We start from the raw sequence: 72,089 nt of genomic DNA, 5'->3' as shown, positions 1-72,089 counted from the left end.
TCTCTTACCATGCCATCTCATACCACGCCATTTTACACCACTCCACTCCATTTCATATCATGCCATCTCATATCATGCCATCTCATACTGTGTCATCCCTTACCGTGCTATCTCATACCATTCCATCACTTACTGTTCATACTATGCCATTTCATACTACTACATCTCATACCACTCTAAATTATACTATGCCATCTCATACTACTCCATTTCATACCGTGTCATCTCATACCACTATATCTTATACCACTCCATATCATACTACTCCATTTCAAACCATGCCATCTCATACCATTCCCTCTCATACCACTCCATTTTTCACCATGCCATCTCGTACCATGTCTTCACTTACCATGCTATCTTTTATCATGCCATCTCTTACCATGCCATCTCTTACCGTGCCATCTCATACTATGCCATCTCGTACCATTCTATCTCTTACCATGCCATATCATACCACTATGTGTCATACCACTACATATCATATCGTGCTATATCATAGCATTACATATCATACCATTACATATCATACCACTACATATCATATCATACCATTACATATCATACCATTACATATCATACCATCACATATCATACCATTACATATCATACCATTACATCTCATACCATTACATCTCATACCATTACATCTCATACCATTACATCTCATACCATTACATCTCATACCATTACATCTCATACCATTACATATCATACCATTACATCTCATACCATTACATCTCATACCATTACATATCATACCATTACATATCATACCATTACATCTCATACCATTACATTTCATACCATTACATTTCATACCATTGCATCTCATACCATTACATCTCATACCATTACATCTCGTACCATTACATCTCTTACCATTACATCTCGTACCATTACATCTCGTACCATTACATATCATACCATTACATATCATACCATTACATCTCATACCATTACATCTCATACCATTACATGTCATACTATTACATCTCATTCCATTACATCTCATTCCATTACATCTCATACCATTACATCTCATACCATTACATCTCATACCATTACATCTCATACCATTACACATCATACCATTACATCTCGTATCATTACATCTCGTACCATTCCATTACATCTCATACCACTCTAATTCATATCACTCTATTTCATACCACTCTATTTCATACCACTCTATTTCATACCATTCTATTTCATACCATTCTATTTCATACCTCTCTATTTCATACCACTCTATTCCATACCGCTCTATTTCATACCATTATATTTCATACCTCTCTATTTCATACCACTCTATTTCATACCACTCTATGTCATACCATTCTATTTCATACCACTCTATTCATACCATTTCGTATCATGCCATCTCATACCATGTCATCTCATACCGAGTATGATTACATATAACAACAGCAAACTTTAAATGTTCGTCTCTATGTATGACTCTCTAGCTTCAAATTTAGTACAGTGCATGAGAGCTCAGGTTCTCTATCTCTATTCATCTTCAGAGACAGGGATGTTAGCTTGTTTAATTAATCACTTGTCTAATATTGTTTATCAACTGTTTTAGTATCATAGAGTGTGTTTCTTCATGCCGTGACGATAACAATGATGATAACGATCTGGTTTCCTGTTTTGAAAAAGTAATTAGAACTAGCATTATTGAGTCAAAAGATTTTTATTGGATGCATGTGATTGCCAACAAAGCTGTTTCATGGGAGACAAAAATGATTGGCCAAGCTAATGTGTAAGCTTTGCAATGAAAAGAAAAGTGAAACCCTATTGATAAGCCGGTACATCGGCTCATGGTCTGTAATTATATAACTGTGAAAACCGATACATCGGCTTACGGTAGCAAAAGAGTTAAGAAACTTGGTCTTAGATCAGTATTTGATTTTTGCAGGTTATTAGGGATCTGTATATCAAGTGTGATCAGTGAGGGGTAAACAGTTTTTACACTGTATCCATTGACTGGTCATCACCTAATCTGTAAAGCAGTTATCATGTTGTTTACTAACCACTAAAGGCAATATGGAGAAGATAACTTCTAGTTGTTGTCTATCCGTAGCCCTGTACTAAATTCAAGTTTGACTTTTTGAGGACATTTTTAATTATTGTGTTGTGATTCATAGTAGCTGTTGCTCCAATACTTCTCTGTTCTGCTCTTTTCGGTACTCAGTACTTCATGAATAAAAATATTTATTCCAAAATTAAATTGATTTAAAATAACTAAAATACATAAGTCTCTCTCATACTCTGACCCAGTGAAATCTCTCAATGAGCATCACTATGATAGCAGTTGTCATGGCTCAGTTTCTCTTGTTACCTCTCGTAAAGTGTAAACCTACAAACTGCTTGTCCACCCCCTTCATCATATCTTCTAAATGTTCTTGACTTTCATCGGTTTGACGGTTTTCCTTCATCATTTCTTTTGAAATGATGAAGGGAACTTGTTGCCATCATAGACACAACGGTTTCCACGGTTAGTAGACCAACATGTTTGTCTAGACCGCCTTTTGCCAATGCATTTTACAGACAAAGTATGTGTTTCACAGACGTACATAGCTATGGCTCAATATAAACATTGGTAATGTTTGAAATCTTAAACTGTAATAAACAGCTGTAAAATGACCTTCATAACTAATATATTTACTAGAACTATTCAAGTGGTAAATATCCTGATGAGGTGAAGCAATGGTCCTTCAAATAAAAAATCTAGATATGTACTTAATGTCAGAATTTACAGTTCAGATTGATTAAAATCCTAATAATTCATATGTTGTCCAATTTTTTCCACTAGTTTGAAATAAGTTTGTTTGTGCAGGTTGAAAGCCTGAGTTGCTTGGCTGTTATATACCTTGGGCAGTTGTCAGCCCAACCACAAAAAACGCAGCTCCTTATGAAGTACACTGGCAATCACACTCTTTTAGACTTCCCCTACAGCTCATCAGTGAGTATAGAAATTAATTCTAGTCACTGAGTGAAGTTTCAACTTGTTTGGTTATGTATTTGCTCTGTCATGCCACATACTAACCCTGTCATGTCCTTGTTTGGTCATGTTATGTTCTTATTTGGGCATGTCCTGCACTTTGCACTCGTCATGCCATGTACTTGCTCTGCCTTGTAAAGCCTGATTCCCACATACGCCGCAAACACCAGCAACCGCACCACATGCTATTAGCGGTGAAATGGGAATCTACGCACCGAGGACTGACGGTAGTTGCCAGCGGCAATGCCGTAGCCAAAACCTTCCCGAAATGCACTGTAGAGGTGAAGTTCGGCATTATTAAAACGGCATGGATAGCGACCATTTTTATGTCAATATTAGCGATGCATCTTCATGTGAAGCTTAGTCGCTGAGCCTAGCATCCCAAGCGTTTTGCTGCGCAATATTACCGGCGGAGTCTCGCATTCGATGCCAGGCTTAATGCAATCGGAACCAGACATAATGTACTTGCCCTATCATTTTATTTTATTATTATGACATTTAATTTTTTGTTATTTCAATTATTATCAGTGGATCGTCTCTTAGTTACCTATTTCTTAGATGTTTTATGATTTTATTGCTGTTCGATGTTATTGTAGTTACTTGTGTGTGCTATAACTCTATAACTCTGCAGCTATAACTCTGGGAGTTAACTGTGGAGGAGGAATATCATAGTTATAAAAAGACTTCCTAAAAAGGCTCATGGAAACCTTATTAAGTACAATCTGAAGGATATCTGGAGCTTATTAAAACATTCAGAAAACAAATTGACACATACTGAGCTTAAATTAAATTTTAGCATTTCATATTATCTCATGTTTTCTTTACACTATATTTCAGCTGATGATTTACTATCCACCTGCGGGACCTGCTGGTTAGTGCCACCCGCTGTCATGTCACCACAGCTCAGAGAGATGCATTTAGATTACTATCTGCAAACGCCTGCTTCGTCTGCCATGATTGCTATAAATTCACACCAGGCAATGCATATGCTTCCTCCTTCACCACTCAACCCATCAGTATGATGTTACTGATAGTACTTGATAAAAGCTCCAAGCTATGAAGCTTAGCGCTAGTCAAGCTAGTAAGTAACAGATGATTTACTGCTACTAAAACCTCTATATACAATTACTAATTGCATACAAGATAAATTTTAAGTTCATTATAAAAAGTATTATTATAAAGGTATCTATTGTGCAAAACTCGCATAGATATGCTGAGATGCAACAATAATTATAATCAATAGTCGATAGTTGATGGTGTTTGAAAGTTGAGAATGGAACTGGATTAGGTACACACCTTCAGCTAGGATTGCCTCCAGTAATTATCATCAACTAATCAAACTTATGCTTTAACTTCCATATCATTTGAAAATAGGGAGTCAGGCATTATCACCATCGTGGTGAAATTTTGGTCTTTGTTTTATGTCTTTGTACATGCATTAGTAAAAGTATGCAATGCAATTATCCTGTATATTACATGGCTTTGACACACTTGCTACTGCTACTGCACAGCTAGTGCAACTAAATAGATATTCATGGGAAAACAATTCTGCAACTGCAATGCAGTTTAACTACGGGCATCAGTGAGTATCAATGCACAATTGGGATTCTTTTGTAGGAGTCAGTTAGCCTACATAATCCATATGTATAAATTTAAAACTCTGTCGTGTCTAGCTATAGCTATTGAAATCTGAGAATGACAGATATGTTTGGTGCTGGATTTGATCTCGGAACCTCCCATTCACCCAGTGATAGCCAAACCAATTAAGGCTATGCAAGATGTGATGAATTCATTAGGTGATATGCGTTGTTATATTGGTTAAAATAAGCCTAACACTCTGTGTTTTGCAATGTCACTAAAGCTTGCTCTCACGGCTCTAAGTAGTATGTTTAGCAATACGGATAGTAGCTTACTCAAGTTAGTCATTGACAATGTGCCAGGCTAATGGCAGTGGTAGGCAACTGCGTTACCTGCCGCTATTTATAAGCCGTTTTAATACCCATGCCACGACCAGAATTGGGCTAATTTTTTATAAATTTTTAGAAAGACATTTTTAAATTTTCATAATTGCAGCACCTAATCTACCTTTTTATATCAGCACCTACATATAATCTACATTTGTAATAAAGTAGGTCATCTTATTACCCTGATCTACTAACAAGGCTGATGTCTGTTAGAAGTCAGTACCTGCAATTCTGTCTCTGGCTACATATTTGTTCTGATGGTAATAAGTTCTCATCAGGTAAATAAGTATACAGACTCAGTACCGCTAACACACTTTCAATCTCAACATACAGAGGTTACCCACACCCTCTAAGAGTCTCTAAGGCTATTTTGACATTTAATTGAATTGCTGAATGGTTTGTACCAGAAATAAATTTTTGCTCCCCCATAATACCATACTGATTAAAACTTGAGTTATCTGCTATTGGTAAGATAACTTCCATTTCTCATGTTTCATTTGCAGTCATTGGTTGTTGAAATGCTTTAGCAGTCTTTGCTGTTTCTAACAACGCCATTAAGAGGTATTTGTCATTTGCTTTTAACAGAAGGCTTTAAGAGTAATCTGGTTGACTTGAATGCCAGCAACCCCATGTTAAGACTATTGATTGACTCACAGTCTACAGTCATCCTGACTTATTTGAACTTCTCTCCTTTCTCTCTGGTAAGTTTCAGCTTCCTTTTCTACCTCCTCACCAGACCTACTATGTTCATCCTAGTACCTCACTCTTTTCCAGATAGAGAAGTGTGACTTTTACTCCTTCTCTTTGTTGTTCCTGTCTCTCGCCTTCTTACAATATCAGCCTTTCTCTCTATCCTGTCTATGAACAATCATGAGTAATATTCCTCCCTTCCCAGGTAACAGACTGATATAGAACTGACCATCTCCTCTAAGGAATGTTTATATAGTGGGAGTTGTGCATTCTATATAAAAGGTAAGACAACTTTTCCTCTTGTGTCTACTTTCTCTTCAATCAATGTCTACAAAATGGATGATAAATATACTACAATTCAGAGTATAAGCTATACTCATAGAAGATAGACATTTAACAAGAGATCTAATCAGATAGTAACTAGTTCATTCCTCTGTTTTAGACTATTAGTAATTTATATATAACAAATCTATTGAGGTACTACTATTCCTTGCTCTGTGAATTCTTTATGTAGGGTGATTGGTTGCCATGGTTATGTTTAGTTCCTTATATCAACATCCTATTCATAAGATGGTGCTGACTACTCTAACTCAAGGTCATGACCCCAGCCATAGCGTATCTTGATTTATACTCTTACTAATCACCTACAGAGAGTTTCCATATTATTTATTCTCTCACGTCTGAGTTTATAATATCCTCATTACCCTCATTCAGCTCTATATGAGTAGTGCATTTCTAACAGGAGGAGACAATATAATCTTTTAGATACTTTATCATGTTAAATATACGTTTGGCATGTTTTCATAAAACTTTCTCAATATGATTACATATAAATTCAAATACTCCTATTTTAACTGCAACAAAATTGCAACAGCACAATACAGCGGATAGCGGCTGTAAGTTCAAGTTCATCAAATGTTTTGGAGTTTGTGTTCGCTGATTTTGTAAAAAGAAGCTTTTTAATTTTTAGTGTATATTACATAGATATGAAAACTCTGTCTGTCTGTTAGTCTGGCTACAAAATTTAAATCATGTTAGAATCTTAAACTGCTTTTCTTTTCTCACAGAAATTGAGCAAATCAGTTTTATCGTGAAATCACGTATATTTTTACTTTGTCTCATGATTTGCTGTCCTGCTGTGTGATTATACTAGTAAAGGTTCCGAGATCAAATCCAGCACAGAGCAAATTTTTAATTCCTAAATTTTAATAACTATAGCTGGACACACCGTACGTTAGACATTGAGATTTATAGGTATAGACAAGCTGTGCCACCCGGCTTTGCCCAGATAATAGAAAAGTCTTTAGACAGAAAATTTATTTGTATTTAACATATAACAGCATTTGCCATTCTAACTTTGAAACTACATATCAGGAGAAAAGTGTTTTGTCTTATGAACGATGAGAAGTAGTGAAAGTTGCTCGTTATTAGCCAGTTTAATAATGTGAGCGAACAGCTTCTTGTGACATTATGCTATGACCCGCATCATACGCAAAGCAGTTAGGTATTTGCTCTCATGTAATGATTTATATTAGCAAGCCAGCAATTAGATTTCTGTAGTCTAGTGGGTAAGATGTCCGATTGGTGAATAGCAGGGTCTGAGCTTGAATCTTCTTCGGTATGGAATATTTATTTCAAGATTTTAAGATCTGTTGCCAGACAATCAACCCTACAAACAACAAACTTAGAGAAATATATATATAGATGAAGTATATTTATACTTTGTCTCATGGTTTTTTGCTCTGCTGTGTTATTATACTACTAAATGCCGCCATTTGCAGTGAATAAACCAGATACTAAAATAAAATGGAAAAATATTACACGCAGTTGTGAGAAAATTTACTAGCTCTGAGGCAGCAGCGAGGTCAATATCACCGAATGAAATAATTATTTACACTTGCTGTTTTGTATTAATTAGATATTTGATTGTTAGTATTATGTTATAAAGTGAAATCTATCTTCAAAATATATGAATGTATTGCTTGTTTGAAATTTTCAAAGTATAAATAAAGGGGAATGCTAAAAACTAGTTTTGCAGTTGGTATGTTTTATCTTAAGTTCACTTGATAGAGTTGTGCTCTCTCTGTCACTAGTTCCCATGATTAGCAATGCCTCCCACTTTGTCTCCAATGCATTTCATCATTTATTCTAAACAATAGAATTCATAGAGAACTTGATGCTAGTCAACCACATAATAGTCAGATCTAGTGAAACTATGAATGTGTTCATTTACAAGAGAATCACGGGGATACAGAAACCAGTTTGACTAACTGATAAGGATGAGTGATATTATATTACTATGAAGAAACTAAATACAGGTCAGATACGGATAAGAAAGATCAGATATATAGATACGGATCAGAAAAGAGACAGTCTATTTAGAGATGACATGAGTTCAAAACTTTAAGAATTCCTTCTGTTAAGAGGTTGACTAGCTATAAATAGTAATATAATATATCTGACATACAATACACTATTGAGAGCAAATATAGATATAAATTGGTTGATCCTTTGATCCTGGTTATATGATCATTGAACTCTCAGAATGCTTCACCTGAGTTCTCACATAATTGTAGGGAGAAAGGAATAACCCGATAGACTATACTAAGACATTTTAAGGCTACTTCTGTTTTGCTAACTGGTCTGCTCCATATAAAAATAGTTTATGATCAAGTAGCAAGTAGGATACTTAAAATATCTTCGATGGATGTTTCCAGAGGTCAACTTTATTGTATATTTTATCATATTTATGCTCTGTTCGTTATTAATGTAATTTCGTCTATCGTGTATATTATTGAAAATCTTACCATCCTGTTGTGACTTCTCAAAATAATGATTGTTTTTCAGATAATTGCTCACGTTTATACAATAATAAGTTACAAATAATTTTAGAATATAACCCTTGTGCGTTATTTTGTTGTACTTCCTTATTCAGCAAAATATTTCCGGGTGAACCCAAAACCAGCAACTACGAAGGTGATTGAAAAGATTGGAGTTGTGGTACCATTATTATAGTTCCAGAAGTGTGTGATGAATTCCAACAAATCCAACGGAGTTCTGACATGCATCAGTCAAAGCTTGATTTTAATCTTAAGGTGAGTCTAGTTCCATATCTAACCTCTTCCATTTTTTTCCTTTTTACAATGGAACAAAGCAGGGCAAGCAAAATTTTATATTTAGCAGTTCAAGTTTCTCACAATGGAGGGACAGAAGATACATGCTGGGTCCACGCTATAAGTGTGTAACTCTCTCACAAATCTGTTTAATATAAAATGGTAAGTCGCAGATGTATACATTCATTCATACATAGAATACGTGCATATCTGACTTACAAGTCATCCGTCCATCTCTTATTTACATCTCATACATTCATATTAGAGTCACTTCTTGTACATATATATCTGACTTACAACTCGTATGTCCATCTCTTATATATATCTCATACATCCATATTAGACTCACCTCTTGTACATATATCTCTGACTTACAACTCATCCGTTCATCTCTTATATATATCTCATACATCCATATTAGACTCACCTCTTGTACATATATCTTTGACTTATAACTCATCCGTCTATCTCTTATATACATCTCATACATTTATATCAGACTCACCTCTTGTACATATATCTCTGACTTACAACTCATCCGTTCGTCTCTTATATACATCTCATTCATTCATATTAGACTCACCTCTTGTATATATATCTCTGACTTACAACTCATCCGTCCATCTCTTATATACATCTCATACATCCATATTAGACTCACCTCTTGTATATATATCTCTGACTTACAACTCATCCGTCCATCTCTTATATACATCTCATACATTCATATTAGACTCACCTCTTGTACATATATCTCTGACTCACAGCTCATCTATCCATCTCTTATTTACATCTCATACATTCATATTAGACTCATCTCTTGTAAATCTATCTCTGACTTACAACTCATCCGTCCATCTCTTATATACATCTCATACATTCATATTAGACTCACCTCTTGTACATATATCACTGAATTACAACTCATCCGTTCATCTCTTATATATATCTCATACATCCATATTAGACTCACCTCTTGTACATATATCTTTGACTTATAACTCATCCGTCTATCTCTTATATACATCTCATACATTTATATCAGACTCACCTCTTGTACATATATCTCTGACTTACAACTCATCCGTTCGTCTCTTATATACATCTCATACATCCATATTAGACTCACCTCTTGTACATATATCTTTGACTTATAACTCATCCGTCTATCTCTTATATACATCTCATACATTTATATCAGACTCACCTCTTGTACATATATCTCTGACTTACAACTCATCCGTCCATCTCTTATTTACATCTCAATCATTCATATTAGACTCACTTCTTGTACATATATCTCTGACTTACAACTCATCCGTCCATCTCTTATATACATCTCATACATTCATATTAGACTCACCTCTTGTACATATATCTCTGACTTACAACTCATCCGTCCATCTCTTATATACATCTCATACATTCATATTAGACTCACCTATTGTACATATATCACTGACTTACAACTCATACGTTCATCTCTCACTTACATCTCATTCATTCATATTAGACTCACCTCTTGTATATATATCTCTGACATACAACTCATCCGTTCGTCTCCTATTTAGATCTCATACATCCATATTAGACTCACCTCTTGTATATATATATCTCTGACTTACAACTCATCTGTTCGTCTCTTATATACATCTCATACATTCATATTAGACTCACCTCTTGTATATATATCTCTGACATACAACTCATCCGTTCGTCTCTCATTTAGATCTCATACATCCATATTAGACTCACCTCTTGTATATATATATCTCTGACTTACAACTCATCTGTTCGTCTCTTATATACATCTCATACATTCATATTAGACTCACCTCTTGTATATATATCTCTGACTTACAACTCATCTGTTCGTCTCTTATATACATCTCATACATTCATATTAGACTCACCTCTTGTACATATATCTTTGACTTATAACTCATCCGTCTATCTCTTATATACATCTCATACATTTATATCAGACTCACCTCTTGTGCATATATCTCTGACTTACAACTCATCAGTCCATCTCTTATTTACATCTCATACATTCATATTAGACTCATCTCTTGTACATATATCTCTGACTTACAACTCATCCGTCCATCTCTTATATACATCTCATACATTCATATTAGACTCACCTCTTGCACATATATCTCTGACTTACAACTCATCAGTCCATCTCTTATATACATCTCATACATTCATATTAGACTCACCTCTTGTACATATATCACTGACTTACAACTCATACGTTCATCTCTCACTTACATCTCATTCATTCATATTAGACTCACCTCTTGTATATATATCTCTGACTTACAACTCATCAGTCCATCTCTTATTTACATCTCATACATTCATATTAGACTCATCTCTTGTACATATATCTCTGACTTACAACTCATCCGTCCATCTCTTATATATATCTCATACATCCATATTAGACTCACCTCTTGTACATATATATTTGACTTATAACTCATCCGTCTATCTCTTATATACATCTCATACATTTATATCAGACTCACCTCTTGTACATATATCTCTGACTTACAACTCATCCGTCCATCTCTTATTTACATCTCAATAATTCATATTAGACTCACCTCTTGTACATATATCTCTGACTTACAACTCATCCGTCCTTCTCTTATATACATCTCATACATTCATATTAGATTCACCTCTTGTACATATATCTCTGACTTACAACTCATCCGTCCATCTCTTATATACATCTCATACATTCATATTAGACTCACCTCTTGTACATATATCACTGACTTACAACTCATACGTTCATCTCTCACTTACATCTCATTCATTCATATTAGACTCACCTCTTGTATATATATCTCTGACATACAACTCATCCGTTCGTCTCCTATTTAGATCTCATACATCCATATTAGACTCACCTCTTGTATATATATATCTCTGACTTACAACTCATCTGTTCGTCTCTTATATACATCTCATACATTCATATTAGACTCACCTCTTGTATATATATCTCTGACTTACAACTCATCTGTTCGTCTCTTATATACATCTCATACATTCATATTAGACTCACCTCTTGTACATATATCACTGACTTACAACTCATACATTCATCTCTCACTTACATCTCATTCATTCATATTAGACTCACCTCTTGTATATATATCTCTGACTTACAACTCATCCGTTCGTCTCTTATTTACATCTCATACATCCATATTAGTCTCACCTCATGTACATATATCTCTGACTTACAACTCATATGTTCATCTCTTATATATATCTCATACATCCATATTAGACTCACCTCTTGTACATATATCTTTGACTTATAACTCATCCGTCTATCTCTTATATACATCTCATACATTTATATCAGACTCACCTCTTGTGCATATGTCTCTGACTTACAACTCATCGGTCCATCTCTTATTTACATCTCATACATTCATATTAGACTCACCTCTTGTATATATATCTCTGACATACAACTCATCCGTTCGTCTCTTATTTACATCTCATACATCCATATTAGACTCACCTCTTGTATATATATCTCTGACATACAACTCATCCGTTCGTCTCTTATTTACATCTCATACATCCATATTAGACTCACCTCTTGTATATATATAACTGACATACAACTCATCCGTTCGTCTCTTATTTACATCTCATACATCCATATTAGACTCACCTTTTGTATATATATATATCTCTGACTTACAACTCATCCCTCCATCTCTTATTTACATCTCATACATTCATATTAGACTCACCTCTTGTATATATATCTCTGACATACAACTCATCCGTTCGTCTCTCATTTACATCTCATACATCCATATTAGACTCACCTTTTGTAAATATATCTCTGACTTACAACTCATCTGTCCATCTCTTATATACATCTCATTCATTCATATTAGACTCACCTCTTGTATATATATCACTGACTTACAACTCATACATTCATCTCTCACTTACATCTCATTCATTCATATTAGTCTCACCTCTTGTAAATCTATCTCTGACTTACAACTCATCCGTTCGTCTCTTTTATACATCTTATTCATTCATATTAGACTCACCTCTTGTACATATATCTCTGACTTGCAACTCGTAGGTCCGTCTCTGTTTTACATTTCATGCATTCATCTTTATTTCACCTCTCATATGTACATCTCTCATTCGCATCTCATTTGTGCATTTCTGATTTTAATAGTGAATGTACATCTTTGACTTACATCTCACATGCAAGGCTGTGACGTAAATCTCATATGTACATCCCATACATATCTGACTTACTTTTCTGATTTAAATTTATGACTTGCGTCTGTGACTTCCATCTCATACATGTATATTTGCCTTAAATCTTTGACTTACATCTATAACTTACCTCTCTGTACAAAATCTTCAAGCATCCATATTCTGATTAGGTTACTTTGTGAGTTTTTCGTATTTTGATATGTGGTGTAGTATATTTACAATTATAACTGTGGGAATAGCCAGAAAGGAACAACTGCAAATACAGAGGTACATGGCAGTAGGTTCAAGGTCACCGAATGTTCTACAATTTATGTTTTGTTGGTTAATAATCAGGTTTTTGATTGTTAGCATCTATTATATAAAGAGGTTAACTCTCTTTCTGTCTGTTTGTCTGACCAAAGAATTTACCTTGCCATTTACTCTTAAATCTCTCTCTTATAGAAATTGATAGAATCCATTTCATAGTCAAACAGACAATTTCTTTGCTCAGTATTCATGTTAGGATTTTATGCTCTGCTGTTTTGTTATTCAACTGAATGTTGTCTTCTGTGGTATAAATTCCTTAGACCAGAATAGAGCTGGGGAATAATGCACAGTTGTAAGTTTACAAGCTCAGCTGCAGCAGTGTAATACAGCAGGATGCGGTTGCCAGTTCAAGGTCACCAAATGTGCAAAATTTTATGCTTTTGCTATTGATGTTATGTAATAAGTAATACATTCAAACTTGGATAATCCGTCCTCGGATAGCTCGAACACATGGTTACCTCAAACGGATTTGTTTGGTCCGTTCCCGCGCAATGATAAATTGCTCTCGATAACTCAGCCTCAAATTCGTTAACTCAAACCTTTTTTTGCCCAACGACTGTCGAGACGGTTGTTTTCGCTTTAGAATATAACTTTATTCCAAGCCATAAAAGTAAACCTCAACTTTTAGTAGTTCATAGATGTTGTTATTACCATCATTGGCAAACTATTTTCGTTGACGACTTTTCTAAACGTTTGCAAAAATCAAACTTCACCAAGCATCCGCTTAGCGAAGGTCCTTCGAAGGCAAGAAAAAGTGACGTAACCTTTGGATAAACTTGAAGAAATTCGACATTATTGATCTTGGTTAAAACTCTCAAAAGAAAAATATGTTTTTTAGCATTTCAACAGCAATCAAGTTTTGCCAATTTTAATCTGAAAACGTCCTGGCAGTCGCATCACCTAAAACGATAAACAAATTTCAAGTGATAAAAAAATCTTTGTACGTTCGGATAAATTGTTTTTAAACTTTACATTAGGAGCAATTAACTTGAAACAAGCAATTTATGCATTTGATTCATATTATAGTTTGTATATGTACATGTATCTATTAACAAATACATGAACTTGTGACAGTGCTCTGATAACTTGCGCGCTCTGATAACTCGAACACTTTCACTCGGTCCGTGAGGTTTGAGTTGTCCATGTTTGACTGTAATTGATTATTAGAATTATGTTATAAACTGATTTGTATCACCGGAATATTTTAAGAGTCAATTTCATTGAAAGTTCACAAATATAAATAGAAAAGAGTGCTATAGACTATTGCAGTTTGGATGTTTTATCTCAAGTTCACTTGAAAGAGTTGTGCTCTCTCTGTCACTAGTTCTCATGATTAGTAATGCCTCCCACTTTGTCTCCAGAGCATTTCATCATTTATTCTAAACCATAGAATGCATAGAGAACTTGATGCAAGTCAACCACATAATAGTCAGATCTAGTGAAACTATGAATGTGTTCATTTACAAGAGAATCTCAAGGATACAGAAACCAGTTTGACTATCTGATAAGGATGAGTGGTATTATGTTACTATGAAGAAACTAAATACTTTGGATCAGAAGAGAGACAGTCTATTTAGAGATGACGTGAGTTCAAAACTTTAAGGATTCCTTCTGTTGAGAGGTTGTCTAACTATGAATAGTAATATAATATATCTGACATACAATACACTATTGAGAGCAAATATGGATATAAATTGGTTGATCCTTTGATCCTGGTTATATGTTGATTGAACTCTCAGATTGCTTCACCTGAGTTCTCACATAATTGTGGAAAGAAAGGAATAACCCAATAGACTAAACTAAGACATTTTAAGGCTACTTCTGTTTTGCTAACTGGTCTGCTTCATATAAAAATAGTTTATGATCAAGTAGCAAGTAGGGTACTTAAAATATCTTCGATGGATGTTTCCAGAGGTCAACTTTATTGTATATTTTATCATATTTATGCTCTGTTCGTTATTAATGTAATTTCGTCTATCGAGTATATTATTGAAAATCTTACCATCCTGTTGTGACTTCTCAAAATAATGATTGTTTTTCAGATAATTGCTCAGGTTTATACAGTAACAAGTTATAAATTATTTCAAAATATAACCTTTGTGCGTTATTTTGTAGTATTTCGTTAATCAGCCAAATACAGTGAAACATGGATAACTCGTCCTCGGATATAGCGAACACATGGTTAACTCGACTGGATTTGCTTGGTTCGTTCCCACGCTATGATAAATGGTTCTATATAACTCGAACTCAACACTGTTAATTCGAACTGTTTTTTGCCCAACGGCTACCGAAACGGTTGCTATCGCTTTAGAAAATCACTTTATTCCAAGCCATAGAGGTAAACCTCAACTTTTCGTAATTCATAAGCGTCGTTATTACCTCCATCGGCAAAATACTTTTGTCAACGACTTTTCTAAAGGTTTGGTGAAATTTGATTTATACTGCTATACGATGAATAGCACGGGCTAGCCGGGTCACGCGCACAAGGATTTTCGCCACGCACATACAAAACAAAAACAGCATATTGTTTTTGTTTTGTATTTGCGTGGCGAAAATCCTTGAGTGCGTGACCCGGCTAGCCCGTGATGAATAGTTTTCCAACGTTGATTCCGTGTTGAATGTTGAATCAATGTCTTAGCTAAAAAAACTATTCATCGTTTGACCTAAACACAGAATACGTGTGTGCATTCAATAAGTATCCATTCAAAAAGCGTGAGTGATATACAATGTACCGTAAAACCTCGTAAAACTTTTAATTGAACTGCCTCGGAGTGTTGCTCTTAACGAATAACAGGTAAAGTAAGGTAATCTTTGCATAAATTTCAAGAAAAATCGGCAAAATTGATTGTGGGTAAAATGCTCAAAAGAAAAAAGATGTTTTTTCTTTTGAGCATTTCAGCAACGATCAAGTTTTGCCAATGTCAATCTACAAAACGTCCTGGCAATAGCATCACCTCAAACAACAAACCAATCTCAAGTGATAGAAAAATCTCTATACTTTTTGATAAAAACGTTTTAAACTTTACATTAGAAGCATTTAATTTAAAACAAGCGATTTGTGCTTTTGATTTATATTATAGTTTGTATATGTACATGTATCTACTAATAAACAAGTAAATACATGGACTTGTGACAGTGCTCTGATAACTTGAACGCTCTGATAATTTGGACACTTTTGCTCGGTCCCTTGAACTTTGAGTTATCTGAGTTTCACTGTATTTCCGGGTGAACCCAAAACCACAACTACAAGGATGGTTGAAAAGAGTTGTGGTACCATTATTATAGTTCCAGAAGTGTGTGATGAGTTCCATCCAACAAATCCAACGGAGTTCTGACATGCACCTGTCAAAGCTTGACAGGTGCATGTCAGAATCTTTTACTCTTAAGGTAAGTCAAGTTCCATATTTAACCTCTTCCATTTTTTACCTTTTTACAATGGAACAAAGCAGGGCAAGCAAAATGTTATATTTAGTAGTTCACGTTTCTCACAATGGAGGGTCGGATGATACATGCTGAATCCATGCTATAAGTGTGTAACTCTCTTACAAATCTGTTTAATATAGAACGGGAAGTCGCAGATGTATACATTAATTCATACATCACATACATGCATCTCTGACATACAACTCATACATACATCGCTGACTTTTTAACTGGCTTCATACATATCTGACTTGTTTATCTTGTACATAAGTTTCTGACTTACAACTCATACGTTCAACTCAGATATACATCTCATACATTCATATTAGACTCCTCTTTGTACATATATCTCTGACTTACAACTCATCCGTCCATCTCTTATATACATCTCATACATTCATATTAGACTCACCTCTTGTACATATATCTCTGACTTACAACTCATCTATCCATCTCTTATATACATCTCATACATTCATATTAGACTCACCTCTTGTATATTTATCTCTGACTTACAACTCATCCGTCCATCTCTTATTTACATCTCATACATTCATATTAGACTCACCTCTTGTATATATATCACTGATTTACAACTCATCCGTCCATCTCTTATTTACATCTCATACATTCATATTAGCCCTTTCGCAGGTGAGTTTTTGAGCCTATATCAGCTCGTCATGGGTGAATTAATCTTCTAAAAAAATGAAAATTTTGAAACTTTATTGAAATGATATTTTTTTGCTACACTGTGGTTGTATGATAAGTTTGTATCATGTAACAAGGCACTGTACAAACAGTTTTACACTCTTTGTGTCTATATGAGCTATTTAAACTACCTTTACACATGTAAATTATAAGAAAATTGAAAAATTTGATTGTTTTTTGCGATAATGTTATATTGTTGAATAAAACATATTCTGTATCTATATTACAAATAAAGCATTTTACAAGATACCTCTGGTGGAACAAATACTGGCCCAATGGGACTGGTAAAATCATTGACATTGTGGCATTTGTCATTGGTAAAGTTTCTAATTACAGTCCAAACCACATCATTACTGATTGCATCTCCTCCACCATCCATTGGCCCAACAACAGAAGCATCGTCATCACTAGACTCATCACTTATATCAAAGTCCATTAGATTCACATCAGAAAATTTTGAGCCACTGCCTGAGTCATCAACTATAGAATCTGCTAAAACAAACTGGGCCCTTCGAGTTGTTCTAACAAGTCGTTGGGAAGATGAAGCCATGATTATAAAATGTTTTTGTGTCCTCAAAAGATCAATGCTGGGATCTCACTAAGTAAAAAAAGCACAAAGAAAGGGCATCGACAACGATCGTAAAGCATAAAACTCATTTCGGGGGAAAAAGGCTTAGTATCTTACCGAGTAAAAAAACACATCGATATTGATAACGATCGCCCAAAACGAGTTGAAATGAAGAGATATATGTCTAAAGTGTAGTTATTCAAGTCCTCACATGTGTTCTTTTACTTTAAAAGTATTTAATTTGATAGAATAACAAACACAGACCAATGGCAAGTATTTTTTGTGCACATAAAAGCATAAAATTCGATTCGGGGGGAAAAGGCTTAGTATCTTACTGAATAAAAAAAACATCGAATGACGTTTGATAACGATCGCCCCAAAACAAGTTGAAATGAAAAGATACATGGCTAAAATGTAGTTATTCAAGTCGCCACATGTGTTCTTTTACTTTATAACATATTTAAATGATTAGAAAAATGAACACAGATCAGTAGTAAGTCTTAATACGGAGTGCGTACGATATCGACATTAATGTCGCACCACCCACTAGGATCAATATCGCAAAACGACATTAATGTCGCACCACCTGTAAAAGGGTTTGACTTACCTCTTGTACATATATTTCTGAGTTACAACTCGTATGTCCGTCTATGTTTTACATCTCATGCATTCATCGTTATTTCACCTCTTATATGTACATCTCTCATTTGCATCTCATTTGTGCATCTTTGGTTTTAATAGTGTACGTACATCTCTGAGTTACATCTCACATGCAAGGCTGTGATGTAAATCTCATATGTACATCCCGTACATATCTGACTTACTTTTCTGATTTAATTCTATGCCTTGTTTCTGTGACTTACATCCCATACGTGGATCTCTGGCGTAAATCTCTGACTTACATCTCTAACTTACCTCTCTGTACAAAATCTTTAAGCACCCATATTCTGATTAGGTTACTTTGTGAGTTTTCGTATTTTGATATGTGGTATAGTATATTTACAATTATAACTGTGGGAATAGCCCAAAAGGAACAACTGCAAATACAGAGGTACATGGCAGTAGGTTCAAGGTCACCGAATGTTCTACAATTTATGTTTTTGTTGGTTAATAATCAGGTTTTCGATTGTTAGCATCTATTATATAAAGAGGTTAACTCTCTTTCTGTCTGTTTGTCTGACCAAAGAATTCACCTTGCCATTTACTCTTAAATATCTCTCTCATAGGAATTGATAAAATCCATTTCATAGTCAAACAGACAATGTTTTGGCTCAGTATTTATGTTAGGATTTTATGCTCTTCTGTTTTGTTGTTCAACTAAATGCTGTCTTTTGTGGTATAAATTTTTTAGACCAGAATAGAGCTGGGAAATAATGCACAGTTGTAAGCTTACAAGCTCTGCTGCAGCAGTGTAATACAGCAGAAGGCGGCTGCCAGTTCAAGGTCACCAAATGCGCAAAATTTTTACTACACTATATGTTTAGCTCATTCTTTATTTTTCCTATGGGTGGATTGCTGAGTCCCTCCCATAAGTCTAATCGATGTTTAAGAAGTTGTCTCATTACTACATAGACACGAGAAAAGGTTATTTTTCAGAGAGCAGCTTTTTGCATATTTTATAAAAAAAATATTAATCTTTCTAGCAAATATGCAAGTTTTCTAAATGCAACATGGTAAGGTGAAAACCTTGTGAAGAATCATAATCTGAGGATGCGCTTGTTCTAGTTATTAATCAGTAACTTAATATTCTATCCATGATTATTGCAATAAATACAGCTTAATGGTTTTAATAGTGTTTCTCATTGTGCTTTCTGAAACCTTGTTGCTTATTGGTACTCATAGCTTTTTCATATAAAGCTTTCTCTTTGTTCCCAACTGTCAAGATGAATCCAGCTAATAAAGTTTTGATCAACAAACTGAATATTTGAATGTTATAAACAACAATACTTTGTGCGCTGTATTTTAAAACCTAATCATGTAAGTTAGTTATATTGATATACTGATATATTAGTATATTGAAATATTGGTATATTGATATATTAGTATATTGATATATTAGTATATAGATATATTGAAATAGTAGTATACTGATATATTGATATATTAGTATACTGAAATATTGGTATATTGATATATTAGTATTTTGATATATTAGTATATTGATATATTAGAATATTGATATATTGGTATATTGATATAGTAGTATACTGATATCTTGATATATTAATAAATTGAAATATTGGTATATTGATATATTTGTATACTGATATATTAGTATATTGATATATTGATATATCATGTTTAGTTCATTCTTCTTTATTTTTTCTCTGGATAGATTGCGGAGTCCCTCCCATAAGTCTTACCAATGTTTAAGAAGTTGTCTCGCCCTTGTACTGCCTCTATTCTCTCTCTTTGTTCCAGTTCTCTCTATATTGTTATGTAGATATAGTTATCAGCTTGCTTAATAACCTTTTATCTGATATTTCATGATGCATGAATCTATTCTGTTTCTATGGATAGCTTAACTCCTGGTATATAGCCTGTGGAACTCTATGTAGATCATTATTATGCATATTGTTACCAGAATATCTCAATGATAAGTATAAATATACCTGCTCATGATAGGATACCATTGTGCTTCACTACATGTGGTTACATATCTACTCTGGTATTTCAATATGCTACCAGTTAGACTAGTGACCCAGTGCAGTTCAAGCTGTACACATCAACTAAATCAAGTATTTATAGTAATTATTAGTCTGTTAGTTGGCTGCTAAGCAATGAGCAATTTGTTATTTATCGTGAAATAAACAATATTCTTTTATATACATATTTAGACAATTTAATATTTCTTTTTGTAATGTATCATTATTCTAAAACATTTATTAGTCCTTCTAACAACTAGTATTGCTGAACCCCTTCCTAGTTACATCAGACGTCAGCCTGTTATGGTTTCCTTAGTAAATAGTACTTTGATGTTTAAAACACAATAATACTTGTATTTTTACCCAACTATGAGAGACATTGGGATACAGCCATTACAGAGAGTGAGTGTGCAAATATTATTGTTTCTTCTTTTAAATATATATAAATTTTAGCTATGTTCCTTCCACATGCTGATCACCTGACGATGAGCTGTGAATGTTCCTAAACGCTGCACTTATTGTTGACTGTATAATATTATCAGTACAGTCAAACCTCAACATATGAAGTTGACTTGTTGTAAGATATGAGTCATATATTATATTCACTATTAGTATATAGAGAATATTGTCATAAGAATAAACTGTAATTGGTTTAATTGGTTCAACATTCTACAAGTCTATAATATATAATGTATATAATGTATATAGATATACATAAGACATTATTACATATAAACCGGATGATGGGGGTCTAGAGTACCTGACAGGGAACAACAGGTTGTTGCACAGTACTGTCATAGTACTGTCGGAAGTAGTAGTAGTACGCTTTTACCTCTTTGTACCCCTTTAATATTGTGTGATACACTTTCTACTATCTGTACTGTATACTTATATTTTCTGTGATACACCACTACATCTGTGTATTACTATAACATAGTTTCTTTCTAGAGTACACTTCTGTATCTGTGTACTGATTGGTACCTTGGTTACCTTAGGCATACCTTGGTACTGATATAACATTGTTTCTTTCTAAAGTACACTTCTGTATCTGTGTACTGCTTTGTACCTTGGTTACCTCAGGCATACCTTGGTACTGCTATAACACAGTTTCTTTCTAAAGTACACTTCTGTATCTGTGTACTGCTTTGTACCTTGGTTACCTCAGGCATACCTTGGTACTGCTATAACACAGTTTCTTTCTAAAGTACACTTCTGTATCTGTGTACTGCTTGGTACCTTGGTTACCTCAGGCATACCTTTGTACTGCTATAACATAGTTTCTTTCCAAAGTACACTTTTGTATCTGTTTACTGCTTGGTACCTCGGTTACCTCAGGTATACCTTGGTACTGCTATAACATAGTTTCTCTAAAGTACACTTCTGTATCTGTGTACTGCTTGGTGCCTTGGTTACCTCAGGCATACCTTGGCGCTGATATAACATTATTTCTTTCTCAAGTACACTTCTGTATCTGTGTACTGCTTTGTACTTTGGTTACCTCAGGCATACCTTGGTACTGCTATAACATAGTTTATTTCTAAAGTACACTTCTGTATCTGTGTACTGCTTGGTACCTCGGTTACCTCAGGCATACCTTGGTACTGATATAACATTGTTTCTTTCTAAAGTACACTTCTGTATCTGTGTACTGCTTGGTACCTTGGTTACCTCAGGTATACCTTGGTACTGCTATAACATTGTTTCTCTCTGTAGTATGCTATTTATCTACAGTCATGCTCATAAATAATAAGTGGTTTTAGATGAGAGGATTATAATTAAGCCTGAGTAAGTCTTATAATTATGGTGTATTCCACAATTTATATATCAAAGTGAAGCTGAGACTCTATTCTTTTCAATGAGACGGATTCCATCCACATTGAAAAAACTCCTCTAATTCCCAAGACTGAGTTAATTTTGAACAATAAACAACAATCTTTTACCCCTGAAATTTTACCCACAATTCTGTTTAAAACTATTTCAGAGACAATTATTTCTCTCCACCAACTCATATCAAAGAGTTGGTTCACTTTCCAGAACGTTTTTCATGCCTGCAACAATGTGTAATCCAAAATTTTAATTTTTAAAAGTATGATGACTTTAGCCATTCCTGCCTTTAAACTTGCAAAATGAAGGTCAACCTGTGATTTAATTTTGGGTTTATCAGATAAAAGAGACTTCAAGCTTTAATTTGATATAAGGGTTGTATATGGTATGTCATCAATTATTTCCAGAATTTTGGTCTGCATTTGGCAAACACTCTAACATGACAGGGGGTAATATTTATGAACATGACTCTATATAAAGGTATATAATGTTGTGACTATCTTTATTACATTCGTATATCTGTGTCTTGCTAAAATACCTTGACTTTCTGTAGTGCACTCTTATATCTTATTTGCCACTATATTACTGTTACTTTCTGTGCACTTGTTTATCTGCATGCTGCTATAATAGTGTTATTTGCGGCTGTACACTATTATATCTATGTACTGTTACAATACTCGTGACTTTTTCTCATGTGTATATGAAATCTCAGTGTGCATGTTTCATATAATCACTGGTGCTAAACATGTGTACACTCTGTAAGGTTTTCAAACGCAATCTTCTAGTAATACAGTAATTGTAGAAAGCAAAGATGGACAGAACTGCTATACACTACATGTATTTGCTTCCATGAGGCTACCATAATATATAAAAATAACTAAGTTTATTAAAGAATAGGTTCTGAGGCTATAGAACAATAAATAACTATGGCTAATCAGTCACAATTGAGACAAACTTTGACCATGCAGGTCACTGGCCGCCTTTGACACAGCCTTTGACATTTATTTTTAAAACGAAAAAAAAAACTATATACTCTTAGTGTTTTATATTGTATGCTACCCATTCCATTTTTGAAGACTTGTCTCTTCTTAACCTGAGAATATTATTATCATAGACTTATCTTATAGCTATATAAAAGCTTGTGGCCCTACAGCACTATGTGACTTGGTAATGCTGAACTAGCATATTATTAAACTGACTAGTTGTCTTCTCATTCCTACTCACAACAGGATGTTTTTACGTTTTCCATGTTTACACCTAAGTTCTCGGTACACTATGTTGGACAATACCTTGACGTAGGTTACCAGTATGTCTGGTCACAAGTAAGATGTTTGACCTAGTTGTAACCAGTTCACTTCCATATTAGCCAAACATTGCTGTTTTTGTTGAACCTTTTTGTTAATACTAAGGCTATTTGTCACAGATCAGACATGAATACCAAAGCTATTTGTCATTAGCCTTAGTATTGACCCTACAGTATTGCATCTCCTGTCAGCAGTAGACAAATGTGCTGTTTGTTGGTACATTTTGTCTTAATTCTAAAGATTTAATCACTTTTTTCTATGTAAGTTTAAGTAAGAACCAATCACTTGGCTTGACAAGAGATCATTTGGTGCAACTTGTTTCTTCAATAATTCCCACTATCTTTGGCTACTAGAGATGAATTTTACTACAATTTAGATGGTCTACCTTATTATTAGCCAATCAATGCTGTTCCTGTTACCCACTTTCTTATCAATGCTAGGGAACTGTTCATATTTAATATTAAAAAGGTGACCAGCTGCAGCAGTGAGACCAGCTCTAAAGCATTGAAGGGTCTACATTGAGTAGGAAATAGCATATGTTAATATTTGCCAGTCTAAAATATTTGAAACTTTTCCAAGCTATGCAGGTGGCATTAGATAGCATGAGAGCAGTTCAATGAAGGTCAGATGTGTTCATAAAAATCACTGCTAGCTTAGTAGAAAGGAGAAAACGTGTTAGGAATAAATATACAATTTTATTTAATTATAGATCTTAAACAAAAACTACAATTGATTTCAATTAAACAGTGAAGAAGGTATCAGCCCTGAAAATAGTGAAGCTGGTCTCCTGTTTCGTCTGTATCAGTGGGAGCTCGCAGATAAATATCTAGTCTGTTAAGTCTCTCCTTGATGGCAGCTGTATCTAAATAAACAAACGTTTATAAGTGTCTATTATAAGTTATAATATAATTCCTCTCTACCCATGAGAATTGTACCATGTCACATCCACCTTGTGTAAGCCATCTTTCAGACTAAGGCTAAGTTTGTAAAAGATGGTTTGGAGATGTCAAAACTATAGTCTAATCTGCTGAGCCAGGCAAAATAAGTTTAGCTTGTCATTCACCTGTTCATAGCCACCAACTTTGAGTGATTTGCTCAATTGAACATGAACCAATAGAATTAATTGCTGACCAGCCAATAGCAGTGATGAAACAAAACTCATCATATCCATTCCTTATAAGTTAATAACTAGCAAAACAAAGTACACATAAAGGTAAATGAATGTGTTGTTACTGAAGAACAGTACATTTGTGAATGTTAATACTGAAACACGAGTTGAACTGTGTGTAAAAACTTTACCTGCTGTCAACTGATTGTTTACTGCTTGAAGGGCTACAATTTGTCGCTGAGACTCTACTAACTCCTGACTCTGATTGGCTAAATCTAAAACAATAATAGAATCAGGGCTCATATACTGTTACCCTGTGAGGAGGTGTAGATACATCAGTATTTAATCACAATGGGAGAGTCCAGTTCTACTGAAAGTGAGACACTCACCTTCCGCCTTCTGACTATCTGCTTCCTTTAGTGCTGCTAACTCATCCTTGTGATTGATCAATTCTAAAATAATAATATAATCAGGGCTCATGTACTGGTACTGTTACATCTTACAATAAGAAGCAATAAGGAAATTTAATATTACAGTTAGACAGCTTTATTAGCAACTGAACCAGAGTTAACACCAGCCAACTCAACATTGAACAAGGTCAGCTGACCAGCTGGAAGTAAGCCAACAGATAGAGGGATGACTCATCCTAAGCTATTTATATGCTAGCTGCACATGTCTGGGCAGGAACTAAACTGAACTCTAGTGATTGTGATATCAGGTACTACATTCGAAAGTGTAAATATGGCATCCATATTTTATGACCAGAAACCAGTTCTACTGAAATTAAAAATTCACCTGCCGTCTTGCGACTATCCGCTTCTTTCAGAGCTACAATCTGTCGATGAGACTCTAGTAACGCCTCCTTTAGATTGGTCAATTCTAAAATAACAATATCACCAGGGTTCATATACTGCTATTACAAGTTAACAAACTGTTTCGTCAGCGGCAGCATCAACTAAAAAATAAAACTAACTTTATTCTATGCTCACCTTCTGTTTTGTGTCTGTCAGCTTCATGAAGAGCAGCAAACCTCGAGAAAGTGGCAGCAGCATGGGCTACAACAAAGTAAAAATGAATAATACTTCAATCTAATCAACAGACAGATCATCTTATAAATCTGAATACCTCTACATGACTCAGTATAGCCTCAGCAACATGTAGAGAAAATTCTAGTGTTACTATGACAACAGGCTGAATGATGTACAAATTTAATCTCGAACTCTTACCATGCTATGAACCAATTCGAGATCAAAAATTGATAAAACAAAAGAATACAAAAGTAATACTGATAGTGCAGTTAATTTAATAATAATTAATTAAAGCTATTGACATGAATGTTAAAATACAGCCTAAGAACCAATTGCTTAAAGTTTATAGTTAGGGTTACTAATGAATGAGAAACAACTAGTGTTGCTACTAGAAGTAAATACTCAATAAGTTCCTACTGGATGTTGTTCATATCTTCTCTAAGACTACAAGCAGGTGTACAGCCTCAGTGAGTAAAAATAGACTGAGAGCCTGCATTTAAACTGTTAAAAGATTTGAGTAAAACTATACCATGTTTTATGCTTATCTGCTTACTCAAACATTGTGATTCTATCTTTAGCAACAGCTGCTCCTTAGGTAAAAAAATTACTATAATAATAGCCGTGTCTGTCTGTCAGAATTACTGCTACTATAATTCTAGTAAATAGCTCATGTTTCTATTCAAAACTGTAGTGAGTAATAAAAATATTCATGAATCAGGAGAGTTCAGCTAAGTGCTGACTAATAGCTGCCACCAGGTGTTGAGCTGCTAACATCACTTTAATCTAATCAGTTTTGAATAAGGAATTAAAATACTCAGACTACAATTATCCAAAAGGGAGCAGAGGTGATGAGTGATTATCAAGGGCTGAGTGTTGGCTGAAGTGAAGAGGCTGAAATGACAGCATTTTATACAGAGACAGAGCTAAACTGCTTCTACAGCCCACTGCAGTCTCTATGCAAGGAAAATGTAGCCGGAATACCCCAGGGTATGTTTACAAAGATACCCTGGGGACAAGCAGAAAGTTATGCAATAGAGTAGTACAAGTGAGTAGCTGATATCACACTGTATATTAATCCTACCTGCTAATACTGGCTGCTTCCAGCTCTTAAGCAGCTCTACTGTCTCTTTCTATCTCTTATACTCTGCATACTCCAGAGGAGTTCTACTTTCACTGTTTTTTATACTGAGGAGAGCGGAGACTTTATCAGGAGGGATGGAGGTCAGCATTGCCTGTAGAGTTGCTGTGTGTCCCCAAGAGGCTGCCAAGTGCAGTGCTGTGTTCACGTGGATAATCTGTATGTTGAGCAGGGAGACTCGTTGCTCTACTGACAGGCTGATCAGTAGAGTCTCTACTACCTCTGTATATCCTCTCACTGCAGCCTCCGTTAGAGCTGTCCAACCCCGTTCACTCTTCTCAGCTATCAGCTTATACTTTTTACCAGAGGATATATTACGAAGTATAAGCTCTACTAACTCTCTATCTCTCTTCAATACAGCCCTGTACAGAGCTGTAGATCCACCCTCAACCTTCTCAAACAGCAACTCATCTGCTATTCCTCTCAATGGAGTGAGTACCAGATGAGCTACTTCAGGGTGGCCCCAGGAGATAGCCAATAGCAGAGCTGTATACGACTCACTCCTGATAGTTGTTATAAGCTGAAGTAGCTGATCAGGAGGGGTGGTTGTTAGAGCAGCCCTAAGAGAGGTTATGTCAGGAGCTCCACTAGCTCTAACATAGTCCCAAATCCATTGCTCCATCGTCTCCTGTAAAATACTCTACACAATAATATATGATAGAGAGAAATGAAAACAAATTGTGACTCAACTGCTGACTCTGGGTGAGCTGATGACTTATAAAGCTGCCAACCATAACAGAGTTGCTGCAGGTGAACCCTGGATATTCACAGAGTATAAAAAGGATACTAGGAATGTGATACTCAGAGCTGGGAAATCAAGCATCAACACTCCTGCTATTTGCTCTCTCATGTCTTAAACTAATGGAAATAAACTCGATCAAAAATTGCAATAGCAAATAACAAAGCAGGAAACTGCATTAAAATTCATACAGACTCCTAGATTAAACAATAAATTTGGTATAAAATTGGTGACTAACTACAATCAGTGGCCTACAGCTGATTCTGACCAGAATATAGACAAGAGAAGCAGCTAAAAACTCAGCTAAAAAGTTTCAGGGTTCCTCATTCTATTCATAAGAGGAATATGTTATATTTACAGTAGGAAATGTTTGCAAGTACAAAAATGACTGAGGAATGAAACCAGAGACTCCTGACCTTAACCTCACTAGAGGATAGACTCTATGAGTCTCCTCAGGGTAGAGAGTGATAGTCTCAGGAGGTCAGAGTTAAATTATAATCACATTAACTCAGTGTCTCTCCTCATCTACTCTATTATTCCCAGTAAGTATAATATCAGCAGATGCTAAAATAATAGAGAAGTTATACTTACCTGAAGGTACTCTGTAGGTGATATGCTTGCTAACTGTTCCATGTGTTTTATAGCTTGAAAATGTCTCCGCCCCTTATTCAACAGTCTGCCTCTTGATTGACTGAAGCAAATACAACTTATCCAATTACAGAATAGTTCGGAGGCCAGTAATGACAATAAACAGTTAACATTGTAATACTATTGAATAATGTACACAGGAAACAATATTTAAATAATTCATCAAGTGAGTCTATTATATGAAAAAGACATCTCATGAATGTTTAAAGGTTGACTTGCAACAAAATTCACATTACAGTTATTTGGTATCAAAAGATTCACCATGTCTTACTCTGTGGTGTTGTAGGTACCAAATATGTGGAAAAGTGATTACAAGCTCTTGAAAGATCAAAAACGAAAAGCCGTCATAGAGTGGAATCTAAATATTTCTCTGACGTAACCACGTAATTTGTTTATCATCTTGTCACGTATGTTCTTACGTGAATTGAAAGGCCAATACAAAGCTCAATATAAAACCTATCGTAGTACTAGTTTATGACAAACACTTCGTGTTTTACCGAAGACCCCGTATCAAATATAGATGCTCGCTACTTTACAGTTTAGTTTTGGCATTATTCAATCATCAAGTCGTTATCTGATCACGTGACACAATACTTCGCAAATAACTTTTGCAGCCCTTTTCGATTATCACAGGTAACCAACAGGCTCGTCATGATTATCAGACAATGATATGTACTCCTTCGAGCTAAAGTTGAAAAGTTTAACGATTGTTTACAGTAAGTTATAAGATATCAGGTCTCACTGTTAAAAGGGACAGCATTACGGTGACGATAAAATGGACGCGTAAGAACAATAGACATGGTTTTATTAAATGCGTGAAGTATATTTGTGAAAATAATTCGACGAATAAGGTTGCAAGAAAGTGTAAACAGAAACCCATTTCTCACAACTATATCACATTTGAACCGTTTTGAAAAGGGAATCCTAACTACGGCGGTGACGTATGGCTGCGATTAACTGTTCGTTTTTTAGCTTTGAAGAGCTTGTAATCACATTCCCACATATTTGGCACCTACAACACAACATAGTAAGACATGGTGAATATTTTGGTATCAAATAACTGTAATGTGAATTTTATTGCAAGTCAACCTTTATAGCAAATCCAGGACTAATGCTAGTTATATGTGTGAGTCTAGCAGCACTAGTGTTTTGCTGCATTAGATTACTGCCGGGTCTCACTGCCAATATGGGAACCAAGATTTACATGCTGGTGTCTAAGAACACAGTAATATTATATCCCTACTTCAGTAGTTCAAACATCCACAATGTTCAATATAGTTTGAACTATTGACTAGTTGAACTGTTTATATTACTATCAAATGTATTATAGTAGCTTCACAACTCATAAAACAGCATATTATTCTCCATTTTCCAACACTCCAGAGGTTTGAATATGCCTAAGCTACAAGTAAATGTTTTACATGCGAGCTCTATTTTTCATTCTAACTGCACTAGCGAAATCCTGTACTAGGAAGTTTTGAACTGTCTTTCATCTTTATCATGAGCTCAAAAAAGTTTTTATATTAATATCGTTGTTGTTAAATATAATCTTTGAACAATAACTTTGAAGTTTTTTCGGTCATATAGCTTCCTGTCATATTTTAAAAATCATATAGTGTTCAGTGAGTTTAAAAAGAACATGATAGAGTACAAAGGTGTTCAGAGCAAACACTACTATGCTGAGCCTTGTACAGATGTCAGTGAAAAAATAAAGCAAATACATCAGGACTTATAAATTGTTCATATGAAATGTTGTACATAGATACTCACCATAACAAAAGTAGATCTCCAGCTCTCTGCATCCAACTCAAGCTGTTTCCGCTCCTCTCTAGTGATGGATGTTAACTGACAGTTATAAAGCTATTGCCACACAAGAAGCCCAGACCACTCCAGTGTACTAGACAAATACCAGTCAAAAAGGCCACCCAACTGTAACAAGCCACTGTACTTGAAGGCTACAGGAAGTAACAATGAGTACACAACTCCAATGTGATCTAATGGGAGTAGCTCATCTATCTACAAATATTGAATGGTTTGCACTGCTTGTAGGACAAAGATAAATCACTTAATGGATAACAATTCCTTGTTTAGTTTCAGCATATGCTAGACCAGGTTTGTGAAATATGTATATTTACTGTATATTACACTTATGAATTCATCTAATGGTTTCAAGCTGACAAATTTTATTTAAGCAAGAAAAAGATATTCAGATCGCGATTGAAGGTCATTTAGCATAGTTTTTGAGCAGTAGCAAAAGTCAAGGACAACTGCGAATCATCGTTACTACAGTTACATAGTGTACAATGTATATGGCAGAGGAAAAAAAACTCGATGTACTACCCGTATTATTTATTCAATGTGAAGGTTTAGGGCCGTCCAACTCAAGCCATTTCCACTCTTCGCTGGTGATGAGTGTAAACTGATTGCTATAAAGCTATTAGCACACAAAAAGGACCACCGAAGTGTTAAAAGCTGCTTTATTTGAAGGCATGAAGCGGTACCAATGAAAGCACAACTCCAATGTGATCTGCTCAGACCAGCTCACTTATCTACAAATACAGAATGGTTTTACTGCTTGTAAGACATAGTTGAGTAACTGAATGGATAGCAGTTTCTCTTTCAGTTTCAGCATATGCTAGACCAGGAATGTGAAACATGGCCCGAGGGCAGGACTCTGAGTATGTAAAAAAGGAAGTTAGTTTCGAGGTATTTCTATCAAGATTCGTTATTTTTGAAGATAAATAATTTCCAAATTATCCCTACATCTGCTTGAAAACATTAAATCTGTAAAAGCGTTCATGTCCAGCATTCACGCTCAGCATGATGTACTGACACAAGTTAGTCACTATAAAGTTAGTCACGAGATAGCCACTATAAAGGTTGCATATAGAACTAGAGATACAACTATAGTTTTAAAGTATGCAACTATAAAGTTTTTTATTTGCAAACTATAACACTTTAGATATTCTGATCCACTATGAAAGTCGCAAAGGAACACAAAACAATGCATTATTTTTGGACTCTTGGTATACCATTCGGTAAGAAGCAAATTATACCACAATTTTAGAATTTGTGTAATAGATTTAAGTGTTCATTTTACACTACCACCAGTAATCACAGTACTAGCTTCATGATCATGCGTCACCTTCCTTAGATGCATTCTCTATGTGGCAGACAAATAAATGCATGCATTGTTTCTAGCAGTTCAGAGAATATGTGCAAAAAAACTTCATTTCTAATGACTCGCTGAATCAGTTCGAACCGGTTTGAACCGGTCTACTGATGTTACTGAAGCCTACTGATATTTCTCAACAGGTGGTATTCATAATCAACAAAAATATAAACAATTAGTGATCAAGATTAACCAATAAACACATGAATGACATTGTTCTGTTTGGCTATTTAAGATATCACACCTAATAGTGATGCACTTGTGAAAGTAATCAGATACCATGTTAAAGAAACAGGCTGTAGCAGGTAGACTACGGGAGTGTAGAGAGTGAGAGGGAGGAAAAAGGGCAGATGATATGAAACTGCTTACACTCATGAATAGCAAACATTAAAAACTAGATTGATTTGCTTTAACATAAAAGGCAGTTAATATTTTAGAGTATATCCTTAGCTTCAGCAAATTATTTTACATTTTTTATTTATTTCAAAGCGGTATGACAGTAAGAGTTACACTATTTTTCACCGCTCCTGTCTGTCTTGTCTCCTCCTGTCCTGTTTTAGTGTTAAATAGGTAAGTGTAAAATTGAAAATGTTATTCAGTTGTGTGCCAAGACTTTGTTTTATTTTCAATTTGATAGTCTGAAGCACACAAATAGATTTTAACACAAATTGCTATGCTGTTTTCACTACTTGATGTTCGGAATAATACTAATTTGAAAGGAACAAAGCTATAGTTGAAGGGCTACAAACAGGGTGTTCCATATAGATGATAACCCTAGACCACCCACTGCTACGGAACTGTTTTGTTAAGTTGTGATCACCACGCTGCAATTTGTTTAAAAACTGACTGATTGATAATGGTAAACTCCACGCTTCAGAGACTCCAGCAATACCAGTAATTTGACAATATCTTGCTTCACATCTTCTCCATGCTTCACAGACTGGAGCAAAAGGGTGACAATACCTTCATAAATAGCATTCTAGTGACTGATGATAAGGGTTGTCTTATGGATATACTGTACAAGTTGGAGCAGCTATGGTAGCTTTGAAGTTGTCTCCTCTGCTAGAGAATACTACATAGGAAGTCTGTGTGTAATATATAATAACCTATCATCGATCTGCTATTTATGTAACTGATGCAGATAAAACTACAGTAAGCACTCCTACAGCGTGAAAAATCTGTTCTGAAAAATTCTGAAAAATTATTGTAGTACTTCAATGATAGGTTTATAAAGAACAAACATCTTCAATGTTTATTTTCTCATTTTCTTCTAAACAGCAAAGTGTATTCTGCAAAGTAAAACTAATAACAAATATTTTATGTTTACAATTAAGCAAAACAACAAAGTATTTTTATTATAAAAGCACAGTATTACCTGTTTGTCGTCTATCTGCTTTCAGGGGTCAAGGTTGGGATAAAAAAGAACTTTCAACAAGAACCCAACTCATGGCATTAAGATTGATGGACCGACGCCGTAACACCTGCACCGATCACCTTTGTATTTATGAATAATTGCACAGCTATCCTACTCTCTGTGTTGGTGACACATGTGACGGTCTATCACGACGAACTAAATGTGATGTAAGCAGTATATATACCAGATATAATGCTATAAGCTCATCATTTTTTATTTCACAAATGCAGCGAGTTAGATTAACATTCAAATCAAACTTGTGAACCTGCTTGGCTTGACGCTTTTAGTTATATGGAAATTCTTACGTAATACGAAGCAAAAACTTTACATAAATTATTTACGTTATCTGGAATTAAGGTTATAGGAGTTATAAGTTATAGGAGCATCTGCTTTATTGAAGTTGAACCATGTAAACAATAGTGTATATATTACTTCTTGTTTTGATTATATCTGAATACCAAAGAATAGTTGTACTTACCTCAGTGAATTCTCTCAACCCTCACATCTCAGAGCTAGTAGTGAAGTAGTGAATATTACTAAAGTGATGTTCAATCACAGCCAAGATGATTACCTGGTAGACTTCTGACACATGGGAGCAGCTGACCTCGATCATGTCTATCAACAATATAATAGGAGTGAAAAAGATACCAGTTATGATACTTATAATGGAACTGGTGTAATAACCAACAACCATAGGCATATATATACTGTCATACCTCAACATACAAGCCTAATGTGTTGCAGGATAAAACGAATATGCCAATTCTCTCTTGTGTCATATCAAATTTTCTTACACAAAAATACTATATACAAATTATTTCGTTCCTATCCTCAGAAAAACCACCTACAAACTAAAAACCTAAACATAACAGAAAACATGTTTGTAATTGCCTCAACATACAAGCTTAATGGGTTCCAAGACTTCATTCCCACCCTCGGAAAAAACCCAAAAAAACTAAAAACCTAAACATAGCAGAAAGACCTGTTTTTAATTGTTCCCAATGACCCTACAGTGACCCGACCCTACAACTCACCACCTGTGCTCACTTTTTGTGCTCAGCATGCGCTAACTCCCATAACAAATGCCTACATGAACGAAATTCTAATACTGTGGTTAAGGAAATGTGACAACTCCAAAGTGAAGAGTTTGTAAACAACTTTATATTGATATGGACTCACATGCTAACTTCCCTATCATTAAAAGTATATGGACTCATGTGCTAACTCCTACATCTTTACAAACATATGGAGTAACATGCTATCTTCCATATCATTACAAGCGTATAGACTCACAAGCTTACTCCATATCATTACAAGCATATGGACTCATGCGCTAACTCCATATCATTACAAGAATATGGACTCACATACTAACTCCCATATCATTACAAACATATGGACTCACATACTAACTCCCATATCATTACAAGCATATGGACTCACATACTAGCTCCCCTACCATTACAAGCATATGGACTCACATGCTAACTCCCAAATCATTACAAGCATATGGACTCACATACTAACTCCCAAATCATTACAAGCATATGGACTCACATACTAACTCCCATATCATTACAAGCATATGGACTCACATACTAACTCCCATATCATTACAAGAAAATGGACTCACATAATAACTCCTATATCATTACAAGCATATGAACTAACATACTGACTCCCATATCATTACAAGTATATGGACTCACATACTAACTGCCAAATCATTACAAGCATATGGACTCACATACTAACTCCCATATCATTACAAGCATATGGACTCACATACTAGCTCCCATACCATTACAAGCATATGGACTCACATGCTAACTCCCAAATCATTACAAGCATATGGACTCACATACTAACTCCCAAATCATTACAAGCATATGGACTCACGTACTAACTCCCATATCATTACAAGCATATGGACTCACATACTAACTCCCATATCATTACAAGAAAATGGACTCACATAATAACTCCTATATCATTACAAGCATATGGACTAACATACTGACTCCCATATCATTACAAGCATATAGACTCACATACTAACTATCATATCATTACAAGCATATGGACTCACATACTAACTCCCAAATCATTACAAGCATATAGACTCACATGCTTACTCAATATCATTACAAGCATATGGACTCATGCGCTAACTCCATATCATTACAAGAATATGGACTCACATACTAATTCCCATATCATTACAAGCATATGGACTCCCATGCTAATTCCCATATTATTACAAGCATATGGACTCAAATGCTAACTCTCATATCATTACAAGCATATGGACTCACATGCTAACTCCCATATCACTACAAACATATGGACTCACATGCTAACTCCTATATCATTACAAGCATATGGACTCACATACTAACTCCCATATCATTACAAACATATAAACCCACTTGTTAACTCCCATATTATTACAAACATATGGACTCACACACTAACTCCCATATCATTACAAACATATAGACTCACTTGTTAACTCCCATATCATTACAAACATATGAACTCACATGCTAACTCCCATATCATTACAAGCATATAGACTTACATGCTAACTCTTATATCATTACAAGCATATTGACTCACATGCTAACTCCCATATCATTACAAGCATATGGACTTACATGCTAACTCTTATATCATTACAAGCATACGGACTCACATGCTAACTCTCATATCATTACGAGCATATGGACTCACATGCTAACTCTCATATCATTACAAGCGTATTGACTCACATGCTAACTCCCGTATTATTACCAACATATGAACTCACATGCTAACTCTCATATTATCACAAGCATATGGACTCACATGCTAACTCCCACATTATTACAAACATAAAGTCACATGCTAACTCCCATATCATTACAAGCATATGGACTCACATACTAACACCCATATCATTACAAGCATATGGACTTACATGCTAACTCTTATATCATTACAAGCATACGGACTCACATGCTAACTCCCATATCATTACAAGCATATGGAATCACATGCTAACTCCCATATCATTACAAGCATATGGACTCACATGCTAACTCCCATATAATTACAAGCATATGGACTCACATGCTAACTCCCATATCATTACAAGCATATGGACTCACATGCTAACTCCCATATCATTACAAGAATATGGACTCACATGCTAACTCCCATATCATTACAAGCATATGGACTCACATGCTAACTCCCATATAATTACAAGCATATGGACTCATATGCTAACTCCAATATCATTACAAGCATATGGACTCATATGCTAACTCCCATATCATTACAAACATATGAACTCACATACTAACTCCCATATCATTACAAACATATGAACTCACATGCTAACTCTCATATTATTACAAGCAAATGGACTCACATGCTAACTCCAATATCGTTTAAAATAGGCCGTTAGATATTGTTATCATTTGTAAAGATCTATGAGCCTAAGTTCCTGAGCTTGACACTGCTATAAAACTAGTACAGGAGTGGCTATTTCTGAGATCTTGAAAGGTACAGAGTCTATTATATGAAAACCTTTTAAAATTGTATCGACGTTTAAAAGTATTTACAAATGTCTATAAAGTTTAGAAAGTTTTTGTTTAATACTCAGGTTTGAGCAACATTTAAATCCAGCCATAGTGAAGTATTTGAGTCAAAGTCTACTCAATACTTAAATATGTTATGAAATTTTATGAACATGTGCTGTGTATGTGTGTACATTGTAATAGATATCCATATCAATAAAATGTGTATATATGTATATACATGTACAGTTTAATGAACATCCATCCAAATGTGTATATATACAATTGTTGCGTGTATATAAGTATATGCTATAATGCATAATATATATATACATACATAGTATGTATAAACAGTTGTGTATGTACGTACCATATAATGCAAAACAGCCTAATGCATGTAGCACTGTGAAATGTGCACTAGAAACGCTCTAGTACTGCACCACACTACTGAACAGTGGGCAGTAGGTTATACAGCAAATGTAGGCCTACCATACTGCACTGTAGGCCTACCAACACTGCACTGTATGCCTACTAATACTGCACCGTATGCCTACCAATACTGCACCGTATGCCTATCAATACTACACTGTATGCCTACCGATACTGCACTGTATGCCTACCAATACTGCACTGTATCCCTACCAATACTGCACTGTATGCCTACCAATACTACACTGTATGCCTGCCAATACTGCACTGTATAGCTACCAATACTGCATTGTATACCTACCAATACTACACTGTATGCCTACCAATACTGCACTGTATACCTACCAATACTGCACTGTATACCTACCGATACTACATTGTAACCCTAACAATGCTGCACCGTATGCCTACCAATACTACACTGCAGGCCTACCAATACTGCACTGTATGCCTACCAATACTGCACTGTATGCCTACCAATACTGCACTGTATGCCTACCGATACTGCACTGTATGCCTACAAGTACTGCACTGTAAACCTACCAATACTGCACTGTATGCCTACCAATATTGCACTGTATATCTAGCAATATGCACTGTGTGCCTACCAATACTGCACTGTCTGCCTACCGACACTGCACTGTATGCCTACAATGGAGAGGAAGAAAGGAGGTACTAGGATGGACATAGTAGGTCTGGAGAGGAGGAAGAAAAAGAAGTTGAAACTTACACTTTGAAGCTGCAAGACAGAAGCAGAAGAGTTCAAAGAAGTTGAGATGACTGTAGACTGTGAGTCAGTGATTAGTGTGAGGTGCCTATAGCTTAAGTGATCTAGGCAGGGTGGAGAGATCCTTGATGCGAGAGCCATAGCTCAAGTATACTTGTTCTGGGGCCAACAAGAGTAGTGTTACAGGCTTTTTGGCAAAAACAAAAAAAAGTCTAAGAGCATATGTACAGGTTGAGGGATAGATCTGTAATTTGAGATTGAATGTGTGTTAGTGACACTGAGTCTGTATACTTATTTACCTGATGAGAACTTATTACCATCAGAACAAACATGTAGCCAGAGACAGAATTGCTAGTTCTGACTTCTAATATACATCAGCCATGTTAGTATATCTGGATACTAAGATGACCTAATTAATTACAAAGGTACTTTACATGTAGGTGCTGAATTAAAAAGGTAGATTAGGTGCTGCAGTTATTAAAATTACACCAAAATTTATAAAAAGAATTATGACTGACCTTTATAAAAATCGCAATATCAGATTAATAAGTACCGACTGCTGTCCATATATTAAATGGATTGCAGTCACAGTATTTCTTTGCTTGGATGTCTATGTAGTTGCATTAGCAGTGCAAAAACCATGGTAAGCATGCCACAAAGACTACTGGGCAGGATGCATTATAAATGCAGTACAACTGGTACAACATAATAATCTGTTCCAGTAATGTAAATGTTATGAAACAGATTGTCATGTTGTAAGAACGTGTATTGTAATATCAGTAGCAGCTGACCTGATGGACTGAGTGGTTAAGGAGGGAGCATATGCATCGCCTAATGTGAATGTCTAGGAATCATGGCAGGAGAAGCAGGTATTCACTGATATTAACCTGAATGCATCTCTCAGCTGCGGTGACATGACAAGCTAAGCAAGTGGCATTTAACAAGTAGGTCGCGCAGGTAGATGAAAATCGGCTGAAATATGGTGTAAAGAAAACTTGAGATAACATGAAATACTAAAATTCAATTTAAGCTCAGTATGTGTTAATTTGTGTTCTGAATGCTTTAATAAGCTCCAGATATCCTTCAGATTGTACTTCATAAGGTTTCCATAAACATTTTCAGCAACAGTCTTTTTATAACTATTATATTCATCCTCCACAGTTAACTCACAGAATTATAGCTGCAGAGCTATAAAGTTATAGAACACACAAATAATTACAATAACATCACATAGCATGAGATTCATAAAATATCTGAGAACTAGGTGAACAGGAAATGACCATCACACTGATGATATAAAATAGCAAAGCAAGTGCATGCCATAACAGAGCAAGGGACTGACAGGACACGTGCATAACATGACTAAACAAGTTAAGAGAATCCACACAGCGATTAGAATTCCGTGTAATACTCACTGATGAGCCACTGATTGGAGAAGTTTAACAGAGTGTGTTGACCAGTGTACCTCAGAATGAGCTGTGTTTTATGTGGTTGGACTGACAACTGACTGAGGTATATAACAGCCAAGAAACTCAGGCTTTCCACCTGCACAAACAAACTCATTTCAAGCTCAAAAAAGGTTCCACAAAATGTAAAGAATTATGATTCTGATCATTCTGAACTGTGAACCCAGCAATTTTGTTTTTTTATTGTTTGTTAGATGATTTGAGGGTCAAGGGCGTTTAAAAGGCATGATGCAGGGTACACACTGTGCAGGTAGGTCTACACACATACTGTGGACTGACATCATGTATAAAAATAATCTTCATTTAAATGGACCTCTTGACTGTCTTGACCTCATCAGGATATTTACTCATTGAATTGTTCTGTTGAATATATCAGCTGTGAAGGTTAGTTATCACAGTTCAGGATTTAAAACATTATCAATGTGCTTACCGAGATATGTTCATGTATGTCAGTGATAGGCATCGTGTGTGTGCCAAATACATTGGATAAAGATTGTCTGGACAAACATGTTGGTCTATCTGCCACAGAAACTGATACGTTCATGATTGCATGAAAAAGTTCATTTTGTAAAAACCCTAACAGCAAATCAATTTAATTAATTTTCGGTGTGAGCACATCCTTTTGCATTTTTTTGAATAACGATGATAAAAAACTTTCTACAAACAACTGTTTAACTATAGACATAGATATTCTTACTTGTGTCAACTATGTGAAGGCCATGGGTGTCAATTGAAACTGTTCATAACTTATTCTAGACCAGTTTGGCTGACAATGAGAAATCAATCAGGGGCCAAATTACACTTTGCGACTCTAAAATTGAAGACATGCAATATTTTGACAATAAAAGCAACCTGGAGACACTCCATGTCATGTTAAGTATATGATAAAAGTGAGGAAACAAGCAGAAGATAAAACTATAAACCTGTTTCAATTTAGTTGACTGTTTCTGTATTTTCTTCCCATTCTTCCTTCCAACCTGGATTAGGAAATCCACTAAATCACCTCCTTTTGATCTGTGCTAAAATAGTTGATATACAACATTAGACAAGTGATTAATTAAACAAGCTAAAATCCCTGCCTCTGAAGATGAATAGAGATTGAGAACCTGAGCTGTCATGCACTGTACTAAATTTGAAGCTAGAAATATATACATAAAAACGAACATTTAAAATTTGCATTTTTTGTATGGAATCATACACGGTATGAGATGGAGTGGTATGAGATAGTATGGTATGGTATAATATGGTATAAGATGGCATGACATAAGATGGTATGGTATAAGATGGTGTGGTGTAAAATGGTATGGTATGAGATGGTGTGGTACAAAATGGTATGGTATGAGATGGTATGAAATGGTAAGAGATGGTATGGTATGAAATGGGATGAAATGGTAAGAGATGGCATGATATGAGCTGGTATGGTAGAAGGCATGGTAGGAGAAGGCATGGTAGGAAAAGGCATGGTAGGAGAAGGCATGGTACAAGATGGCATGGTATAAGATAGCATGGTATAAGATGTCATGGTATGAAATGTCATGGTATGAAATGTCATGGTATGAAATGTCACGGTATGAAATGTCACGGTATGAAATGTCACGGTATGAAATGTCATGGTATGAAATGTCATGGTATGAAGTGTCATGGTATGAGACAGCATAATATGAGACGACATTGTATGAGATAGCATGGTATGAGCTGGCATGGTATGAGCTGGCATGGTATGAGATGGCATGGTATGAGATGGCATGGTATAAGATGTCATGGTATAAGATGTCATGGTATGAAATGTCATGGGATGACATGTCATGGGATGAAACGGCATGGCATGGTATGAGACAGCATGGTATGAGATGGCATGGTATGAGATGGCATATCAAGCAACAAGAACAGCTCCAAGTGTTGGACAATCATACGCCAGTTTGTGAGATTGTATGGATTTATGTGTAAAGTTTGTTTTAGTTAACCATATTTTAACTATGATGGCCTTAAAACTTATCAAATCGGCAAATGAAAACCATTTTCCTGAATAAAAGATTCTAATATTCGGCAAACCTTTGGAAACATTTCAACCCCCCTAAGCAATAATATCTGGATTTTAGAAAGCTGCAAGCCAACCAGTGTATCAAATACTGGGTCTGTTTTACTGTGAACTATAGTCTAACATCTGGACAAACAGACATGAACCATTCATTGAGGTGAGAGACAAAGTGCAATCTTGCTTTATTCTAGTAAGAATTTAGCCTGGGCAATTACTGCCAAAATTGTTTCACTGAAATCAAGAAGACAGAGACTGCCAAAAATATAGGATCTACAATCTTTATATTATTGAATTGATGGGTGATACAAGAGATGAAATAAAATGAGTAACAATTGGTAAACATCTGTTCACCTTGTGGCTGGTTTGAGAAAGAGGTAGGAAACTCTGCATATCTCGGACAATGATCCGCAACAAGTACGAGAGCTTCAATCACCTTGTCTATTGATGAGAGAATGCTCAGGCAAATCTCAATGGTGATTGGCCCAGCTTCTGCAAGCATGGATATAATTGGCTAGCTACTGTGTTAATGCTCAGTTCTCATACTTATACAAAGCCTTTACAGATATTGTTATATAAACATACTACTCATATACAAGCTCTTATTCTTAGGAAGTTGTAAAATTTACTGCTGTGTTTACTACGAGTTATTTTCATCAAAAACCTATAGCGAATGTGCAATGGCTGCCTAACAACACAGTATCAGTGCAGCTAAAAAGAGATCATGATTGTCGTACTGATCACAGGGTTCCCTCGTTCATCACAGTTAATGGGAACCTGCACCCTCACGATAAGGGAAAAACCTGCCAAGTAATCTCACCCCTATATGTACTTTTGAAGACATTTTGAATAATATATCAATATTTTTCAAACTGGTTTTAACTAATAAAAAAGTCAAATTATAATGCTATTGATACTGTACAAGTGTAAATTTCTTCAATTTAGCACAGGGTTACTGATAACCAATAACTAGAAGTTATCCTCTCCATATTTACTTTTGTGGTTAGTAAACAACACAATAACTACTATAACGATTAGGTGATGATCAGTACATGGATACAGTGAAAACTTTTTAACCTGCAAGAAACACCCTTGATATACATATGAGCCTGCAAGTCATAAACACTGACCAGGATCTCAAGCTAGGTTTCTTAACTTAACATCATGAATCAATGTTTACTAGTACAGACGGTTCCCTACCTACGAACATTCGAGTTACGAACAATGGTACATACGAACAGGTCTGAGCGTAGGCACTACTCAAAAGCACCACCCAGCATCCACCTTTCCCTGCCCAGTTCGTTGCAGTGCATAGGTGTGTGAATGTATCTCCAGTGTGCAAAGAACTGTTTTATTTTTACTGTACGTATTGTAAAGGGATTTGCTGGGCTTTACTTGGCACGATCCAGTCTAATAAATAAAGAGAAGAGAGCGCGTGTAGTTTCATTCAGCTTTTAATTAGCGAAGGAAATTTCACTAGCCGAGGAGCGTACGGCTATCTGCTCTGCTCAACTAAATGAGCGCATTCCTTTATATACAATAATATCAACTGTTCCGGCTAACGGCAAGCACGCCGTATGGCCGCCTTATAGTGCCTCGCGTTGCGCGTTCACAACTCGAGTTGTACAACTCGAGTTGCCGTGTTGTCCAACTCGAGTTGCCGAATTGTACAACTCGGCCTGGGTTTATGATGAACTCGAGTTGTGTTACGCAAAACTAACACGGCTTTGTAAAAAAAGCAAAGTGAGTAATTGGGTGTCTCATTTATAGAACATTTACAGAAATTTAATAATAATAATTTAAATATATATATGTGTACACATTTGAATTATATATATTTATGATATTTGCGCATATTTGTTTCTATAAATATAACGAGACAAAAACAGTTGTAGAATGTAAGAAGCAAACTAAAAAACAATCTATGTGGGAGGTAGGCCACTTCTTTTTCAAATGAAAAAAAGAGTTATTTCTCTAGAACCTGACAAAGAACTGAATGAACACCGAAAACAAACATAGAAATTATTTTAACGTCGTTTAATGATGCACCAAATAAATCCATATATAGATAATTTAGCTAGAGAAAATAAAATGATGAGATGTTCTCAAGCCGAGTTGTTGAACTCGAGTTGCTGTTAGAATAACTCGGCCTGGATTTTTGATGAACTCGAGTTGTGCAACTCGAGTTGTACAACTCAAGTTGCAAACTCGGCTTAGTATAATTCGCTATTAGCTCTAGTTTTACAGTACATACAGTTTAATTTCTATTAGCTAACGGGTGCCTATTGATGTACCATTGTTAATATAACCAGATCTACGGTTATGCTACCGTAATACCGATATATTGCACCTTACTTTTGAAAAGTCGCGTTGTGTGCTCACAACTCGAGTTGTGCAACTCGAGTTGTACAACTCGAGTTGTGAACGCGCAACGTGAGGCACTGTAAGGCGCCATAACACCGGCTAACAAGGTGAATGAATAGGACCGCTAGCGCCGTTGGTATGACAACCATATAAGTGACGATGAGTGATAGTGTTATGACGGTATATCAGATATAACAATAGCATAACGAGTGAAACAACGATATAATAAACGGACAGAACATACAAAAAAATAAGACAACAACGATAAGTGATATCATAACAATTAAAACAACAATATAATAAAAAAGACAAGACATACAATAAATAAGAAATGCAGTGTCATGGCCCGGCGTCCACCAAAGTATTATCTCCATTTCATTAAATACCTTTTTTCAGTACAAACCAATACAGATTACTTATACAAGCCTTAAACATACTTATATAAACCTTCAATATACTTATATAGGCCTTAAACATAAATTATACTATAAAATATAGCACGGAAGCAACTTACGAACAAATTCACCTTACAAACAATCGTTCGGAACGTGACTCGTTCGTAGGTTGGGAACTGTCTGTACCTGTAAATGTAATAATAAAATACAAATATCTGACGAAAAGGTAACTAATTAAAACTTCCTTTATAAAAATGCATTCTTTAATCACAAAATCAACTTTTAGTTTAAATTACTAATATACATTATTTCATATGTAATAATTTTTATTTTGTATTTTCTCCGAACTTCTAACTCTAAAAGTCCAGTGTCCAGTATCAATAAATCGCCATTTTTCAAACGCCATTTCCACATACTTTTTTCTGTCATAAAATGCAAAGAATACAAAATCTGCACAATTAATTGTGAACTGCTAAAGAAGTTCTCGATTAGCGCAGGTGATAGTGTCGGTATAACAAACTGAATGTCATGAGATCAAGTCCCGTGAAAAGCAATCATTTACCCTGACGTCTAGCTCTGACCTCAGACATACAGACAGACACAGGTATTATTATAGTAAAAATTGCAGCATTTTTGCACCTACGTTATTGCATAATCTTTCACAAATTTCTTTTAGTTGTGAGACATTCATAATTGGAACCCATACGACATACAGATACTTCCGATGTATTAAGAAACCCAAAAGCACTCAATGCATAGAATATCATAAGGTATATATATTTCCATGTGATCACATAACTCGACATAATCTAACAGAATGGCAATATGCATGCCTAGAGAGCAACCACAACTTGGCAGATGGCTGAGGCTAACGACTCTGCAGGGGACTAAGTGCAGGCAACTCTCAAACTGGCACATATTAACTGTGCCACTAGAATAATTGTGATTATGTGAGGTCAAAGTAGGCTATTGAAATCTACAAATTACAAAATACTATCTCACACTGATTTTGAACTGATGAACGACAGCAATTGTATCACTTCACAATTGTTTCGCAGCATGCTACTCGAATCTGCGACACTCAGTTTAGAAGTGTTATATTCTACCACTTGGCCATCTTTAGTAAAACAAAAATGATAGTCCGATAACAAATACTTGATGTTCCATGATGGTAACACATTTTCATGCAAAGAGTGTTACATTCCGGTAACACATTAAAGATGAACACTTATGAAATCTACTAAAGTATTGTGTAAGTTCATATTTAAGGACAATTGTTCTCAATGAACATGTTTATGGATTTGTGTTGACAATGAAAAAAATTCTGAGCAACATCAAATTTAATCCTAGTATTGAAAAAGAGAAATATAGTTCATGTACCCTAATAGCTTATCAAGACTGAGTATAAAGTTTAGGTCAAGCATTACGACTCAGTTTTATATTAAATCAAGAATATTCTTGGGTTCCAAAGTAGTACCACCTTGTGTATAAATCAAATACATCATAGGTCTTCATGCAAACTCATAAACTTGGAGTTATTCTCTACACACCACATCCAATGATTAGCAATCAATGAGGTAAATAAACCGCTCTATTAGTTGAAGGATGGTTACTGAGTTAACTAAAGACAATATTAGCAGCATTCACCAAACACACTTGCTATACAACAGGTGGTCGGCCACTTTAATCTATTTATAATAGACTATGTCAACGACCTCAGGTCATGGTTTGTAAATAATATGATGAGGCACACAAAAGCACCGTTGATAAGCTTTTATCATTGGTTTTTAACATACCATCATGTTTCCTCTTCATCATCACATAAACTATCTTAACTCTTATACAATTATCAAGTTGGTGATTACCATAAAAGCATATCAACTATGCCAAGCAAATCCAAAAGCACCCTAGCTTATCTCAGCATGGCCTTATTATATGATAGTTCGGTTACAAATCAGGATATATCCTTCTTATGAGGTGCATTGTAAATGGCAATGAAACAATTTGCAATATAATCAACCTGGTGATATTAACCCACTTGGCTACCTATCCCGGGTCTAAACTAAATAAATATGAATTGAAAACACACATAGAAATACATTATGTATATTAGTTTGCTGTGATCAATTAGGGCTGCCTAATCCGTGGTATAGATTACAGCATTAAAATATATTTACAGCAACAAATGAACATTGAACGAATATTATTCAGCATCTGATATATATACTTGTATACTATTTTCACTGAGCTATTATTGGTCCACTTTTTGTTTAAACAATAATCATATCAATCCTCAAGCTTGCGTTCTACATATTTTATGCATTCAGTTCCAATATTATTATATTAGTTAGACTATTCACGAGTTTTTTAGTTAGACTATAGTTTCTTTGCGGTCCTTTTTATTTTTTGTTGTACACCGCTTTTTAGTTAGTTTACTTGCCGTGGTACCTTGTGGAAAACATATTGTAAAACATGACTATTGATTACCACAATAAAGATTGCTCACATCAGCCTGATGTCAGGCCTACTGAACCTCTTGCAATCAACAATCACACTTGCACAATTCTACTCTTGAACAGTGTTTTGTAAGCCTTGCACGTTTTATGAATAGATTAAAAATTTATGAGTCTTTTAAATCATAATACTCTAGAACAACTCACTGCTTGAAATGCAATCTAGCCTACTCTTGCCACTTGGCCTATAATTTGAAATAGTAATGTAATTAGTCTACAAACCTGTTCAGTACAACGTTTTCAGTTTAAATAAAAACTAACAATTAATAAAACTGGTTAAAGTAGATAACCAACATTATCATAGCAATATTTACTTGTAAGTAACAAATGTGAAATCAGGTTGCCGGTGCAAGGACTGATTTAAATGGGCGTTTCTTAAGAAAGGCTTTTTAGCAGCTGACGTTTTCAGGCGGGAAATTTAGTATGATTAGCGTTACCGTTCGTCAGCCAATCATGTGGCTGTTTTGATCGAAAGGCTTTTTCGCAGCTGACGTTTTTAGGCGGGAAAGTTAATAAAAATTAGTGTTAACGTTCGCCGGCCAATCATGGAGCTGTGTTTTTATCGAAAGTCTTTTTCGCAGCTGACGTATGGAGGCGGGAAAGTTAATATAAATTAGTGCTACCGTTCGCCGGCCAATCATGGCAGGTTGTTCAATCGAGAGGATAAATCGTAATTGTCGTCACCAGGCGGGAAATTCTATAACAAACTAACGTAAGCATTGATATAGGAACATTATAGCAAATACATGTATTTCAAACTGAGAGAAAGATTAAGTTGGCGACTTCCCTAGCTTATAAGGCTATGATTCCATTACAAGATACGCACAAAAATCAAGTGCATGCAACCTCTGCTTGCTGCAGAGGTTGTAACTACTTTTACAGAATTGTTTCTCCTCCAAAAATACCAGATGTCATCTTTTCAAGGGGTTGTTTCTCCAAAAGAAAACTTCAAGTAAATTCTGTTGTTTTTTTATTGAAAATCATTGTATTATCACTGCTGAAAACTGTTGACAGCACATCACTGATAAATCATACCGCACATATACAATATCAAAATATTTAAGCTTTTGCTGGGGCAGTATAGACATCCATTTACTAAATACATTTCTATTCTAGATGCTATCTTTATTTGAAGTTCAGAACCCTTCAGTAAACAGAACAATTCGCATAGAGCAAACTCGGTATAGAGCAAACTCACACAAAAGTTACTTTAAAATTTCTTGTTTTAAAAATTGTGTCTCAAAATAAGATGAGTTAATCCTAAAAAGCTTATAACAATTCACATGAACACAATAGAGCTTTTACATTGTTTGTGGTAAATAAGGAAACTATGAAGGGGTGGTGATGTAACTAACAAAAAAATAGCAAAAGTTAGATAGCATATTGTGTAAAGCTATTCACATATCATTCAGTCTTTTGACACTGTTGTATTTTTATATAAAGCTGACTCATATTTCGATGATAATATAATATGTATGAACAGAAAGATGCTGGTTAGAATTCGACCAGAGTTTGTACTGATAATTCTTTAGATTTCGTAAGTACTGCTACAATTTCATAATCATATACACTCGGTTATAAATACACAGAATATTCACACAAAATCTAGTATAGCATATGAACATTATGCTTTGTAATTGTCAAGATCTAAAACTCAAAACAAAATTTCAAAGACCATGCGCTAAACACATCACCAGTGACAGAAATGGGAAGCCGAGATTGGTAGTTTATGTCAACACAATGGTTCTTGCGAAGTGTATATATAATAGTCTTTTCTTTAATTGTGACTAAGTCCGTGAATTCAACTTGCAGTCTGTCGGCAACAGCGGTTTCGACCATCACTTTTTAGACTAGGCATCCATTTATCACCTGATGCAATGTAATGGTCAGTGGTGGAATCGAAAATTTTCAGAACAGATTCTGTGGTGTGTGAAAGTGAGTCTTTTCTGGACACGGCCTTGAGCCATTTATTGAGACAAGACTGATTCGTGAGAGGAAATCTAAAACAAATTTAGGTATTAGTAAACAGTATTTGCACTGAGCTCAGCTTGGGAATGGCAAGAACCCCTATTTGCACGAATATATCCAACAATTATTACGAGGAATTTATAATCATATTATAGCATATCCACACCCATAAAATATCTCTTAAGTTTCCAAGCACACACCTATGAAATATGCAATCAATGCAGATTCATTATTACAGCCAAAAGACTGCACATTATTTTACCATACACTGAAGGGCAGTTCTATCGAAAGAAATTTCATGTATCTTTTGATTGGTAAAAGGTTATCTTTCACAACCCTTACATTGGTATTGCAACATTTGCATTCATTATGGATGTACCAGATGCACATTGTGATGCACTACTATATTGTACGTACAAAGTAATTCTTTTGCTTTTTGCTTGATATGGCATCCGCTTTTAAATACAACTGTCACATCTGTAAGGAATGATATGTTTCCCAATGGTGTAGCCGATAGGTAGTCCCACACAATGGGAATGATACCAGTCCCCACACTGGTCACATTCTACCCCTTCCTCTCCATCTCTCCGCCATGTCAATCTGCACTTGCAGTAAACCTGAAAGTCCAAACAAATATTCAAATTATGCATATTTATACGAAAAAGTTGATATGTTGAACATTGCTTATCTTTATATTTTCTGCCTCAACAATAATTCAGAAACTGATGCACAGGTTTTTTTTACCTTCACTGTCACGTATTTTGAGCGAACCCGCCTTTTTTCCTCTAAGCACTTGGGGAACCGTGTAAACTCTCCCTCTTTCAGACAGTTGAACAAATGCATGCGCAACAGTCTCTGGTCAAAAGTCACCTGTTGAGTACAAATGTGATTTAGTAATCTGTATGACCAAAGGGGTGAGTTTAGAGATATCTTGGAACAGATTAGGCAATTCACATGTATTTTACTATTCGAATAACGTAAATTCCTTATAATGTCAACGCTGCTGGAATGGATTACTTACTTTGTAAGAGTGTCTACTCTACTTAAAATTAGAAATAGTAGGAAGATAAATACCACACAGGTTGTTAACAGAACAGATTATTAGGTTGGGTTAATATTAGGAATCTTAATCAGAAACTATGTTATAAGCGTGGTACACATCATTAGCGAGTCAGTGTTCGCAAACGTAAATGACCGATTATGCACAGTGCAAGGTCACATAAGGGTTATATTGAAACCAAGCCACTCTTAAGTGCAGTAGCACAGCAGTAATTGCTCTTACCCTTCTTACTTGGGTTTTATCTGCAAGTCAGCATAGAAACATATCATCAAAAGATTGTCATTTAGTCATTGTACATATAGTTGAACGCATAGGGAACGATGGACAAAATTGATTTCTGAACTCAAATTGCTGCAAATGTGAAAGAAATGATACGACTATTCCACAAGTTAATATATAAAAAACAATGTTTCCTTTCATCAAAACAAAAGTGGAATGTCATAAATTAAATCCACATAACCTTATACCTTGGCCGGGTTGAACCCAAATAGTGTCTCTACCAAGAAAGCAATTGCAAATAGCCCGCAGTCATTGGCTCCATCTTGCCTCTGCACACTTTCCCATCGGAGCCGCAAATGTGGTGCTAGGGTCTTGTGTAAACCTGCAGGTAAAACCAAAGTGCAAATTGTAGTTTTGAAAAAATGAATGAATACTAATGTATCCAGATGGTGCATAACATAAATGTATTTAATTAGCAAACGCTCAGAGCTCTGTGAGGTAACACTTTTCTTGATAAAAATACAATACCACTATGTTTATCTGCCTGTGCTATAGATGCAAAGTGTTGATCCGAGCATTTGTGACTTCTCTCCAAGAATTCATGAGAACCAGAAATTTAGATCTAGGGCATGATCTGGTAGTCAAGTCATTGATCAATCTCCTGTGAGTCGGCCTAGTTATGATTCAATGTCAAATGTAAATTTATGAATTTAGGCAAGACAACTCATTTTTAAGTTTAAATATCAGTCTCTATCTTGTGATGTGATGTACAATCACAGCGAACACCTTTAAACAAATCGAGTAAGAGCAAGCTTTTTATCTGGTTTGCACAAACCCTTACTGGCAATCCCTTTCAGAGCTTGATCGTCAAGGTCAAAGGCAAGAGAATCAAACAGTCGTACAAATGTACTGGATCCAATGTTGGTGCAAGCCAGCCAATGGTTCCCATTAGTGTGCAGGATCTGTAAAACAATTGGAACTTCCCATCACTTGACAATATAGTCATACATATACCTGACTTAACAAAGATAATGAAAGCTAAGAAATCTGGTACATTGAATTCTCGCCATATGATTGAAAATGATCAAATGAATTGTTAAATGAACCATTATCATGGAATGATTACAGTAACCACACCCACAAACCAGATTAACAGACTGCTTCATCATTCATTAACAGGGCATTACCTGAACATATTTAGAATGATTCGCAGTATCAAAACCTCCTGGACGTTGAATGTAACACGGCGCTTGAGTTTTTATATCAGGCCATTGGAACCTGATGAGATTGACTGCCAGCTCCATGTCATCATCTGCCAGCCACACACTGCTTATCTGAATGCTGCTGTTCGGATCTTGTGGGTACCTTTTCTTCTCACTGTAGGTGATAAATACAGCAAGCATTATCACTGTATTCTTCAAGTAAAAAAATGGGTAGATATAAAAAAGTTAAGTGAGTAACCAATTTATAACTCAATTCTCAAGACTTTTCTTGAGCAAGGATTGATTTCATTGCTATTTCTTCAGTTTCTTCGTGGGTATTGGCAATAAGTAACGATGCTTTCTGAAGAAGAAGCGTCGCTGCCATGAAATCTGCAGGAAAAAAGGAAAACATTTAAAATTATAACTTGCCTTCCAACCAATTCCAATCCGGGACCAGAATACTGGTTAGTTGGAAAGCAGTCGTCCAGTGTTTCCGCAAGAGGAACTGATGTAATTCCAGCCAAACGACGTCGGTATTTAAGTGGCATCCTGCGCCTCCTTTTCAAACCCCCATCTCTGAGAGTGAGTCGACGTTGTTTACCACTTGTTGAAGGTCGCACGATTAGGTTGGCTTTGATGTTGGTTCCAACACATAAAGGCTGCATTTCTTCTAATCTTTGTAAGACGGTATTCGCGACATCCTTCTCAACACAGTTGTAAGTCCAGCTTTTGATGTCATCCGCAAACGCCCGGATTTTTCCAAGTAACTTTGCTAATGTACTTTCACCTGAAGTAGACTTATTTGGGAAGCACTGTGGAATAGCCTCTGTATATGTAGACAACTTTGTGGGAGGTGTGTATGCATTATCCTCTCTATTACCATCACAAACATCAAGGCAGATCCATGGGGTAACTGTAAGATTGCTTGGAATGCATAACTGCCCATCCTCATCAAACCAATGTCTGATGATGTGTTTGCAAGGGAAAGAGTGACGTGAGAAATCCTCACATGAACATGATGGCATTGAACTTTTAGCATCAACTATATATTGTTCAGGTGAGTTAGAGCATAAAAGTTCTCTTGCGCTTTCCAGCCTTTTAATCACATGTTTCACAAAGTCATGTGGTCTGTTGTGGAGAGCTGCTGGAATGTCCTTGGCATACCGTCTTGACATGGAGCTGAATCTTATATTTTTATCTACATACCTAAAAATAGTTGCAGGAAACTATCATCGCAGGGCAGTCCTACTGTAGCTACAAATGCAAAACTTGGACACACTTGTCTTTTTTAATAGCTTTTATATGTACTTATTTTTACCACAGCATCAGCTTTGATATTAAAATCATTATTATGTGTGATTTACTTCTGGTGATTACAAATCTTACTTCTTGTGATGAGCTGCAAGCCAACGCATAAGTTTCACCATCATTGCCGTCAGAGTTTGTGCCCGTGCTCCTGCAGCTATTTCAACTTTGGCTGCCCGATTTATAGCTTCAATGCCATTGTTGGTGTTGACAGCCCTCAGCTCTCTTGTGAGGCGAAAACATTTCACCCATCTCTGATTTGAAAAGAAAAAACCAGATCAATCTAATTCATTTTAAATTCGGATTTATAATCTATGATTCTCCGCAAATATTTCATCTGTGTAGTTCATCTGAATCAGAACAACTGTGGACTTGCAGGTAAATTTTTTCCATAATTATGCTGCTGTCAATAAAAACTTTGAATAAATATAGATGCTTTACAATAGAGCTCTGTAATTTTACAATACAATTCACATCAATTTTCAAAGTATTTCAAATCATACTTCGGAAAAATAATAAATAAATATAAACATCTTCTTTAACCCATCTAATCAGTGTACTGACAACCTCACCTTGTGCATTCCATTGCTAAACCATGTTTGGTTGAAGTACGCTTGGACGTTCTTGTGGTCCATCCATTCTTTGCTACCTTGCAGCTCCGTCATATTCTGAAGGTATATTTCTATAATAGAGAGGGAACATGGTAGCTTGGTTTTAAGCACAAATTACTTTGTGCACAAAATGTGCAGGCGCATGCACATTGGACAACAGTCTTTGCACAATGTGTGTGTACACGCATATAGGAACTTGTTCTACTTAAGCATTTCAAATCACAGATAGTTTGCATTTGTATAACTCATTTATACCAGAGTTGGTATCGACATAATGCTCATTTTAAAATATATGTCAATCAAAATTCAAGTGAATTTAATATACCGCCTGCCACGTTGCAGTCAAGTAAATGCTTTTTTGAATGAAAAAAGTATGAAGGGCTGGCATTTTTAAAATGACAATAGTGATGTATTGAAGTATTGATGAGCTTTTTGTCTTACCCTCTGTCTGGCTTTTAGCAACTTCTCCAAGGAGTTTCTTTAGATTTTTTTGGACATCTTTATTGATGTTGTTGGTACCCTTTACCAACCAACGATTCCAGGCTTGAAGACGGTGAAAATCGCACACAAGTATAGTAGAATCTGAAAAAGATTTCACTGTAAAATGTTTTCAACTGTCAACTCTTTCTAACACTGAATTTGAATGATATCTTAGCAATGATTTGCGCCTTGAAACAGGTAGGTCATCACATGTCGAACAGGTTGAATCTTCATTAATTAATCTCATCTACAAGATCATAGCTTTAGACAAAATTATGTGAAAACTAAGCAATTTATCTCTGGGATGTTGGCAGCTAATCTGTACTGAGCAAACATTTGGACAAATGATGTTAAGCATTACTTGTTCAGATGTCTTTCTCACATCACCTTTTAAATTTTCAATAGCATGTGATCATTAAGTCAATGCAGTATGGAATAACAAAATCTGTAATGTGATTACCAGGAAATGTAGTGCTGACGGCTGATATTTCAGCAGCGCAGCAGTCTACCATCCACGACTTTGGCTGCCAGGACTGATTCCAGGACTTGACTACAGCTATCGCCTCTTTGATAGCTTCCTCGGTCTCTTCGAGGACTACAAAACTAGCTATAATCTGATAATTAACGTTTGCTTTTACCACGATGAAGAACAATGGTATTCCATAGCGTGTAGTTTTGTGTGTAGCGTCAAGTAAACATATCTCGTTGCCATATTTGTACAGAAGTTGTTGCTGATCCCTGGTCTGATGCACAAGCATCAGCTTTTCTCCAGTATCAGTTGATTTTCGAAAACTCCATCGATTGTTTGGATCGAGGCGCCTGAGGAGCTCTGCAACGTTGTCTTGGTCATCAGAATGGGTACTGAAAAGTCAAATATCTTTGAGATAACACAAAAATAAAAACCGCATATTATAGAATTACATCCCTCCGAAACCAAGTCAAGCTTATCGATAGCAATCTGGCCATCCTTATGAAATTAAAGTACTTTGTTTCACGACTGAATCTCTATGGATGGATTGTAAAATCTCACTATGTTATTTTGACACGTGCTAAAGAGCTCATGGCATAGGCATTACACGTTAGAAAATCTTGCCTTTAATCTTAGATAAGGATATAAAAGGTTTTGATCAGGCATTGGATAACTTACTGGTTAGCAGCTGTGACACGATCTATACAGTTCTTTAGCTCTTTGGCTGATGGATAGAACCTTCTATTAGATTTAGGTGGCGGATTTCCGTGAAACAAACTGGTTTCTACAAAGTCGGCTAGATGCCTGGCAACCAATTTAGTTTGAGTAACATACAGCTTGTTGACTATATATGTCACACGGTCTTGTACTCGCTTATCCATTGGGAGATATCCTGAATGCTAAAGAGAAAATCACATATTGAATGATATTCTATATATTGATGTATGAATGAGAGCAAATTGGGTTTTAAATTGGTAGATAAAAATAGACCAGGCATATAGATTAGCAACACCCTTCAGGATGTTGCTAGGGTGTTCCTAACACCAGGTCATAAATATATAAGCCATTGTGTAAGCATAGGAAAAAAAGAACAGGATAAACGGGAACTTATTTTCACAACCTCAGTCTTGTTGCCTATATGAGTTTTAGCATTTTTATAATGTATGGGCATGCATTTTTTGTCTGGAAATTCTCAAACACTTTTTCTTCTGGTATGATTTCACACATAAAACTGCTAGCTGCAGTGTTTAACCCGAAGCCATGAACGATTGATAAAGTTGAAAACCAGTTCACAGGAGGGTTTCTTGTTCTTAAAACTTTAACGCTATAGCTGCACAGACAGAAGCAAGGAAGATAAACATTGAGATTTATATATAGATTAGCATTATATTCTGCACAGTGATGCATTCCCATTATGATTTTTAAACATTGTTTTGCTTACCTCACCAATTGGATGACCTTGGTGCTCAGATGCATGAGAAATGCTAATTATGAATCTCTCCTTGAGAGAACATTGTCCCATCTTCAACGCATGCGTAGATGAGGCAATTAATTGCCAGTGCCTATCTCTCTGGCTGCCACACATGTGGTCAAGCTGAAATGTATCAGTAGGAATCAAACCATTTAATTCAATTCATTTAGTTTAGAATAGAGTGTTGAACATAGTCCTTGGTAATCGAGCAAGGACGCGCCTGCGACACGAAGGAATGATAAAATACATTGGACCTGCTCAAAAATTTTGATGGTCATCTGAATTATGAATTTCTTATTGATGAGTTACCTCAAATCCAGTAATAACTATTTGCCTAGCTATGTGGGCTTTAGCAGGGCAGCTAAGTTTCCATGAGTCCTGTATATAGACTTTTTTCTTTTCGAAGTCATGATCCTTATTCTGAGTTTGCTCAGCCTACAAGATATTTAACAATACAAAAATCCAAAATTGAACACTTCATCAGGAAGTTACCTCCTTGCAAACTATGTTGCGACAACAACGCATATTTGCAATACTCATGAATATTGTACCTCAGAAATATGCTGATTAGCATTGATTATATGTTTGAGCATTATATCTGAAATTATTTAATCTGAGTTTACACCAACAAAAACAATAGTGAGTCAATAGCAATTGAGCAGATTCTTTGTAACATGTATAGTGCGCCTTCGGGTTATGACGACTCTGTCATACGATTTGATCATCGTACGGTGTGGAAGGCAGGCGACGTTTTTCTGCCTTTGCCATACAACATTTTTTGGCATACGATATCAGCAAACATTGTTCTTAAAATTAAATTTGGCAGTTGGTGTGCTTATTAAGTCGAAATAACACAGATGCCGATATGCTATTCGCCAAGTATTTGTCGATATTATCTTGTTACTGAATTTAATTATGTACAGTACGCATACAAACTTTTGATGAATTTACCAGAGGGTGTTTGCATTAGGTAATTTCTATGGGTTTTTGTACTCCTCATTTAGAAATTGATGCCTTGCAATGCCAACACTGGAACAAATTAAATAAAACAGTATGACAATGGTCTATTAGTCTGAAAGCATCCTAAATCGGGCAGAATGTCTACTATGGGTGTGAATATGATTGTTCCTGATTTGTTGAATTACAACCTTGATTGTATGTTCGTTACATGTTCTGGCTGTGTTACATACTCTGGCGATTACAGATTTTACTTGCAAAAAATAAGAAACATAAAGACCTTAGTATAAACATAACGCTTACTCACAGCTAATTTTAATTTCTTTCCAGCATTATGGTCTGCTCCATGCTGACATGCTAGGGTCACTGATCCTAACTTTATAACAGCCTTTCCCTGATAGGCGACCACTCTCCGTTTCTGGACATCTAGAAAAAAGTTAAGCTATTAGAAAGCCTAGTAATCAAAAATCATGTGCAATTGCCGAAACAAAAACAAAGTTAAAGATATTAAAATGCTGCTTTTTGTAATTGTAGATGAACGTATTTTGATCATAGATTCCACCCAATAATTGAGGACTCCAGTGCAAAGAAGTCTGCATGTCGAAAGGCTCATCCATCGTTTGTAAAATGTCACTATTGATTAACACTCCGGATAGTACACACGTCCCTTTACACCCACGAACAGACACATTACAATTGAATTCGTAAAATGAGCAATGATGAAATAAAGTGCGTTTCCAAACTGAGAGATTGAAATATATTAACAAGTCTGTGCACTTACACGTACATCCAGTCCAGCCGCTACACATTGCAAAGATAACCTGAAAAACACTCAGTGATCACTATCAATAAAATACACGTAGATCATACTGACCTGGTAACGATAAAGGTTTGTTTTCAGACTCAGTCCTGAGTTTGCTGAGTTTTCCATCAAAACTTATATACTTCACCATATATTCTATTTCATGTGCCTTGATGAGTGATAGGGCGTCTGAGAGGCTATCAGCAAACATGAGCTGTTGCTTTGTGGACATGGCGCACTTCATTCACTGCAAGAATACCTGTAGGCCTACCTATGTTTGATAACAAAAAAGCCAAATAAAAGCATGAAATAGCCACGTGTATTAGATAACTCACAGGGTAGAATGACAGATATAACAGCTAAATGCGGTCAGTATGTTCAGAGATCAGCACCGAACGGTAAGGTTGTATTCATACAAATACAATATGGAAGCCACCGTAGCGGGAAATATAGCGTCATCAGGCGGGAGTTTACTGAATTTCGCGCCCGAAACGTCAGCTGCTAAAAAGACTTTCTTAAGAAAAAACGGATTTAAATAAGGCGGAAATATGCGGTGACAAGACAAAATTGTGCTCGGCCAACCGTAACCCACGACCTAACATGTTGACGTCTTTCTGAAGTTTGAGGAATCTCAAAAGACAGCAGCTAAATTTGCATTGTTGAAACTTGCGCTATGTCATTGTGGAACTGAAATGAGCGTCGCGCGCTAGTGGTGACTTTGCGTACCGGAGATTTAATTAGTGAATACTGTAGCCTAATGCTTACTACACGTGTATAACGACAATCAAATGTAAAGGTAAGAGTTCCTGTAGCCCACTTGAAGTTTTAATTACACAGCTAATCATGGATAGACGTTTATCATGCTTGCCAATCTTGTTTATAGAATTAGTGTCGTTAACACAGTTGATGATGGAACCCAATGTCATAGCTTCAATACTAAAAATATCTCTGATAAAACATTAATTCACATTGATAGCTTAGGAGTCCTACAGTTGCTCAATAACTTGGACATCACCAAGTCTTGTGGACCTGACAATGTGACAGGCATCATGCTAAAAACATTTGTTTCGGTGTAATAGCCTTTCTTCAATCTTTGCATACTCTCTGGCAATTGCAGAGCTACCTTCGATTTGGAAACTTGGTAGAGTCCAACCTATACACAAAAAGGGAAACAAACAAATACCAAACAATTATAGACCAATTTCCCTCACTAGCACAGTGTGCAAGCTTTTAGAACACATAGTTTCCTCATATTTGTATAAGATTTTTAAGGAAGGTAACATTTTTGTAGACAGTCAACATGGTTTTTGACCTCATAGGTCTTGCGAGACTCAATTAGCTCATACTGTTGGACACCTTTCACACCTATATGATCAAAAACAAACCACTGATGTTTTAATATTAGACTTTTCTAAAGCATTTGACACCGTTAATCATCGAAAACTGATCTTTAAACTATCACATATTGGTATTAACAATGTCTTGTTTTCCTGGATAAATGACTTTCTTAGCGATCGACATCAATTTGTTGAAATCGAGGGTCAGAGGTCTAACACAAAACTAGTCAGTTCAGGTGTGCCACAGGGCTCAGTTTTGGGCCCTTTGCTTTTTCTGATATATATCAATGATTTACCATCTTGTCTTCAATCACAGTGTCGTCTTTTTGCCAATGATGCAATACTGTATAACACGTGTGACAAATTAACGCTTTTAAAACAAGACCTTTCTGCATTAGAGGCTTGGGCTTCTAAGTGGCAAATGAAATTTAATGTTGACAAGTGCACATTCTTACAAATTGGTAAAAACATTAATAGCCACCCTGGATATACTTTCTGTGGACAAAATCTAAATAAAGTGTCTTCTTTTCCTTATCTCGGATTACAACTACAAGCAGATCTAAAATGTAATGAACACATAGACAAAATAACAACTAAGTCTACACAGAAGTTGGCAATGATCAGAAGGGCGCTAAAATCTGCAGATACCCCTACAAAAAAGATTGCCTATTTTTCTTTAGTAAGGCCAACACTAGAATATGCCTCACAAATCTGGGATCCCTATCAAAATAAACATGTCAAACAGCTTGAAAAGTTGCAAAATAAAGCACTACGATTTATTTTTAACATAAAGGGCCAGATAAGTTTTACAAAATTACGAAAGATACAAGTGTTTAGTCTTTACAGGAGAGAAGAAGAAAGGGTAGGCATAAACTCTTTGTAAGATGTGTTGTCAAGGGCATAAAACCACCATTCAAATGCGAAAACATAGGATACAATACCCGCCAAAAATCAAACACCTATACTCCATATATAAGAACTAATGTATTCTATCAGTATTTTTGGCCCCGTACCCTAAGAGAGTTAAGATCATGATAAGATGATGTAAAAATATATATATATATATGTATATATAAATAAATATATATATATATATATGTACATATAAATAAATAAATAGAAAAACACAATATAATTTTAAAAAAAAATCTTATTTTGAAACCACTTATTAGTGTAAACACACCGTGTTTCCACGCCCCTTACGCACCTGCTGTGCGGTCTAGGTGGGAAAATATAATAATAATAATAACACTTTAGTCATACCTAGGCAAGGGAGAAATATTTTGTTATAACTATTTTATATTGTCCCACGACCAAACGAGCGAAGCGAAGTTTGAGATTTTTTTTATGGTAAATGCATGTGCACACTCTAACGTACCTGGTTTAAGTTCCTAGTTCTTGCTTCCTACCTCTCTCGTTCTCGCAGTTAAGATGCCGCATTCCTCTCTCCTGTCGCAAACCGGACATCCTGTTCTATGCATCACACACACTTAACTTACGAAAATTATTCATCAACAATGAGACGAACCCTTGTTTTGAAATCTCATAAACAAATTTAACCATCGTTTTGTAGAGTCGTTTAAGTATAATAACGATACAAAACACATTTAAGCCTATTTAAATATTTTACCAAGTCTTTGTAAACCGTCGGCATTATCTTAAAACTTACCCATCTGATCGGATTATACACAAATAGACAGATTAGTGTGGACGAAAATCGCCACAAAATGCTTGAAAAGCCTGGTTAATAAAAGGTAAAACCGGCCTATGATATGCCAATAAAGCCGTGCGACAGATAGTAGAACTATTTAGCAGCGCGCATTTCACGAGAAAACCGTGCTCATTTTACCGGACGAGTATAACTGGAGTGGCTCAGAACCTGGTCACGTGACGGGGGAATTTTCTGTTTTTGTCTAATATTTAATATCTCATGGCAAATCTTACCAATTTTTTTGACATTTATATTTTTGATACATTTCTCTATTTTACTATACATTTTTCAAATACCTCTCTGTGTACAATAATCTTATGCAAGATTCTGCAAATATTTATGCACATTTTTGCATAATATCTTATCTTATATTTCTTAACAGTAGTGGGTTATTAGTAGTGGGTTATTGCAATATTGCTGTGATAGAATATAGCATTGTGGCCAGTGTCTAATATTAATCATGATTAAATGCAACTGGGCATGTGCAAGAACAGAAAATGTGACAAAAACAGAAAATTCCCCGTCAAGTGACCAGGTTCTGAGCCACTCCAGTCGTACTCGTCCCATTTCACCAGTCTATGACATTGTTTACTTGTAATCAAATTTATTCAAAGGTTTCTGTAATAAATGTCGACCGTTGGAAGCGTAGACCGAACTACAGGTACGAAATTGTGGTACACAGTTTATCAGCCTATGTTTTTTGTCCAATCACCGAAGGTTGCATTATTTAAAACTTTAGCCAAAATTCTTTACAACTTATGTACAAGCTAGGGCGGAACTACAATGCCCCTTTATGACGAAAACATTTTTTTATTTTGCTGCAGTTTCAGACGCGTGAATGCTCATACTTGCTTTCTGTTAAAGATCGCTATCAAAACCATTCTACATTCAACGCAACCAACTTTCAAACTGTGTATAGTACACAGAAGCTTGCCATTTTACTTCTAATTTTGCATTTCAGAGTTATAATAACCATATTTCGTTATTGTTGTTGAATTACATACATTACAATAGATTAGGCCTACAGCTTAAATTAATATTGTTTTTATCGTTGTAAAACAGATTTGAGATAGTAGTAGATTAGGTGTGATTGTTTGTGTGATTAGGTGCGATTTATTATTGTATTAAACCAAGCTTTTCAAGCTATTTCTAGAACAGTTATATTTCAAACAAGTCTCATTTACACTGTACTCTGTCAATTCCTGCTGAGAACTACTTTATCAACAACCAACAGTACCCTTTCTTTTTCCATTATCACTTTGGTCGTGGGCTGTATGACAGAATTTTCTAAATTGATATCTAACTTAGAATATACTATTACTTAGATATCGAATTAGATATTAATGATCATACTTTTGATTTTTAAATTTGTAGTGATGATATTGATGTGAGATGTGTTGTTTTTTGTGTCTCTTTTGAGTGAAATACTACAATGATTTTATGTGTAATGGTTAGCCTATGGACATTGAATTCAATTTCATCCAAGACAAATTTTTACCACAAACAAAGTGGCACTGCTACCCCAAAAAAACCTGACTGTTGCTATAAAACAAAATTGAAACAACAACTCAATCAATGGAGATGGGCACTACTATAGTTTTTTCTGAAATTAGTTTTGACAGTAACGCGCTGTTGCAATAATGAACATAAGTATCGATGTTCCAACAATTAGTATTGAGATTGCGAGGCGAGGCGCAGGACTCTCTGTAAGCTATTATCTTATAATCAACAATAACACGCCAGTATTTTGTTTCCAAGTATATGGGAACTCTATTTTCTTCAGATGGTCAAAAATGACAATTATTCTGTCATTACCCCCTAGTCAAAACAAACAGAACAGTATGCATTTATACTTAGCTCTATTAGTTATGACCTTTTAATAAGTACGTGTTTATTAGGCATGTGATGATGGCTCCTTCTGTTGGCAGGGAGGCTTAATAAACTCTCTTTTTTCGGGGCCTTATAGTTTCCTGGTTTTCCACCTTTTTGAGTAAATTGCGTCAGCTGTGTGGTTTTTTTCTTGATGAGTTGATCCTCTACATGCCATTTGCTGCAGGCTCCTTTGGATTATGTTAGCCTCTCTATGTCTTGGCTCCTTTCTTGCTGCACCCTCTTTTGCTACTTGGCTCGCTGCCAACTTATCGCTCTTTTGCTCGCTGCCAGCCTTTCCTTATATACTCATTCTCAGATGATTGCCTAGTGTCATTGATTGCCTAAGTTCATTTTTGCGATTATTACACTATTCTTGTAACGCCTAGTTAAAGTGTCTTTGATGTCATTCAGCATTATTTTCTGACATGGGATATATCTTGACATCTGCCATCTTATAAGATTTCATGACGATGCGGTGCGCCAGGGTAATTATACTAAGTCAATAATTTGTACAAGAGTGGCCATAACCTGCAAACCATGATCAACCACTGATTTGTAAAACTGGATTTTGCTATAACACCATATTACAATATTATTATTAGTTGTCATGTACAATGCTTCGCATTCCTAGTTTCTTGGTTTCTCATGCTTTCGGCGCTGAGGCATTTCTAGCTTAGCAGTTTTTCACGCTTTCATTTTAGCACTACAATTCTTGCGATGCCAATCTTAGCTTGATTGCTGCTTTTTGTTACGCTGTTTGCGGCCGACTCTACTTTCGATGTTTTCAACTCTGACAACACCGCATTAGAATTTCAAAAAGCATTCACTTAGTGTATGGTGACTAGTTATTTGCATGATCTAAAAATAATCTTTGAATTCTCAACCCAACGTGTTATGTTTTATTATGATTACCATCTTTTATTCTTAACTCATTCTTACAATGCTCACAATCAATAACCAATGATTTATGATTAGCTAGCCTGTGCTTTCTCATTGGGGCCTCATGATGCTTCTATCATATCAGTTCTTGAATGATGTAGGATTGATTAACTAATTGATTAGCTTGTGTAGTTTCACGCAGTGTAGCTTTGTAGTAGCCTCAGAGCTCCAGCCTATTATACTAAACTCTGATTGGTTGCGCAATTCAAAATATTTTAAGGGTCACCCAGTCCTATCATTCTCTATTCATTCCTTCTTACAATACTATTTGTCATGATATTTTTGGATTGACAAGTTTTTCACGACAAGAGAATGTTGAGATTGATCAGTTAACGTTGGATAATAAAGCTCATAATGTTAATTGGTATATTTTTATGGAGTTTGCCTTAGGAGACTTCATATTTGGTACTTTTTGCCTTTGACTCATCTTTCTCAAGTTTTACAGAGGTGGACTCATTCTAATTCAGATTTAATTGTATTAACTACAGCTGAACTTCTATATATCATGGTTAAATAGTTGAATTATAGTTATTTGTGTATTCTTGCAGGCTGTACACTCCAGTACTAGAAAAATATGGAGACATAACCACACGGCTCATGGACACTCTATTTACTAACAGGAAGTTAGTCCTGATTTGTTCATAGTTGTTTATCATAAATACATATTGTATTTCAGCTGGTAGGTATATTTCAATGAAGGTTCAGTGAGAACATTATTATCGAATTGTATAATGTTAAGTTGATGAAACCGTTATTTGAATAAAATTAAAACCGAAAGTTCGTAAAGGTTTTTGACAAAAAAGGCTAGAATAAATGACTGTTTAAAGTTTAAGATTATAACTGTATAAAGTGTACAGGTGATGACTGTATAAAGTGTACAGGTGATGACTGTATAAAGTGTACAGGTGATGACTGCATAAAGTGTACGGGTGATGACTGTATAAAGTGTACAGGTGATGACTGTATAAAGTGTACGGGTGATGACTGTATAAAGTGTACGGGTGATGACTGTATAAAGTGTACAGGTGATGACTGTATAAAGTGTACAGGTGATGACTGTATAAAGTGTACGGGTGATGACTGTATAAAGTGTACAGGTGATGACTGTATAAAGTGTACGGGTGATGACTGTATAAAGTGTATGGGTGATGACTGTATAAAGTGTACAGGTGATGACTGTATAAAGTGTACGGGTGATGGCAGTATAATGTGTATGGGTGATGACTGTATAAAGTGTACAGGTGATGGCTGTATACAGTTTTTGCTTCCTACTGCGAAAAAAATTCCATTTAACGTAAAATGTCAAGCCGGGTAAGTTTTCAAAATCGATTAAAGTGTTAGTTTATTTAGCCGCATTCGCGGAAGAAAAAACGCCGTGAGCTTAGCGTACTATTTATTATATATGACCTTCGCGACATTCTCGCTCGTCGAAATAAATCGTTAAATGCATCGACAAATAGACGAATAGAATAGCTGCGCAATGGTTCTCAAATACAAAGGCGATACGTAAGTGTAGGTGTTAAAGTGTCGGTCTACCAGTTTTATTGTCACGAGCTAGAGTATCGTCGAAAATTATCTTTATCGTAGCCTTGACCTTTGGATAGTAATAGATGACGAACAGGTAAAATGCTTTTTATAGTAAAAACATTTTGTAGTTTTGCCTTATTGTAGACGGACAAAATATTTGTTAGTAGCTTTTTTTGCAAAGTAGGCTTTACCGTTAAAAGAAATGAGCAGATCGTTGTAAATGAACGTCGAAAATGTACAGTTCCTACCAACTTGTGTAAATTTACCACAATCATGGTCTATTAAAGCAGTGAGATTGATCAAAAAAAGGAGAAAAGTTGTTGATGCAAACAAATATTTCCACAGTTACGGTTCAGCCCATAAATTAAAAGAGTTAAGTAATGTTTTACCTTTTTTGCATGACCAAAGGGGTGAGTTTGGAAAGATCTTGGAATGGCTTAGACAATTAACATGTATTTTAGTGTTCTTATAACATAAATTCCCTAAAACATAAACGTTCCTTGAACGGATTATTTACGTTGTAGGAGCACCTACTGTATAATGATTCTAACTAGGAATGCTTAGATATCATTTATCTTCTTTCACTAAAATATGGACTCTCTGTTGTTTCAGCACATCTACTCCTTTTTCTGAAGACATAGTCCATGCCTTACGCTACACTATGGTCAAGGAGATCAGCTGGTCATCACTGAAGCAGCTAGGCATACCCTTCCTAGGTATCTTCATACCATAGTAATGGTGAGTTGTTGTTTCATGAATCTATAGCCTGTACTAGCAGAAAGCCCGGCGTTGCACGAGTATTAAAATTCAGCTCATGAACAATGACAAGTAATGTAGTTGCTTGACGTTTGCCGTTAGCCTGGCACATTGCAAATGGTTAATTTGAGTAAGCCAGTTATCTACGGCTCTTACTAATAAGAGTCGTGAAAGCAAGCACGAAATGACGCTGCGCCGTAACGGAGAGCGGTAGCTTTTTTCACCCACATAGCGATATATACCGCCCAATGAATCCACCAATCTTGCATAGAATAATTGGTAAGATATTTGCCTGGTGATGGAAGGTTCCGAGATCAAATCCAGCAGATTGCAAGCTTTTAATTTCAGGATATCAATAGCTATAGCAGGACAAATTGAAGTACATGCACACAAACTTTGAGATCTGTATAATAATAGATAGATTATCATATAATACAATGCGTGTATTTGTATGCTTGTTTATGACTCCAATGTGTATGTGTGCATATATTTCATAATAACATCTTACTAGGAGCAGAAGTAATACTATAGATTCTATCCGACTATTGACTTACACTTAATAGGTATACAGTCAGGTGTTTACATAAACTCCTCTATAGAATGATATGTATTCGTATATTTTACATTCTCTCATTGAGGTATCTTTATCATAGAACACATTTTATGAAGTCAATGCTGTTCTTTTAGCTCTTCCCAGAAGGCAATCAGGAAATATCTGAAGAAATACAACAACTATATTTATCCATTGCCATGCTAAATAAACTAATATCTATGATCATTTTCAGGTAAGAAAGATACTCCTCTATAAGTCATCATACTATTTCAGTATTCTACTCCAACTTTCTGTAGTACATATTTGAGGTTGTAGAGTAGACAACTCTAAACCTCTTTAAGTTGCTTTGAGAATTACAGAAACATAGTATTATTTTGAAGTCTATATAAATAATCGGACATCATAACATCCGCAATCCAACTTTCTGTAGTACAGCATAAACATGATAAAAACATGTCAAAAAAGGGTTATCATAATAAAACAGAGAATAACAATAATAATTATAATAATTTGCTGATGTATTATTCCTGTTTTCTTTCTTCAATTCGTGTTCAATCTTAAAAATGAGCTAATTTAGGAACACTTTGAAATGCTTTCAATGTAAAAGCTTAAAAAAGTCAACATCATTGAATCAGCTTTTACAAAAACACCAGATCAGAGTCATTGATGTCCTCACATCAACTCTCTTTCCTAATAAAATGGTATCATCAACTTCTGGCTCACATGCTTTCCATTTTCTGACCAATCAATATCTTATCAGGTGACGGCATCTGGCAACAGTTTTGTTCAAATTCTTAAAGCAGATTTATTTTCATGCCTCCAGCCTAGCCTTACTTCTATTATAGCACTAGTAGTTTTCATGACTTCCAAAGTGTTTGAGGAGTGTCTCTAAAGGTTAGATCTGGTCTATGAAGTTGTTTATATTCCAATTTTATATCAGGAGTTGTCATCTTTTGCTGTAGGCTGAGAACACATCCATGAACAATGGGAGATTATAGTAAAGCAAAATACCATAGCTTAGTAAACAAGCTTGGCTACTCCTGCTAGCCGCATAGCTCAAATCATAGCAGCCATGTGTTTGCTATATTCTAGCAAACGAAACAGGACAGAACAGGCGCATGAAAGCTCAAAGAAATTTCATAGAATTTGAAATTATCTCACAATCATAACCGTAAAGATTGCTCAAGTACTGCAGTTATGGAGTATAATTATTACTAGTACTCAGGTAATTATGTGTGTCATGAGAGGTCTTCATGTGTAATAACTATGTGCATAATTATTCTATTATTATTTAATGACAGTATATTTTATTATGACTGGTACTCTAGCAGTTCTATGTGCCATGAGAGATTATCATGTGTAATAACTATGTGCATAACTATTCTATTATTATTTAATACCAATATATTTTATTATGGCTAGTACTTTGGAGTTCTGTGTGCCATGAGAGATCGTCATGTGTAATCACTATGTACACAATTATTCTATTATTATTTAATGCCAATATATTTTATTATGGCTAGTACTCTGGAATCCTGCGTGCCATGAGAGATTGTCATACATAATAACTATGTGCACAATTATTCTATTATATTTTAATGTCAGTATATTTTATTATGGCTAGTACTCTAGAGTTCTGTGTGCCATGAAATATTGTCATATGTAATAACTATGTGCATAATTATTCTATTATTATTTAATTCCAGTATATTTTATTATTGCTAGTACTCTGGAGTTCTGCATGCCATGAGAAATTGTCATGTTTAACAACTATGTGCACAATTATTCTATTATTATTTAAACCCAGTATAATTTATTATTACTAGTACTCTAGAGTTATGTGTGTCATGAGAGATTGTCATATGTAATAACTATGTGCATAATTATTCCATTATTATTTAATGCCGGTATCTTTTATTAGTGCTAATACTCTGGATTTCTGTGTGCTATGAGAGATTGTCATGTGTAATAACTATGTGCATAATTATTCTACTATTATTTAATGCCAGTATATTTTATTATGGCTGGTACTTTGGAGTTCTGCGTGCCATGAGAGATTGTCATGTGTAATAACTATGTGCACAATTATTCTATTAATATTTAATGCCAGTATATTTTATTATGGCTGGTACTTTGGAGTTTTGTGTGTCATGAGAGATTGCCATGCGTAATAACTATGTGCATAATTATTCTATTATTATTTATTATCGGTATAATTTATTATTGTGACTACTCTGGAGTTATGTGTGCTATGAGAGATTGTCATATGTAATAACTATGTGCATAATTTTTCTATTATTATTTATTATCGGTATATTTTACTATGGCTGGTACTCTGGAGTTCTGTGTGCCATGAGAGATTGTCATGTATAATAACTATGTGCATAATTATTCTATTATTATTTAAACCCAGTATAATTTATTATTACTAGTACTCTGGAGTTATGTGGGTCATGAGAGATTGTCATGTGTAATAACTAGGTCCATAATTATTTTATTATTTAATTCCAGTATAATTTATTATGGCTAGTACTCTGGAGTTATGTGTGTCATGAGAGATCATCATGTGTAATAACTATGTGCACAGTTATTCTATTATATTTTAATGTCAGTATATTTTATTATGGCTAGTACTCTTGAGTTCTGTGTGCCATGAGAGATTATTATATGTAATAACTATGTGCACTATTATTCTGTTATCATTTAACGCCAGTATATTTTATTATGGCTGGTACTTTGGAGTTCCGTGTGCCATGAGAGATTGTCATCTGTAATAACTATGTGCATAATTATTCTACTATTTAATGCCAGTATATTTTATTATGGCTGGTACTTTGGAGTTCCGTGTGCCATGAGAGATTATCATCTGTAATAACTATGTGCATAATTCTATTATTATTTAATGCCATTATATTTTATTATGGCTAATACTCTGGAGTTCTGTGTGCCATGAGAGATCATTGCTACGTCTTGTATGGATTTTCAAATGATTATAACTGGTGCTTGGAATGAGTGTGTATACGTTTATTCCGTTGACCGTAAAACTGCAAAGAAAATATTCATAATGAGTGCAGCTATATAGTATGTACATAAACAAAACAAAGTGAATGTATGAACAACCAAATGAAGTCCCTTTACCTCTAATCATCTGTCCATACAGACAAGCAAATATATTGTCACTAACAGTGTAGTGTGAGTGAGGACGAGTGTTTCTGTGCTGAAGTTCTCGCTTGGTCCTGATCACAACTGTGGCAAGGCATGCTTTTATATGGCAGGCAAAAGTTAATCCTTAGCTTGTCTTGTAAACAATGAGTAGCTTAACAGACAGCAATATCCTTATGCCCAGCAAGCTTATTAGCGGTTAAGGAAAGCTTGCACATAGCAAATGAACAATTCCTGGTGACTTTCATTACACCCCCTCCGAAAACCCTTTAGTTTTCTAAATATCTGGAGGTGTATGTAGAAGGATTAGCTTGTGAACTGGTCTCTTTAGTTTATTTTTGGCCATTTGCAAGGTCACATGCCTCACATAGCCATCACTGTTGGTCTGCACTTCCGTTACTCTCCCTAGTTGCCAGTTGCATCGAGGTAACTCGTCATCCATAACTATTACCACATCTCCAGGCTTGAGGTTGATCTTGGCATTTTTCCACTTTTGCCTTTTCTGTAAACTCTGAAGATACTCCAATTTCCACCTAGACCAGAATTGCTCAGTCAGATATTGCACGCGTCTCCATCGCTTGCGCCTGTAAAGGTCCGGTGAATTAAAGGAGCCTGGTGGTGGTAGGAGATTTTTATTTTTCATCGTCAACAAGTTGTTGGGAGTCAGTGGAATTGGTTCAAAATTTTGATCTGAGTGGAGTGTAGTGGTAGTAAGAGTTCTTGAATTTACTATATACATGCACTCGCATAGCAGTGTACGAAGACTGGACGTATCAATTCGATTAGTGTTGGTTTCTATGAGCAAACCTCTAAGAACATTCCTGACAGTGCGAATCATATGCTCCCATGTTCCTCCCATGTGGCTTGCGGTTGGAGTACTGAAGCTGAAAGAGCACTGCTTAGTGCTCAAGTACTCCTTGATTCGAGGTTCAGATAGCTCTTTTACCGTTTTTTCAAACTCGTTGCTGGCTCCAACGAAGTTAGTTCCATTGTCTGAGTATAGGACTGAAACAGGGCCACGTATTGCCAAAAAGCTGCGTAATGAGTTGATATAGCAGTCAGTGGTCATATCTTCTAACACTTCGAGGTGCACTGCTCTGCTTGCCATACAAGTAAACAACAGACCATATCGCTTGCATTCTTTACGATATTCCTTAACTTTGAATGGACCAAACACGTCGACCCCTGTGTGCGTAAATGGCGCTTCTGGTTCTGTTCGACATTGTGGTAAATTAGACATTTGCTGACCAACTGGATTTCCTTGTAGTTTAGTGCACTTGGCGCAGTGGTGAATCATGGTTGCAAGCATTTTTGTTCTTCCACCCACTAGGTATATTCCTGCTGCGCGAAGAGCATTTGCTGTAGTGGCACGTCCTTGATGAGCAGCTTCTACATGTTTGAAATAGGCGAAGGCTTTTGTGACCTGAGATTTTCCTGGCAGAATGGCAGGATGCCGGACTTCATAACATGAAAGAGAGTCTCTCAAACGACCACCTACTCTAATGACTCCACACTTGTCTAAAAATGGGTCTAGACTGGACAATGTCATTGATTTTGGAAGCCTGGCTTTGTCTTTGAGGAGCAGCAGCTGGTTTGCGAAATAGTGCTGTAATATTGCTGTAATAGTGCTGTAAATAGTGCTGCTAATATTAAAAATTAGTTTGCCTTGTGGTGAGCTATCTGTTAGCTTGTTTTTTTGACAGGCAGTGATGAATATGACAATATTGCTGACAATTTTGGTAATTTTGATCCAGGAACTCCATTTTTCGAGATTGTCAACTAGTCTATTCTCCAATATTCTTGTGGTTGTAGTATGGATGAAAACTTTCCTGATCTCGGGATCTTCATTATTTAGTGTGTATATGGTGGATTGCGGGGTTGGTCTGAAGTCTGGCTGGTTGAGAAAACTTGGCCCATTTAACCAAGAACATGGAATATTTTGAATTTCTTCTCCGCGTGATGCCAAATCCGCAGGGTTTTCTTCTGTGCAAACATACCTCCAGTCGGTGGGATTGGTCGAGTCTCTGATCCTCTCGACCCGGTTACACACAAAGACGTGAAATCGTTTTGCCTCATTGTTGATGTAACCGAGCACGGTTTTGGAGTCGGTCCAGAAATAGTGTGTGAGATTTTGGTAGTCGAGCTCTGTTTTGATGAAGTCTGCGACCTTGACTGCTAGTGTGGCTGCCTGCAGCTCTAGACGTGGGATGGTTACAGCTCTTTTGGGTGCTACTCTTGATTTACCCATTATGAGGGACACCGCGACCTTGTAGGTGGTGTTGTCTAAAAGATGTAGGTAACTACAGACACCGTATGCTACGGTGGAAGCATCACTGAATGTGTGAAGTTTTGCTCTGTAGCTATTGGTAAATTCTGGAGTTAGGTAGCATCGTGGGACCTTGAAAGAAATGAGGTCGTTGGCACTTTCCTTCCAGCTGATCCAATTAGTCATTTGATTGGAAGTCAATGGTTCATCCCACCCAACTTTGTCGTGGCAAAGGGATTGAAGTAGTAACTTTCCTTTCAAGGTGAATGGGGTGAGAAATCCCAGTGGATCGAATACCGAAGCGATAGTGGAGAGTATACCACGTCTGGTGCAAGATTTGATGTCAACCTTTAAAAATTTAAACACATCTTGTGTGATATCCCAACATTGTCCAAGGGCTCTCTCCATACTCAAATCTGGCGTGATTACCTTGTTTGTCGGGTTTTCATATCCTAGACTGTTAGATACTGCCTCATTATTTGACAGAAACTTATGGAGAACCAGGTTTCCCCGTGCCATCATTTCCTTGGTCTCTGACATGAGACTGACTGCATCCTCAGCTGTGGGAACGCTGACCAAGCCGTCATCAACGTAGAAATTTTTCTGCACAAATTTTGCGGCTTGTGGAAAATCCCTTTTGTGATCCTCTGCCAGCTTCTTCAAGCCAAAAATTGCACAACTTGGAGATGACACAGCACCAAAGGGATGAACATTCATCTGATAGTCCATGATATTCGCAGAGTTAGGTTTATACCATAAGAAACGAAGGTATTTTCTGTCTGGTTGGTCCACTCGAAACTGATGAAACATCCTTATAATGTCACATGTGACTGCAACTTTGTCTTTCCGG

At 35.7% G+C, this 72,089-nt stretch overlaps 3 protein-coding genes and 1 long non-coding RNA gene across 7 annotated transcripts; 1 reads left to right on the top strand and 3 right to left on the bottom strand.

Moving 5' to 3' along the window:
* Nucleotides 1-24,581: 24,581 nt before the first annotated feature.
* On the bottom strand, nt 24,582-27,729 carry LOC137398804 (uncharacterized). The gene is made up of 6 exons (XM_068084981.1): nt 27,138-27,729; nt 25,931-25,996; nt 25,737-25,820; nt 25,331-25,393; nt 25,133-25,216; nt 24,582-24,695 (listed from the first exon to the last, which is right to left on the bottom strand). Exons 1-6 carry the CDS (start codon nt 27,727-27,729, stop codon nt 24,592-24,594), a joined length of 993 nt encoding a protein of 330 aa, XP_067941082.1. The 3' UTR covers nt 24,582-24,591.
* A 19,921-nt stretch (nt 27,730-47,650) lies between these two features.
* On the bottom strand, nt 47,651-51,789 carry LOC137398985 (uncharacterized). Of its 4 annotated transcripts, XM_068085147.1 has the most exons (7): nt 51,447-51,789; nt 51,007-51,192; nt 50,661-50,781; nt 50,068-50,201; nt 49,285-49,410; nt 48,958-49,157; nt 47,651-48,572 (listed from the first exon to the last, which is right to left on the bottom strand). In XM_068085147.1, exons 1-6 carry the CDS (start codon nt 51,684-51,686, stop codon nt 48,999-49,001), a joined length of 966 nt encoding a protein of 321 aa, XP_067941248.1. In that variant the 5' UTR covers nt 51,687-51,789; the 3' UTR covers nt 47,651-48,572; nt 48,958-48,998. The 4 variants fall into 4 exon arrangements, with proteins under 4 accessions (XP_067941248.1, XP_067941249.1, XP_067941250.1 ...); XM_068085148.1 differs by lacking the exon at nt 49,285-49,410; XM_068085149.1 differs by lacking the exons at nt 47,651-48,572; nt 48,958-49,157 and adding an exon at nt 49,823-49,842 and having other exon boundaries at nt 49,283-49,410.
* Nucleotides 51,692-57,528, bottom strand: LOC137398803 (uncharacterized). Its single transcript, XM_068084980.1, has 12 exons — nt 57,452-57,528; nt 57,189-57,363; nt 56,622-56,740; nt 55,667-55,792; nt 55,328-55,480; nt 54,565-54,785; nt 53,878-54,278; nt 53,379-53,519; nt 52,899-53,008; nt 52,408-52,580; nt 51,809-52,227; nt 51,692-51,696 (listed from the first exon to the last, which is right to left on the bottom strand). Exons 2-12 carry the CDS (start codon nt 57,358-57,360, stop codon nt 51,692-51,694), a joined length of 2,040 nt encoding a protein of 679 aa, XP_067941081.1. The 5' UTR covers nt 57,361-57,363; nt 57,452-57,528.
* Nucleotides 57,529-57,797: 269 nt separating this feature from the next.
* Nucleotides 57,798-65,238, top strand: LOC137399015 (uncharacterized). Its single transcript, XR_010979118.1, has 3 exons — nt 57,798-57,912; nt 63,524-63,598; nt 65,115-65,238. It is a non-coding gene; the product is annotated as an uncharacterized lncRNA (long non-coding RNA).
* Nucleotides 65,239-72,089: the final 6,851 nt, after the last annotated feature.

The sequence above is a fragment of the Watersipora subatra genome, chromosome 6 (assembly GCF_963576615.1).
Source record: "Watersipora subatra chromosome 6, tzWatSuba1.1, whole genome shotgun sequence".
In the NCBI taxonomy this organism is placed as follows: Eukaryota; Metazoa; Bryozoa; class Gymnolaemata; order Cheilostomatida; family Watersiporidae; genus Watersipora; species Watersipora subatra.
This window is presented reverse-complemented; position numbering and strand designations above follow the sequence as displayed.

Coding starts and splice junctions, on each gene's coding strand:
- LOC137398804 (XM_068084981.1), bottom strand. CDS start 27,729: ATGGAGCAATGGATTTGGGACTATGTTAGAGCTAGTGGAGCTCCTGAC. Junction 25,997..27,137: donor CAGTATAAAAAACAGTGAAA/GTAGAACTCCTC, acceptor ACTTTGTTGTAG/CCCATGCTGCTGCCACTTTC. Junction 25,821..25,930: donor TGACAGACACAAAACAGAAG/GTGAGCATAGAA, acceptor TTGTTATTTTAG/AATTGACCAATCTAAAGGAG.
- LOC137398985 (XM_068085147.1), bottom strand. CDS start 51,686: ATGCAGCCTTTATGTGTTGGAACCAACATCAAAGCCAACCTAATCGTG. Junction 50,202..50,660: donor AGCTCTGAAAGGGATTGCCA/GTAAGGGTTTGT, acceptor TTTTACCTGCAG/GTTTACACAAGACCCTAGCA. Junction 49,411..50,067: donor TTGGGTTCAACCCGGCCAAG/GTATAAGGTTAT, acceptor TGTACTCAACAG/GTGACTTTTGACCAGAGACT.
- LOC137398803 (XM_068084980.1), bottom strand. CDS start 57,360: ATGAAGTGCGCCATGTCCACAAAGCAACAGCTCATGTTTGCTGATAGC. Junction 56,741..57,188: donor CAAACCTTTATCGTTACCAG/GTCAGTATGATC, acceptor ACTTTTTTCTAG/ATGTCCAGAAACGGAGAGTG. Junction 52,581..52,898: donor TTAGCAATGGAATGCACAAG/GTGAGGTTGTCA, acceptor TTTTCAAATCAG/AGATGGGTGAAATGTTTTCG.